This window comes from Salmo salar, chromosome ssa28 (assembly GCF_905237065.1).
Source record: "Salmo salar chromosome ssa28, Ssal_v3.1, whole genome shotgun sequence".
In the NCBI taxonomy this organism is placed as follows: Eukaryota; Metazoa; Chordata; class Actinopteri; order Salmoniformes; family Salmonidae; genus Salmo; species Salmo salar.
The window spans coordinates 21706684-21778772 of NC_059469.1; the positions used below are offsets into that span (position 1 = coordinate 21706684).

General features: G+C 45.7%; 1 pseudogene; it reads right to left on the minus strand.

The window, feature by feature from the left end:
• Positions 1-21025: 21025 nt before the first annotated feature.
• On the minus strand, positions 21026-53220 carry LOC106588146 (piggyBac transposable element-derived protein 4-like; annotated as a pseudogene).
• Between the last annotated feature and the right edge of the window lie 18869 nt (positions 53221-72089).

Below are 72089 nucleotides of genomic sequence, written 5' to 3' on the forward strand. Positions count from 1 at the left end.
GCAGACAGATGGGGACTGTTTGTGGTTTAACAGGGCATCCTAACACGTTGAAATCCCCACTCATCGCTATCTGCTCCTATCATCCACTCTCAGGGTCGGCTCCTGTGTTCCCTTACTGGCACGTGGAACCAATCTCACCGGGTCTGATGTTCCACTGGGGAGTGCGACCACCACAGCCTTCCCTCCTCTCCATCTCTTGGCGGGTTTGATTTAGTCTGGATGCTCTGCTTCAAATTAACCAACATTGAACCTGAATCACTGATATTGCAATGAAGTCATGTTTGTTGAAAAATGTACTGTTAAATGAAAATAGCGCAATTATCTTTTTCTGATCTGGCAGGTGGTGCTGTCAATAAGGTCCTCCTGTTGACTGACAGACAGATAGTCAGGCAGGCAGGCACACACACACACACACACACACACACACACACACACACACGCAGACACACTCAAAAACACACACACACAAACAAGTCACAATCCACAGAAGAGGGCTTTGTTTACAAGCCTTAAACAAAAACTGCAACAGGAGTTGCTAGTCATTAAAGATCGCCCCAGGAGCAATTATCAAACTGCATGGGGGGTAATGAATAGGAGGAAAATCCAAAATGGCCCAATCCATCTTCCATCACAGCCATGTCTCAGGGTCACATTAACCTCCGCTGTGGCACCGTGGCGGATGAAGAAAAGGATAGAAAGTGTAAAACACGGCTTATGCACTGGGGGTGACTAGCATTTACATACAGCAGAAAATTGGATTTAACGCCTCATCACGACAACAATGACTGAAGATACTTGGACGTGTCAGCGCTCCCTAAACCAGGTCCAGCAATGGGGAGAGACGCCCTAAACTGCCTCATCTAAGCAGAGTATGAAATCAATCTGACCATGGCAACTTCCTCTCAACACGCGTGACTCTTTATCCGGTTAGGAGGCGATGGATAGGCCTGCCCGGAGGGGAGAGAGGAGGATGCCATCACAGTCTCTGTATCTCAGCCCCGCCGGGCAAATTCTGAGCTGGGATGCTGATTTACCCCAGGCCCAGGCTTCTGAGGCCTACAGGTGCATGCCATAGGGATGTCTGGGATGTTTGTTGGAAGTGCAGGTCAGGCTTTAAGAGTAAGGAGAAGTGATGTAGGTGCACTGATGCACCTTCAGGAATTGTATAATGCAAGCAAGGAAATATTGTAATACTTTTTAAAATGTTATTTGGGCTGGAATATGTACTGACCCCTGTGAGCCCTCTAGGTTTGTTTTTCTAATGAATTCGTTTCGTTACTCTATTCTTTGCTCCTTACCTTGACAAGAGGAAGCCATTGACTGTCACAAAATTACAACATTGGAAAATAGCCACACACACACACACACACACACACACACACACACACACACACACACACACACACACACACACACACACACACACACACACACACACACACACACACACACACCGTTGACAGCTGAAGGAAAAATCCAATAAAATGTTGAGAGTATTTTCCTTATTAGTCAATGCCAAAATAAATGCTCAGGTGTAGAGAAAAATTGAGAAATCAGTTCAAATGAAGCCCCCCCTGCGCCCCGCAGCCAGTGATAACAAACATTCATTAGCATCTGAAAAAAAACAGACAGCCACAGTGCAAACAGATGCCTGCTTCCCTATTAGCAATGATTACCCCACTACCTTAATATCTTAGTTTTTATGGATGTCTCTCTCTCTCTCTCTCTCTCTCTCTCTCTCTCTCTCTCTCTCTCTCTCTCTCTCTCACACACACACACACAGAGAGTCCTGAAGCAAATTCCCCTCTTCCCCCTCTCATAAACACACACACACAATAAAAAAAACACTAAGCCAATTTCCTTCGTCCCCTATCCTCCCACACACTAATTTCCTCAGGCCTCTGCACTGGCAGGGAGTGTGTATTGTAGCACAAACAGTGATGTGTTTTGGGTAATTGGTCTTGCTGTGTTTGTATGGAAATCTCTGAGTGTGTGACAAGGCTAGATAGCTTCCAATGTTGTTCTGATCCACGCTTTAGGCCCACAGCCAAAGTATTTTATCTCTTAATGCATTAGAGGGATCTTCCAATTAGCCGCAGCTCATAATACCCCCATTTCTGGTGGCTGTGGCTTTGGGGGTAGAGGTAGGGGAGACAGGGAGGGTGGTGGGGGGACTCCTGTGGCTGGGGGACAGGGGCGAAGCGATAGTTCTGCTTGAGAGGTGAAATGAGGTGCTTGTTGTGAGCGGTGTGGGGGTTGCGCTGTTGCCGGGCTCCTGTTGTAAAGTTTGCTGATAAGGGGAACCAGGCCCTTGAGCATCCATTCTGCTCGGTATATTAACACTCCTTATCGGGCCCAGATAAAAACGCATGCCATTTGCCTTCGGTGGAATTAGCTCGTCTTCCTTGGCTAACCAGGCAGTGGTGATTAACCTTTACGCTGTCCAATATTCTCAGCAGACTTCAGCTCGCAGATTAGAGACTATTAGTTATGACCAACTAAATGAAGCGCTGCCTCTCCCAGAGAGAACTGCGAGCTGTGTGCACTCTAAAGGAGTCAGTTCCACCTCACACACTCAGGAACTAAGTATACTCACACAAACAAACACATTAACAGCATGGCTGCATGTGCAAAGGTGGGTATAGAAATGTTCTTCCTCATCCGGTCCCCCATACAAGTTTGTGTAACATGCACGCACACACACACACGTTTACACACGCACAAACATTGTGCACAATATTATATGTAATTTTGCATGCCTTCACTGCTGTTTCAATTATTTTTCAAATGTCATCTGTATTGCAAAATATGCAAATATAATCATTGTTTTAATGGTTAAAAAACCTAATTATTATGATAATTGTGTTTGTAGGTATTTTGGGCTATATTTCAATTATATAATTTGGTTGAAGGGAAGTCTGGTGAAAATAAATCTCTGTTAGGATTTGTCGCCTCAGACTGTAATCAAATGTTAATTAGTTTATTATTAACTAACTGGATTTAAAAATTTTCACCATCAAAATATAATACCACTTTATGCTTAATATCCATTGTATAAAGTAAGTCTATGTGCTCACAGGACACTTTATATAATAGAAAGAGGTGGATAACCCAATCACAGACAGAATGCATCTTTCCTACATACACTCCCCTTCATACCCCTCCAAAACTGCTAACCTCCCATGTTAACCTTCAGACGTTTTTATTTTATACCTTTATTTAACTAGGCAAGTCAGTTAAGAACAAATTCTTATTTTCAATGACGGCCTAGGAACAGTGGGTTAACTGCCTTGTTCAGAGGCAGAACGACAGATTTTTACCTTGTCAGCTTGGGGATTCAATCTTGCAACCTTTCGGTTACTAGTCCAACGCTCTTACCACTAGGCTACCTGCCACCCCATATAAGTTACCAGACTCAGACTCAGGGATGGCTCAGCGATCACATTCTTTATGACTGTTCTGGTATGAGAGGACCATGTTAAGTCCTCATTGATGTGGACACCAAGGAACTTGAAGCTCTTGACCCTCTTCAGTCTGTGTGCCCCCCCCCCCGTGTCTTGTAGTCCACGATCAGCTACTTGGTCTTGCTGAAGTTAAGGGAGAGGTTTTTCCCTGGCACCACACTGCCATCTCTTTCCTGTAGGCTGTCTCATCACCATTGGTGATCAGGCCTGGAGGTGGAGTCATGCGTGGCCACACAGTTATGGATAAACATGGAGTACAAGAGGGGGCTAAGCACACACCCAGGGTCGCAATCTTGGAGGTCACTGTGTTGTTGAACACTGAGCTGTAGTCAATGAACAGCATTCCCACATAGGTATTCCTCTTGTTCAGGTGGGAGAGGGCAGTGCAATTGAGATTGCATGTAGAGCTGTTTGGGCAGTATGCAAATTGGAGTGGGTCTATATGGGATTACATTTACTGTAGCAGATGCTCTTATCCAGAGAAGTTTACAAGTGCCTTGCTCAGGGTTAAGAACAAATTCTTATTTTCAATGACGGCCTAGGAACAGTGGGTTAACTGCCTTGTTCAGAGGCAGAACGACACATTTTTCACCTAGTCGGCTCGGGGATTTGAACCAGCGAACTTTCAGTTACTGGCTCAACACTCTTCACCGCTAGGCTACCTGAAGCCCATGATGGAGGTGACAGGACTAGCTTTTTAAAGCACTTCATGATTACAGATGAGTGCTACAGGGCGGTAGTCATTGTGACAGGTAGCCTTAGAGTTCTTGGGAACAGGAATGATGGTGCTCAGTTTGAGACGTGGGGATTACAGACTGGAACAATGTAGTATCCACATTAATGTAGAAGTGTTCAGAAACATATTATATTCTTATTTACAAGTGACTTCAAAATGACACTATACATTATTTACCATTAATTTATATTGGGCACAACATAATCCAAAACACAATCAAAACAGACTGCAAATGCATCCAACAAGTTTGTAGAGTCACAAGCAAGATGTAGTCACTGCATGTTAGGAATATGGGACCAAATACTAAACTTTTGACAACTTTAATACACTACAAGTTAATTTGTCCAAATACTTATGACACCTTCAAATGGGGGGGACTAGATACATAAAGTGCTTTAATTTCTAAACGGTAAAACATATGTATGAAAACACACTGAAATAAAAGGTGACATTCTGTACTGTCGGCTCATATGAAACAATTGATATCAAATCCAAAATGCTGGAGTATGAAGTTAAAATAAAAAGTTTGAGATTCACTGTCCAAATAAAGTGTGTATTAGGCAATGCTAAATGAAATATTGTGAGCACGATCCCTCTATGTTTCAAAAAATGTATGTCAGCAATATTGTTTTCATTTGCTACTGGACACATGGGTCTGTCTTAGAGCGTAGAGAGGAGTAGAGAGGAGGAGAGAGGAGTAGAGCGGAGGAGAGAGGAGAAGAGAGGAGGAGAGAGGAGGAGAGCGGAGTAGAGAGGAGTAGAGCGGAGTAGAGAGGAAGAGAGAGGAGTAGAGACGAGTAGAGAGGAGTAGAGCGGAGGAGAGAGGAGTAGAGCGGAGTAGAGAGGAAGAGAGAGGAGTAGAGAGGAGTAGAGCGGAGGAGAGAGGAGTAGAGCGGAGTAGAGAGGAAGAGAGAGGAGTAGAGTGGAGTAGAGCGGAGTAGAGCAGAGTAGAGAGGAGTAGAGAGGAGGAGAGAGCAGTAGAGCGGAGGAGAGAGGAGTAGAGCAGAGTAGAGCGAGATAATGAGAAGTATAGAAGTAGAAAGATATGAAGAGGTGAAGCTTCACTCCTGCCTACAGGCTTCACTCCTTGGAGGCTGTGTTTGCCAACAGATCGGGGCTGGCTGCTCTTGACAGAAGGTCACAGGAAACAATGTGATAGGAACAATATGGCGAGCAGTGTGTGTGTGTGTGTGTGTGTGTGTGTGTGTGTGTGTGTGTGTGTGTGTGTGTGTGTGTGTGTGTGTGTGTGTGTGTGTGTGTGTGTGTGTGTGTGTGTGTGTGTGTGTGTGTGTGTGTGTGTGTGTGTGTGTGTTCACTACGGAGATAACTGCGTGGTGGCTGTGAGGTAAAGAGACGTGGAGCACACACACACACACACACACACACACACACACACACACACACACACATTAAGCCATCACATCTGGGACGAATTGACAAGGCGATTCACAAAAACCTGCATATGACTGCAGTGCCAAAGGCAATCCCTCCTGTCTCCTGTCTCCTGTCTCCTGTCTCCTGTCTCTATGGCTCCTTTCTACTCCTCTTTTTTCTTTCAGTGCAGATATGATATTGCTATTCATACTACTATTACTGCTCTATATTCAGTCAAAGCAAACATACACTAATCTGGAACTGACACACAACACATTTATCTTCCTTGGATTTACTTCATCAAGTAAATCTGACTTGTCTAGTTAAATAAAGGTTAAATCAAAAATTAAAATAAACTTTATGTACTGGCATATGTGGATAAAATGACATTTTATGATTTTCAATAGTTAAACAAAGCATATTGGATATGAACTCAGAATTCGGATTAAAATGTTAGTCCACAACCACATTGTTTGTCTGCTTGTCCTATGTATCAAAGTACATTATATTGGGCTGTAACATACTGTACATTCTTTGCAGGTGCATATTGTACATAACCAAGCCAGATCCCTTTTCTGCCATAATTAAGAGCCGTTATGTACATTTCTTTTATTATTTAGTATTTCATTACCCTTTTGAAAACATAGCCAAAAGTTAATAGGAAACTAGTTCTTTCAAAGACAGACATGGCCGTTACCACCCCTGTAGTCATCATGGGAATATGTCCCCCCACACTGAAAACCCCTTTATCTACACAAACAATTAAGAGTGTGAAATTCGAACACGCTGCGTTAAATAAGAAACCGCTTTTGTTACAAAGGAAACAAAGCCTGAGGAGAACGGGAAAAAACGAGTTTTCAGCCTTGAGAGAGAAAGACTTCCAAACCACACTGATACCCAGAATAATCACATTTTCCCTCAAATCCAGCTGGCTGGCACTGACAGTAGCACGTTTAAGACCGTCCACAGGCAGCCACAGGAGAGAGGCAGCACAAGAGGCTGTTCCTATCACACACAGACACACTTCCTCAGTCTGCTGTGGAGCTCTGTAGCAGCCAACCCACCCCACCCACTGTGTTCACCCTGGTCTGGTCCACAGCAGCCCCTGGCATAGTGGGTGAGACCACCCCAACCGTCCAGCCTCTCAATGTGTTTGTTAACAGACACAGAGAGTCAATAATGACTTCCAACATTACTCCAAAAATGAAGCTTCGCTCCTTTCCACCTTAAGAGAATGAGTAATCAAGAACGGGGGCCATTTGCAAACTGTCAGTCAAAAGGCGCTATCTTCCCGCCGAGGCTTCCTCCTCTAATACCAATTTAAATCATTCACGGGCCTTCCGCTGCTATTATTCAAAAGATCATAATAGTTTTCCTTGCGCCCAAAGCACAAAAAATCAATTATTTCCCCACAAAGACTTGAAAGTACTTAGCGCAGGGCTGCGAGAGAAAGCTGTGGGTTATATCAAATTGAAACTGCACTCATTACACAGCGCACAATTAGTTACCTCTGGTCTGCGAGGCTCTTTAATTCCGAATGGCATATCTGTATTATTACAGAAACAAGCATGCAAATGCTATTGTTGGGGATTTAGAGAAATCAATAGGACAGTGTCGCGAGCGTTTGGTGGGCCGTCACTCAATCTGCTGCGGCCCAGAGATAAAGGTCTGAATTCAAATGAACGAAAGCAGCCAGTGACATCACAAGTGACACCCAAAATAAAAGAGACGACTCCATGATATATGTAATTATTCGCTGCACATTCGCACTCTTTTTTTCCTCCTCATTGTATATACTTGTGTAACTGTGTTTCGCATAAAGGGATTAAGAGTATTTTAATGAGAAACTGTAATTGTTTTTTCCCGCACTCTATGGATATGTGTGTGTGTGTGTGTGTGTGTGTGTGTGTGTGTGTGTGTGTGTGTGTGTGTGTGTGTGTGTGTGTGTGTGTGTGTGTATGAGGAGGGAAGTGTGTTGTCTCCCATTCATCATAGACAGTGCATTTCCATTGAATGAATACTGTATTTTTTTTCAGTTGCTAGGATTGTTGGTTTGAAATGAAAGTGAGGGAGTTGGAAAATGTTATGAAGAAAACATACCACATGGAGTCCACATGACTAACATTGGACACTGAAGACATATTGTACTAAAAGGCTTAAGAACGGATATTACCTGAAGTAATATAATACCTGGCATTAACAAGGTCTTTCATCAATGTATCTGACATTTCAATGCAAGGGCTCTGCACTGTCCTGTTCTTCCTGGCTCTTGTCTGCAATGGAACATGTTCCATTACAGACAATTACAGAAATAATTGAAACTCAGCAAACTACGAACAACAAGCTATTAATGGGAAAAGCTAATGCGAGATTAAGAGACAGAGAAAGTGCTCTCTCCTGGCTGACTTCACATGAGGACAGGTGAGAGCGAGGGCACGGCAGAGGGGTTGGTAGGGGGTCTGGAGGAGGAAGGGGTTAGGGGAGTGGGGGTCACCTCTGGCTGAAGATGCCGTGACCTGTCACCCAGGTGATCCCCTTCCTGCTCAGACAACCTTTATGTGGTCAAAAGACGGATAACACTTACAAACGACAGTCCCACCCTCCCCCCCCATATACCCCCCTCCAGAAACAAAAAGGAGCTGGAATGTGTCTGCCTGCTAGCAGGGGAGGGTCAGATCCATACATTCCTCTCTCCAATAAACCCTCCATTCCACCCCATCTCCCACTACCCCACAACTTTGCCCCATCCCAAGTCACATTCCCCCCCCATGCCCCTGTACGAGTTTGGGGTTTCTCTCCTCTCTCTTCCTCTCTCCCCTACTCTGTACTCTGATGCTCATTTTGGAATGAGAGCAATCACCAATATTCCTCTCTATTGAGTGAAAGAAAGACATGCCTTTCGTTCTGCAGGGATGAAGAGGAGCAGAATGCTGGGGAGGCAGAACATGCCCTTTGTTGGCCTCTCATTCTTCCCCTCTATATCCTGGCTCCCCCTTTTCCACCCCTCTAACATTGGGACGAGAGGGGGAGGGGTGCTCATTCAACGTCGGTTAAACGTTTTCACAACAGCACAATGCCAGACCGAGATGGCAGGTGCAAGCCAGGGAGAGAGGGAGAGAGTCAGGGAAAGAGAGATGGAGGGAGAGCGAGAGAGAGAGAGAGATGGAGGGAGAGAGAGAGAGACAGATAGAGAATGAGAGAGGCCAGTCTATTAAGTGCAGTAATCACTGCTAGGTTATTATCTAAGACCCAGGTGTCTGTACTTGACCCCATGGACCAGTGCCTTTAACCCACCCGGCCCTGGGTCCAGTAGTCCCCCCCCCCCTCTCTCTCTACAGTAGTATTACAGAGACCAGCCCCTCCATTGACGTCAGCAACCCCCGCCGGACCTGACCTGCTTACACCGAGCTAGTGCCTCAGCAGGCCTATCCTCAGACCTGTCCTGGACACACACACACTTATTGCACATACACACACAGACCCCTGTGACACATGTACGCTCATTAAGCATAGATGAGTACTCAAACATACAGTATACAAAAACACAAGATCCATGCACACACACACACACAGACTCACACATGCAGAGCATATAATACACTGACAAGATAAACATTCAGACTCCCTCTCACATAATATGGACACACTCAAGCACACACACCCTGCCTTTCTCTGGAGTCAACCAAGTGAGATAAAGACCAGCAGGCTGGCTTAGAGGAGGGGTGGGGGGAAGGGGGGGTTGCTTGGGGCTTCTGCCCCGTCATTCATCTGCTGCCAAGGAACACATTTCACAACGCCCAGTTGTGTATTCATTGTGATACATTGTGTACTGTGTGTGTGTGTGTGTGTGTGTGTGTGTGTGTGTGTGTGTGTGTGTGTGTGTGTGTGTGTGTGTGTGTGTGTGTGTGTGTGTGCGTACGTGTTTAAATTTTAGCATTGTATTATACTATGTGACGTACACTGTGTGGATTTATGGATTTTTGGCATTGTGTGAAATAGGGAGTTTTTGGATGTCTTTGTATAGAATGATAGCACAGTCACCCATCTTGCTATCTTATACAAGTGTGACCTTGTGTTGGCTAACAATAAAATGAAGTACTACCCAGAACACACCTCTGCACTGTACTATAAATATCCTTGAACCTTGAACTTCAGATACAATATTATTTCTTCTAAGCAAACCTATACAAAAACATTTACAAAACATATTTTTGTTCATTTACTTGAACATTTGCAGGATGAAATTTCTTGAGATGCACCATCTCGTTTTCAAGTCAAATCAAATTGTTTTGGTCGCATTTTTGCAGGAGTTATTGCGGGTGTAGCAAAATGCTTGTGTTCCTAGCTCCGGCAGTGCAGTAATATCTTACAATTCACAACAATACACACAGATCTAGAAGATGATGGTAGATAAAATAAAGAAAGATAAAATAAAGATAAAATAATGGAATTAAGAAATATATACATTTAAGGACGAGCAATGTCGGAGTCCGGAGTATAAATATATATATGTGATGGGATGTATAGACATTATGCACAGTATGTGGTTAGAATATTTAGTAAATCTATAGAATACGTAAGATAGAATAGTATATATACAGCAATAGGATGGCGTTGACTAGAATACAGTGTATACATAAAGTGCCTTCGGAAAGTATTCAGACCCCTTGACTTTTCCACATTTTGTTACGTTACAGCCTTATTATAATTTCCTGAGGATGGCTCACCTCTCACAGTTCTGGGTGACTTTAACCTCCCCACGTCTACCTTTGACTCATTCCTCTCTGCCTCCTTCTTTCCACTCCTCTCCTCTTTCGACCTCACCCTCTCACCTTCCCCCCCTACTCACAAGGCAGGCAATACGCTTGACCTGATCTTTACTAGATGCTGTTCTTCCACTAATCTCATTGCAACTCCCCTCCAAGTCTCCGACCACTACCTTGTATCCTTTTCCCTCTCGCTCTCATCCAACACTTCTCACTCTCCCCCTACTCGGATGGTATTGCGCCGTCCCAACCTTCGCTCTCTCTCTCCTGCTACTCTCTCCTCTTCCATCCTATCATCTCTTCCCTCTGCTCAAACCTTCTCCAACCTATCTCCTGATTCTGCCTCCTCAACCCTCCTCTCCTCCCTCTCTGCATCCTTTGATTTCCTCTGTCCCCTATCCTCCAGGCCGGCTCGGTCCTCCCCTCCTGCTCCGTGGCTCGACGACTCACTGCGAGTTCACAGAACAGGGCTCCGGGCAGCCGAGCGGAAATGGAGGAAAACTCGCCTCCCTGCGGACCTGGCATCCTTTCACTCCCTCCTCTCTACATTTTCCTCTTCTGTCTCTGCTGCTAAAGCCACTTTCTACCACTCTAAACTCCAAGCATCTGCCTCTAACCCTAGGAAGCTCTTTGCTACCTTCTCCTCCCTCCTTAATCCTCCTCCCCCTCCCCCCCTCCTCCCTCTCTGCGGATGACTTCGTCAACCATTTTGAAAAGAAGGTTGACGACATCCGATCCTCGTTGCTAAGTCAAACGACACTGCTGGTCCTGCTCACACTGCCCTACCCTGTGCTTTGACCTCTTTCTCCCCTCTCTCTCCAGATGAACTCTCGCGTCTTGTGACGGCCGGCCGCCCAACAACCTGCCCACTTGACCCTATCCCCTCCTCTCTTCTCCAGACCATTTCCGGAGACCTTCTCCCCTACCTCACCTCGCTCATCAACGCATCCTTGACCGCTGGCTACGTCCCTTCCGTCTTCAAGAGAGCGAGAGTTGCACCCCTTCTGAAAAAAACCTACACTCGATCCCTCCGATGTCAACAACTACAGGCCAGTATCCCTTCTTTCCTTTCTCTCCAAAACTCTTGAACGCGCCGTGCTTGGCCAGCTCTCTTGCTATCTCTCTCAGAATGACCTTCTTGATCCTAATCAGTCAGGTTTCAAGACTGGGCATTCAACTGAGACTGCTCTTCTCTGTGTCACGGAGGCTCTCCGCACTGCTAAAGCTAACTCTCTCTCCTCTGCTCTCATCCTTCTAGACCTATCTGCTGCCTTTGATACCGTGAACCATCAGATCCTCCTCTCCACCCTCTCCGAGCTGGGCATCTCCGGCACCGCGCACGCTTGGATTGCGTCCTACCTGACAGGTCGCTCCTACCAGGTGGCGTGGCGAGAATCTGTCTCCGCACCACGTGCTCTCACCACTGGTGTCCCCCAGGGCTCTGTTCTTGGCCCACTCCTATTCTCGCTATACACCAAGTCACTTGGCTCTGTCATATCCTCACATGGTCTCTCATATCATTGCTATGCAGACGACACACAATTAATCTTCTCCTTTCCCCCTTCTGACAACCAGGTGGCGAATCGCATCTCTGCATGTCTGGCAGACATATCAGTGTGGATGACGGATCACCACCTCAAGCTGAACCTCGGCAAGACGGAGCTGCTCTTCCTCCCGGGGAAGGACTGCCCGTTCCATGATCTCGCCATCACGGTTGACAACTCCCTTGTGTCCTCCTCCCAGAGTGCTAAGAGCCTTGGCGTGACCCTGGACAACACCCTGTCGTTCTCCACCAACATCAAGGCGGTGACCCGATCCTGTAGGTTCATGCTCTACAACATTCGCAGAGTACGACCCTGCCTCACACAGGAAGCGGCGCAGGTCCTAATCCAGGCACTTGTCATCTCCCGTCTGGATTACTGCAACTCGCTGTTGGCTGGGCTCCCTGCCTGTGCCATTAAACCCCTACAACTCATCCAGAACGCCGCAGCCCGTCTGGTGTTCAACCTTCCCAAGTTCTCTCACGTCACCCCGCTCCTCCGCTCTCTCCACTGGCTTCCAGTCGAAGCTCGCATCCGCTACAAGACCATGGTGCTTGCCTACGGAGCTGTGAGGGGAACGGCACCTCCGTACCTTCAGGCTCTGATCAGGCCCTACACCCAAACAAGGGCACTCCGTTCATCCACCTCTGGCCTGCTCGCCTCCCTACCTCTGAGGAAGCACAGTTCCCGCTCAGCCCAGTCAAAACTGTTCGCTGCTCTGGCACCCCAATGGTGGAACAAGCTCCCTCACGACGCCAGGACAGCGGAGTCAATCACCACCTTCCGGAGACACCTGAAACCCCACCTCTTCAAGGAATACCTGGGATAGGATAAAGTAATCCTTCTAACCCCCCCCCCTTAAAAGATTTAGATGCACTATTGTAAAGTGGTTGTTCCACTGGATATTATAGGTGAATGCACCAAATTGTAAGTCGCTCTGGATAAGAGCGTCTGCTAAATGACTAAAATGTAAAAAAATGTAAAATGTACATAGAAATCCTCAGCAATCTACACACCATAGCCCATAATGACGAAGCAAAAACAGTTTTAAAAAAAATTTGACGGCAAATTTATTGCAAATTAAAAACAGAAATACCTTATTTACATAAGTAACCAGACCCTTTGCAATGAGACTCGAAATTGAGCTCAGGTGCATCCTGTTTCCATTAATCATCCTTGAGATGTCTCTGCAACTTGATTGGAGTCCACCTGTGGTAAATTCCACTGATTGGACATGATTTGGAAAGGCACAGACCTATCTATATAAGGTCCCACTGTTGACACTGCATGTCAGAGCAAAAACCAAGCCATGAGTTCAAAGGAATTGTCCGTAGAGCTCCGAGACAGGATTGTGTCGAGGCACAAATCTGGGGAAGGGTACTAAAAAACTTCTGCAGCGTTGAAGGTCCCAAAGAACACAGTGACCTCCATCATTCATAAATGGAAGAAGCTTGGAACCACCAAGACTTCCTAGAGCTGGCCACTCAGCCAAACTGAGCAATCGGGGGTGAAGTGCTTTGGTTAGGGAGGTGACCAAGAACCCCATGGTCACTCTGACAGCTCTAGAGTTCCTCTGTTCCAGAAGCACCCCACCAATCAGGCCTTTATGGTAGAGTGGCCAGATGGAAGCCACTCCTCAGTAAAAGGCACATGACAGCCTGCTTGGAGTTTGCCAAAGGGCACCTAAAGACTCAGACCATGAGAAACAAGATTCTCTGTTCTGATGAAACTAAGAATGAAATCTTTGGCCTGAATGCCAAGCGTCACGTCTGTAGGAAACCTGGCACCATCCCTACGGTGAAGCACGGTGGTGGCAAAATCATGCTGTGGGGATGTTTTTCAGCTGCAGGGATTGGGATGCTAGTCAGGACCGAGGCAAAGATGAATGGAGCAAGTACAGAGAGATCTTTGATGAAAACCTGGCCCAGCCAGAGCCTGGAGTGGCCCAGCCAGAGCCCGGACTTGAACCCGATCAAACATCTCTGGAAAGACCTGAAAATATCTGTGCAGCAACACTCCCCATCTAACCTGACAGAGCTTGAGAGGATCTGCAGAGAAGAATGGAGAAACGACCCAAATACAGGTGTGCCAACCTTGTAGCATCATACCCAAGAAGACACGAGGCTGTAGTCCCTGCCAAAGATGCTTCAACAAAGTACTGAGTAAAGAGTCTGAATAGTTATGTAAATGTGATATTTTTTATTTTGTAATTTTTTTGCTAACATTTCTACAAACCTGTATTTTGTTTGCCATTATGGGGTATTGTGTGTAGATTGATGAGGGGAATTGAACAATTTAATACATTTTAGAACAAGGCTGTAACGTAACAAAATGTGGAAAAAGTAAAGGGGTCTGAGTACTTTCCGAATGCACTGTATGAAATGAGTAAAACAGTATGTAAACATTATTCAAGTGACCAGTGATTCCATGTCTATGTACATAGGGCAGCAGCCTCTGAGGTGCAGAGTTGAGTAACCGGTTGGTAGCCGGCTAGTGACAGTGACTAAGGTCAGGGCAGGGTACTGGGTGTAGGCTGGCTAGTGATGGCTATTTAACAATCTGATGGCCTTAAGTAGAAGCTGTTTTTCAGTCTCTCATTCCAAGCTTTCATTCCAAGTCACCTGTACTGACCTCGCTTTCTGGATGATAGCGGGATGAACAGGCCGTAACTCTGGTGGCTAAGGTCCTTGATGATTGTTTTGGTCTTCCTGTGACATCGGGTGCTGTACAGTGAAGGAAAAAAGTATTTGATCCCCTGCTGATTTTGTAAGTTTGCCCACTGACAAAGAAATGATCAGTCTATAATTTTAATGGTAGGTTTATTTGAACAGTGAGAGACAGAATAACAACAAAATAATCCAGAAAAACGCATGTCAAAAATGTTATAAATTGATTTGCATTTTAATGAGGGAAATAAGTATTTGACCCCCTCTCAATCAGAAAGATTTCTGGCTCCCAGGTGTCTTTTATACAGGTAACGAGCTGAGATTAGGAGCACACTCTTAAAGGGAGTGCTCCTAATCTCAGTTTGTTACCTGTATAATAGACACCTGTCCACAGAAGCAATCAATCAGACAGATTCCAAACTCTCCACCATGGCCAAGACCAAAGAGCTCTCCAAGGATGTCAGGGACAAGACTGTAGACCTACACAAGGCTGGAATGAGCTACAAGACCATCGCCAAGCAGCTTTGTGAGAAGGTGACAACAGTTGGTTCGATTATTTGCAAATGGAAGAAACACAAAAGAACTGTCAATCTCCTTCGGCCTGGGGCTCCATGCAAGATCTCACCTTGTGGAGTTGCAATGATCATGAGAACGGTGAGGAATCAGCCCAGAACTACACGGGAGGATCTTGTCAATGATTTCAAGGCAGCTGGGACCATAATCACCAAGAAAACAATTGGTAACACACTACGCCGTGAAGGACTGAAATCCTGCAGCGCCCGCAAGGTCCCCCTGCTCAAGAATGCACATATACATGCTCGTCTGAAGTTTGCCAATGAACATCTGAATGATTCAGAGGACAACTGGGTGAAAGTGTTGTGGTCAGATGAGACCAAAATGGAGCTGTTTGGCATCAACTCAACTCGCCGTGTTTGGAGGAGGAGGAGGAATGCTGCCTAGAACACCATCCCCACCGTCAAACATGGAGGTGGAAACATTATGCTTTGGTGGTGTTTTTATGCTAAGGGGACAGGACAACTTCACCGCGTCAAAGGGATGATGGACGGGGCCATGTACCATCAAATCTTGGGTGAGAACCTCCATCCCTCAGCCAGGGCATTGAAAATGGGTCGTGGATGGGTATTCCAGCATGACAATGACCCAAAACACACGGCCAAGGCAACAAAGGAGTGGCCCAAGAAGAAGCACATTAAGGTCCTGGAGTGGCCTAGCCAGTCTCCAGACCTTAATCCCATAGAAAATCTGTGGAGGGAGCTGAAGGTTCGAGTTGCCAAACGTCAGCCTCGAAACCTTAATGATTTGGAGAAGATCTGCAAAGAGGAGTGGGACAAAATCCCTCCTGAGATGTGTGCAAACCTGGTGGCCAACTACAAGAAACGTCTGACGTCTGTGATTGCCAACAAGGGTTTTGCCATCAAGTACTAAGTCATGTTTTGCAGAGGGGTCAAATACTTATTTCCCTCATTAAAATGCAAATCAATTTATAAAATTTTTGACATGCGTTTTTCTGGATTTTTGTTGTAGATGTTGTAGATGTCCTGGAGGGCAGGCAGCGTGCCACCCTCTGGAGAGCCCTGCGGTTGCGGGGGGTGCAGTTGCCATACCAGGCGATGATACAGCATGACAGGATGCTCTCAATGGTGCATCTGTAAAAGTTTGTGAGGGTCTCAGGGGCCAAGCCAAATATTTGTCAGCCTTCTGAGGATGAAGAGGCACTATTGCGCCTTCTTCACCACATTGTCTGTGTGGGTGGATCATTTCAGATCGTCAGTGATGTGTACACCGAGGAATTTTAAGCTTTTCACCTTCTCCACTGCGGCCCCGCCGATGTGAATGGGAGCGTGCTCCCTCTGCTGTCTCCTGAAGTCCACGATCAGCTCCTTCATTTTCTTGACGTTGAGGTTATTTTCCTGGCACCACTCCGCCAGGGCCTTCACCACCTCCCTGTCGGCTGTCTCGTCATTGTTGGTAATTAGGCCTACTACTGTTAAGTATGCAAACTTGATGATTGAGTTGGAGGCGTGCGTTGCCACACAGCCATGAGGGAACAGGGAGTACAGGAGGGGGCTGAGCACACACCCTTGTGGGGTCTCTGTGTTGAGGATCAGCATAGTGGAGGTGTTGTTGATCCTTAACTAGCCTCTCAAAGCACTTCATGATGACAGAAGTGAGTGCTACGGGGCAATAATCCTTTAGTTCAGTTACCTTTGCTTTCTTGGGTACAGGAACAGTGGTGGACATCTTAAAGCAAGTGGGGACAGACTGGGATAGGGAGAGATTGAATATGTCTGTAAACACTCTAGCCAGCTGTTCAGCGCATGCTCTGAGGACGAGGCTCGGAATGCCATCTGGGCTGGCAGCCTTGGGAGGTTTAGCACCCTTAAATGTCTTACCCACATCGGCCACGGAGAACGAGAGCCCACAGTTCTCGAGACTGGCCCGCGTCGGTGGCGCTGTGTTATCCTCAAAGCAAGCAAAGAAGGTGTTTAGCTTGACCAGGAGCAAGACGTCGGTGTCCGTGACGTGGCTGGTTTTCCCTTTGTAATCCGTGATTGTCTGGAGTCCCTGTCACATACATCTCATGTCTGAGCTGTTGAATTGCGACTCCACTTTGTCTCTGTACTGACGTTTCGCCTATTTGATTGCCTTACAAACTGCACTGTTTGTATTCAACCATATTCCCAGTCACTTTGCCGTGTTTAAATGTAGTGGTTCGCGCTTTCAGTTTTGTGTGACTGCTGTCACCCAAACCACGGTTTTTGGTTTGGGTAGGTTTATTTAGTCACAGTGGGAACAACATCCCCGATACACTTCATGATGAACTCAATCACCGTGTCCGTGTATACATCAATGTTATTCTCAGTGGAAACCCGGAACATATCCCAGTCCGCGTGATCAAAACAATCTTGAAGCATGGATTTTGATTGGTTAGACCAGCATTGAATAGACCTTAGCACGGATACTTCCTGTTTTAGTTTCTGCCTATAGGAAGGGAGGAGGAGAATGGAGTCGTGATCTGATTTCCCGAAGGGAGGGTGGGGGAGGGCCTTGTAGCCATCCTGGAAGGGAGAGTAACAATGGTCGAGAGTTTTTGAAGCGCAAATACTACAGGCAATGAGTTGATAGAATTTTGGTAGCGTTTTCCTGCTGCTATTGGACCAGGTCTCTCTTGGAAAAGAGATATTTATCTCAATGAGAATAAACCTGTATAAATAAAGGTTAAAAAAATAAATAAAATAAAATAAAGAAATTTGCTTTGTTAAAGTTTCCAGTTACAATAAATGCAGCCTCAGGATATGTGGTTTCCAGTTTGCACAAAGTCCAGTGTAGTTTCTTGAGGGCCGTCGTGGTATCGGCTTGATGGGGAATATGCACGGCTGTGACTATAACCGTTGAGAATTCTCTTGGGTGCTAATAGGGTCGGCATTTGATCGTGAGGTATTCTAAGTCGGGTGAACAAAAGGACTTGAGTTCCTGTACGTTATCACAATCACACCATAAGTAGCTAATCATGAAACATACATCACTGTATTTTTTCTTCCCGGAGAGTTCTTTATTCCTGTCTGTGTGATGTACCTGGAACCCAGCTGGCTGTATAGATGGGGACAGTATATCCGGAGAGAGCCATGATTCCGTGAAACAGAGTATGTTACAGTCCCTGATGTCTCTCTGGAAGGAGATCCTCGCCCTGAGATCGTCTACTTTATTGTCCAAGGACCGAATTTTAGCGAGTAATATACTTGTAAGTGGTGGATGGTGTGCACTAGAAGTCAACTCTGAATACCTCTTGGGGCAGCCTCTGGGATAAGTTCAATTGCCTTGGGGGTACCAACAAAGGATCCAATTCGAGAAAGTCGTATTTCTGGTCGGAATGCTGGTCAGTTACCGCCGCTCTGATATCCGAAAGTGATTTCTGGCTGTATGTAACAACACAAAAAACATTCCGGGCTAATAATGTAAGAAATAACACACAAAAAGATTAAATACTTCAAAGTTGCTTAGGAGCTAGAAGCAGAGCTGCCATGTCTGTCGGCGCCATCTGTGTACTCTGTCTACTATATAAAATGGTCCAAATAAGTGTAAAAAAATATACATATATATTAAAACAACAGTTTTCATTAACAGCATAAAAATGTTGTTGTACAACTACTTATAGGCCTACAACTAATAAAAAATACTGCTACAACTATTAATACAACTAATAAAAACTACTGCTACAACAAACTAATACAACTAATCAAACAAAGTACCTATACTATATACATACAGTGCCTTGCAAAAGTATTCACCCCCTTGGCATTTTCCTATTTTGTTGCATTACAACCTGTAATTTAAATTGATTTTTATTTGGATTTCATGTAATAGACATACAGAAAATAGTCCCAATTGGTGAGGTGAAATGAAAAATATAACTTGTTTAAAAAATAAAATAAAGAACTGAAAAGTGGTGCGTGCTTATATATTCACCCCCTTTGCTATGAAGCCCCTAAATAAGATCTGGTGCAAACAATTACCTTCAGAAGCCACATAATTAGTTAAATAAAGTCCACCTGTATGAAATCTAAGTGTCACATGATCTGTCACATGACCTCAGTATATATACACCTGTTCTGAAAGGCCCCAGAGTCTGCAACACCACTAAGCAAGGGGCACCACCATGCAAGCGGCACCATGAAGACCAAGGAGCTCTCCAAACAGGTCAGAGACAAAGTTGCGGACAAGTACAGATCAGGGTTGGGTTTTAAAAAAATATTGGAAACTTTGAACATCCCACGGAGCACCATTATTAAAACATGGAAAGAATATGGCACCACAACAAACCTGCCAAGAGAGGGCCGCCCACATAAACACATGGAACAGGCAAGGAGGGCATTAATCAGAGAGGCAACAAAGAGATCAAAGATAACCCTGAAGGAGCTGCAAAGCTCCATAGCGGAGTTTGGAGTATCTGTCCATAAGACCACTTTAAGCCGTACACTCCACAGAGCTGGGCTTTACTGAAGAGTGGCTAGAAAAAAGCCATTGCTTAAAGAAAAAATAACCAAACACGTTTGGTGTTCGGCAAAAGGCATGTGGGAGACTCCCCAAACATATGGAAGGAGGTACTCTGGTTAGATGAGACTAAAATGTAGCTTTTAGGCCATCAAGGAAAACGCTATGTCTGGCACAAACCCAACACCTCACATCACCCCGAGAACACCATCCCCACAGTGAAGCATGGTGGTGGCAGCATCATGCTGTGGGTATGTTTTCATCGGCAGGGACTGGGAAACTGGTCAGAATTGAAGGAATGATGGATGGCGCTAAATACAGGGAAATTCTTGAGGGAAACCTGTTTCAGTCTTCAAGAGATTTGAGACTGGGACAGAGGTTCACCTTCCAGCAGGACAATGACCCTAAGCATACTGCTAAAGCAACAGTCGAGTGGTTTAAGGGGAAACATTTAAATGTCTTGGAATGGCCTCGTCAAAGCCCAGACCTCAATCCAATTGAGAATCTGTGGTATGACTTAAAGATTGCTGTACACCAGAGGAACCCATCCAACTTGAAGGAGCTGGAGCAGTTTTGCCTTGAAGAATGGGCAAAAAACCCAGTGGCTAGATGTGCCAAGCTTATAGAGACATACCCCAAGAGACTTGCAGCTGTAATTTCTGCAAAATGTGGCTCTACAAAGTATTTTGGGGGGGTGAATAGTTATGCACACTCAAGTTTTCTGGTTTTTGTCTTATTTCTTGTTTGTTTCACAATAAAAAATATTTTGCATCTTCAAAGTGATAGGCATGTTGTGTAATTCAAATGATACAACCCCCCCAAAAAATCTAATTTAATTCCAGGTTGTAAGGCAACAAAATAGGAAAAATGCCAAGGGTGGTGAATACTTTCGAAAGCCACTGTACATATTTACAAATATCTTCACATGGGGAGGTTTCTAATAGTTAAAAACACAAACAGCTTGTTCTTATCATTTGATAAACGTCTTTCTTAAATTCATTGTGTGATTTGAATGCCCTTACTTCTATAGGTAAAGTATTCCAGTCAGTTGGGCCTTCGTATCGGAAAGATCTATCATAGTCCAAAACGTGTACACATACGCACAGCAGTGTTCTAGAATATTGGATCGTTGGCTTTCATTCTTTTCGAATTCTCCGTGCAGCTCAAGCAATTTTTCCAACTGTCAACACATTCAAATGAATACAGGATGCATACCAGAGCTGCATTGGATGGGAATTGTGGGAAGGAGCACGTTTGTCCTCTGCAGATTGTGGTCTCAAAGCTGAGTAGCTACGTCACAATGCGACGTTTGTGGACTATGATTTGCGCTTTACTCCAACCTCATAATGTACCCTTGGAATTTGTAATTGCAGGAAAAGGTAACATATGGAATTGCTGACAAATTGAATTGTTTTAACCCTCCCGTTGTCCTCCCATTCTGCCTACTCCCCGTGTCCCCGGCGGGTCACCCTGTCCCGTCTCGGCTAAAGGCCCAGAGGGCACAAGTGTGACAGTAGGCGTGCGAACAGCCTTTGCAGATGTATTTCTTACACCTGCAGCACGCCGTGTGTGTCTTGGCGTCCTTCTTGGGCGGGCAGAGCTGACACCTCTTCCTCTTACTCGCCACTAGCGGGGCGGCGGCCGGGCCAGCGGCATCCAGGCCAGCGGCGTGCTCCCGGGCTGACGGAGGAGCCGCATCGCGGTCGGCACTCTGCAGGACTTTGACAAGCGCGGACGCGGATTCGGTGCGGGGGAGACGCTGCCTTCTTTGTATCAAGGGCTTGACAAGCGCCTTTCCCAGCTGCTCCAGGAACACCCTCCTCTTGTTCCGCTTCCGAGGCATCCAGTCGGGCTTGATCTCTCGCCATATGACAAAGGCGTTGTAGGAGGACACGTCGAGGATGTTGTGGAAGATGACCAGGGGCCAGCGGGCAGTCATCCGTCTGCAGCTGTAGGTGCCGACCACCTTGTCTAGGTTGTCCACGCCGCCCTTGTTGCGGTTGTAGTCTAGGATGAGGGCCGGCTTCCGGTCGCGGCGATCGCTAATGTCGGCCTCCGTGTGCAGCGTGCTCAGGAGTAGCACGTTCTTACTTCTCTTTGCCAGGTAGGACACCAGAGTGGCGGTGGGCGTGAAGGCGAACCTGGAGGACGAGACCTGTCTGCCCTTTGACTGGAGCAGCGCGGGAGGGAGCTCGGGCTTGTTCTTTCGCACCGTGCCGACCATGGTGAGGTTCCTCTCGAGGAGCCGCTGGCCGAGTTCGTAGGAGGTGAAGAAATTGTCACAGGTGACGTTGTGACCACCGGGCAGCCCCTGCGTGAGATCGAGGACGACGCGCGCACCCTGGTTCTTCTCGGGGGCTCCGCTGGCCGCCTTACCGGTGTAGACTTGCATCTTCCAAGCGTAGCTGGACTTGGCGTCGCAGGCCACCCACGACTTGATGCCGTATTTGGCCGGCTTGCTGGGGATGTACTGTCGGAAAGGACAGCGCCCTTTTGGGAGAGGGAGAGGAAGGAGATTAGCGGCGGCGGCGTCACTGATGCTGACGCTGACGCTACCCCTCTATACTACCGCTGGCTCATCATTGGGGGCGAACGGCGTTTATGTTACACGCTGCCGCTGCCGATGCTACAGCTGACGCTACCTCTCTATACTACACGTACACAGATACACAGATACATAGACAGTACCTCTGAATGGGACCAGTTGTTGGTCCACCGTCAAGTCAGACCCCGGGTTGAGAGGAAGGAGATTAGCAGCGTCATGCTGCTGATGCTACTGCTGCTGCTACTGCTGATGCTACTGCTGCTGCTACTGCTACTGCTGCTGCTGATGCTGATGCTACTGCTGCTGCTGATGATGATGCTACTGCTGCTGATGCCGCTACCTCTCTATACTACCGCTGGCTCATCATTGGGGGCGCACGGCGTTTATGTTACACGCCGACGCTGCTGATACTGCTGTTGCTGATGATGACGATGATGATGATGCCGCCGACGCTACCTCTCTATACTACCGCTGGCTCATCATTGGGGGCACACGGCGTTTATGTTACACGCCGACGCTACCTCTCTATAGTACACGTACGTACGTACGCACAGATACGCACAGATACGCACAGATACGTGCAGACGGTACCTCTGAACGGGACCAGTTGTTCGTCCACCGTCAAGTCGGACCCCGGGTTGTAGAGGGCCGGCAGCCGCTCCTCCCACAGGTCCCAGATCTCTCTTATGGCCGCCAGTCTGTCGGCGGCGAGTCTCGCGGGTCTCGACCGGCGGTCGTCGAATCGCAGCAGCCTCGATTACTTGTGAAAGACCTTGAGTGGCATGGGGCCTCGGAACACGGTCCTGCCGCTCTCCGCGTCCCACAGGCTGGCCGCGGCCTCGCCCCGGGACCTGTAGACGCCCGCTAGGATTAGCAGCCCTAGGTAGGCGCGCAGGTCGACTGAGTCCATGGGTTGCCAGCCGTCGCCGTATTTTCTCACCCGCTGCAGATTCGTCATGTCCACAATGATCCTTTCTATCGCCGGCGTGACAAACAGCCGGAAGGTGGACTCGATGTCAAGCGCGCGACGCGGCGTAGGCCGTAGGGCCAGGCGTCACCGCGGGGCTGGTCCGGGCCACGATATGCCGCGGAGGACCATTTGATTTTGTCGTTTTTTGACAGCAACGTCTCCCTTCGGGCTTGGCCGGACGCCGCCGCCGTGTCCTCTCGCTCTGGCTCTCTGTCTCGCTCTCGGGCGGCGGCCGTGTCTCCCTCTCGCTCTCCCTCTCGCTCTTCCTCCTCCTCCTCCTCCTCCGAAGAAGAGGAGCACGACCGCAAGGCCGAGTCGTCCGCGTCACGTTCGGGGTCGTATTCCTCGCCGTCTTGAGAATCGCAAAAGTCTTCTTCGTCTTCTCGGTCGACACTGGAGGCTATCTGTTCCAGGACCTGAGCCGCGCTGAAACCGGGACCGCGGCGAGGCGTCGGCGGCGGCCTCACGCTCGGCGGGGTCGTATTCCTCGCCGTCGTCCTCATCGTCGTCCTCGTCGTCCTCGTCTTCTTCTTCTTCTTCTTCTTCTTCTTCCTGACAATATTAGTAGCCTCTCTACGGCCGGCCGACTGCACGCTGACGCACCGCGCCCGGCCCGGGGGGTCGCTCTGACCCGGCCTGGACGCGGGGGGGGGAACAGCTCCTAACACATGGCCGAGCCGGGGGGTCGCTCTGACCCGCCTGGACAACTGCAGAGGGGGTTATAACATACGCATTGCTAACACATGGCCGAGCCAGGGGGTCGCTCTGACCCGGCCTGGACGCGGGGGAACGGCTCCTAACACTTGGCCAAGCCAGCGGGTCGCTCTGACCCGGCCTGGACAACGGGAGGGCTAACACATGGCCGGGCCCGGGTCTCTCTGACCCGGCCTGGACGCGGGGGAACGGCTCCTAACACATGGCCGAGCCAGCGGGTCGCTCTGACCCGGCCGAGACAACGGGAGGGTTAAGATGGTCATGACATAGATAATTTAGCTATATTATTTGGAATTTTAGGACCCCTGTAGGTATCAAAAAATAATATAAAAAAATAATTAGATGAAACACTGAATTTGGCCTTAGTGTTACTAGTCCATACAAAAGCATTGAATAACATGTTCATGCATGGCAAAACAGAAGCTACAGACCTTTTTGTGAAAATACAGATTTTCGGGATGAATCCTGGTCTGACAAACACTGCTGTAGCTCTGCCACCTTCCACTGCACATGTGGAAGGCCGACATCAGCAGATGTGGTGGATTGAGACAGCCCATGCACAAAACTGATATCTCTAGCTTAAACAGACAGGTTTTGATTATGCTATTTAGATGGTCTCAATCAACTCTAGGTGGAAATTTAAGTTGATACACAAAAAATAAAAATGGTTCCAATGTTTGTGAGTCACAGCCAATTTAGTGATCCATATATTTTGAATGATATGTCTTATAATTGCATCCAAGAATGATTCTGCAAAAAGTCTGTTATAAATGGCATCTAACTCGCAAAGTAAAATCTTGGTTGAGTTTTGGTTGATGATGTCACCATAGTCTAGGATAGGAAGCAGCAGTTGGGTTACTAAGGTATTTTTAATGAATAAAGAAAAACAGTTCTGTATAGTAACCCAAGCTTACAATATAGTTAATAGTTTTTCCAATGTAATCAATATACTTTCAAAAAGAGAATTCAGAATCAATCCTCAAACCCAGATATTTCAAACAATCAACACTTTCAAGCGTTGATACATCACTTGCATGAAATTTAAAATTGCCAGCTGTGGAGTTTATTATTTTCCATGTACCAAATAGCTTAATATAGGGCTTTGTTTGATTTAAAACCAAATGATTTGCTAGAAACCATTTTTGTAAAGTGGGAGACTTGCTTGTATCTGCTAAATATTTTAACCTCATGTATAGAGCACTGTATTATTAGCGTATAAGTGAACGTGAATTCTGACAAATGAGTGGTAATTAATTTGTGAATATAGAGAAAAGGGGGGCCAATACTGAACCTTGAGGTACTCCTCTACTGAGGCCAATAACTTTGTCTCCTTCTATGAAAACACATTGTTTTCTATTGCTAAGATATGCATGGAACCATTTTAGTGATCTGTTAGTGAAACCAATTTTTTTAGGTGTTCCTAGTAAGATAGAATGATCAACTAAATCAAATGCTTTTGATAAATCAATAAAGAGATAATTTGTAAGTTTTACTAATGCTGTAGTAGAATGGTTGGGTTTCTAAAGCCAGATTGAAAGGGTGAAATTCAATACATTTACATACCACATATCGCTTATGCAATTTCAAGACCCTGTCCTTGAGGTAAATGTAACCCTATGAGTGTCATCCCAGCCAACACCCACACAGACAAACAGTCACAGACTCATCCCAGCCAACACCCACAGACAGTTGTAAGATGGCGCCGGAGCAGAAGGCAGACGTTGTACATGCTCCCAACCGGTTGTGTTTTTTTGTTCATTTATCTGCATTATTTGTAACTTACTTTTTTACTCTTTTTGTACATAATGTTGCTGCTCCCGTCTCTTATGACCGAAAATAACTTCTAGACATCAGGACTGCGATTACTCACCACGGACTAGCAGAATCATTTTTCTTCTTTCATGACTCTGACGAGTCGGAGGCATAGGATATACGGCTCCCTCGGGAACAGGCCCTGACCCCAGTGATCTGCGTGAAGAGGAGGCGCAGAAAGAGAGGCCGGAGAGCGGACTGCCTTCTGAGAAGTTGGAGGCAATCGAATAAACCCCCACTTCCCTCAATTCTGCTAGCAAACATGCAATCTTTGGACAATAAAATGGACGAGTTACTGGGAACATTAAACTACGAACGAGACATTAAAAACTGTAACATCTTATGCTTCACGGAGTCGTGGCTGAATGACGACAATATCGACATACAGCTGGCTGGTTATACGATGTACCGGCAGGATAGAACAGCGGCGTCTGGTAAGACAAGGGGCGGCGGCGGTCTATGTATTTTTGTAAACAACAGCTGGTGCACGATATCTAAGGAAGCCTCGAGCTATTGCTCGCCTGAGGTAGAGTTTGTCATGATAAGCTGCAGATCACACTACCTACCGAGAGAGTTTTCATCTATATTTTTTGTCGCTGTTTACATACCACCACAGTCAGAGGCTGGCACTAAGATTGCATTGAATGAGCTGTATTCTGCCATAAGCAAACAAGAAAACGCTCACCCAGAGGCAGCGCTCCTAGTAGCCGGGGACTTTAATGCAGGGAAACTTAAATCAGTTTTACACAATTTCTATCAGCATGTTAAATGTGCAACCAGAGGGAAAATAACTCTGGACCACCTATACTCCACACACAGAGATGCATACAAAGCTCTCCCTCGCCCTACATTTGGCAAATCTGACCATAATTCCATCTTCCTGATTCCTGCTTACAAGCAAAATGAAAGCAGGAAGCACCAGTGACTAGATTAATAAAAAAGTGGTCAGATTAAGCAGATGCTAAGCTACAGGACTGTTTTGCTAGCACAGACTGAAATATGTCCCGGGATTCCTCCAATGGCATTGAGGAGTATAACAAGTCTGTCATTGGCTTCATCAATAAGTGCATCGATGATGTCGTCCCCACAATGACCGTATGTACATACCCCAACCAGAAGGCATGGATTACAGGCAGCATCCGCACTGAGCTAAAGGCTAGAGCTGCCGCTTTCAAGGAGCGGGACTCTAACCTGGAAGCTTATAAGACTGTGTGATCACGCTCTCCACAGCCGATGTGAGTAAGACCTTTAGACAGGTCAACATTCACAAGGCCGCACGGCCAGGCGGGTTACCAGGACGTGTACTGCGAGCATGCGCTGACCAACTAGCAAGTGTCTTCACTGACATTTTCAACCTCTCCCTGTCCGAGTCTGTAATACCAACATGTCTTAAGCAGACCACCATAGTGCCTGTGCCAAAGAACACTAATGTAACCTGCCTAAATGACTACCAACCCATAGCACTCACGTCTGAGCCATGAAGTGCTTTGAAAGGCTGGTCATGGCTCACATCAACAACATCATCCCAGAAAGCCTAGACCCACTCCAATTTGCATACCGCCCCAACATATCCACAGATGATGCAGTCTCTATTGCACTCCACACTGCCCTTTCCCACCTGGACAAAATGAACACCTATATGAGAATGCTATTATTTGACTACAGCTCAGCGTTCAACACCATAGTGCCCTCAAAGCTCATCAATAAGCTAAGGACCCTGGGACTAAACACCTCCCTCTGCAACTGGATCCTGGACTTTCTGACGGGCCGCCCCCCAGGTGGTAAGGGTAGATAACAACACTTCCGACACGCTGATCCTCAACACAGGGGCCCCTCAGGAGTGCATGCTCAGCCCTCTCCTGTACTCCCTGTTTACTCATGACTGTATGGCCAGGCACGACTCCAACACCATCATTAAATTTGCAGATGACACCACAGTGGTAGGCCTGATCACCGACAACAATGAGACAGCCTATAGGGAGGAGGTCAGAGACCTGGACGTGTGGTGCCAGGACAACAACCTCTCCCTCAACGTGATCAAGACTAAGGAGATGATTGTGGACTACAGGAAAAAGAGGACCGAGCACGCCCCCATTCTCATCGTTCGGGCTGCAGTGGAGCAGGTTGAGAGCTTCAAGTTCCTTGGTGTCCACATCATCAACAAACTAACATAGTCCAAGCACACCATGACAGTCGTGAAGCGGGCATGACAAAACCTATTATTTTACAGCTGCACCATCGAGAGCATCCTGACTGGTTGTATCACTGCCTGGTATGGCAACTGCTCTGCCTCCGACCACAAGGCACTACAGAGGGTAGTGTGTGCGGCCCAGTACATCACTGGGGCCAAGCTTCCTGCCATCCAGGACCTCTATACCAGGTGGTGTCAGAGGAAGGCCCTAAAAATTGTCAAAGACTCCAGCCACCCTAATCATAGACTGCTCTCTCTGCTACTACACGGCAAGTGGTACCGGAGCGCCAAGTCTTTGTCCAAGAGGCTTCTAAACAGCTTCTACCCCCAAGCCATAAGGTTCCTGAACATCTTGTCAAATGGCTACCTAGACTATTTGCATTGCCCCTCCCCCCCCCCTCCCCTCTCCACACCACTGTCACTCTCTGTTGTCATCTATGCATAGTCACTTTAATTAACTCTACCTACATGTACATACTACCTCAACTAACCGGTGCCCCGCACATTGACTCTGTACCGGCACCCCCCTGTGTTTATTGATATTTTTGTTTGTCCAATGTACCAGTATATCCCTGGATACTATGGTCACTATCTCAGATAGCATCAATGCCACAGAACTATCAGTGGTGAGATGAGGGCAGGCCCCTAAATGGCAGGTAATCCAAGAAAAAAAACAAGTAGGCGGCCAGTACGGTGCAGAAAAGTTTTGTAAAATATTTCCAGATAATATATACAATGACAACGTATAACAAGGAACAGATCAGCCTATAGTGTATACCATCAGGACGCACAACTGCTGTCAGTCAAACACCCTCACCTCAGGTGCCCTTTTCTCACAGTCAGACCTATTTGGTTGTAGGTGCCCAGTCCTGGATCAGCATTCTTGTGGTAACGCATCAAGAGGATCGACTACACATCAGCCCAAAGCAGGAACACACCATACCATGAAAACAAGGGCTGGTGTGTGACAGGGCAGGGGGAGACTGACGCCATCGCTCCGGGATACCATCGCCACGGAGACTCCGCCCTGGCAGTCAGGTGTCAAAACAACAGAGCTGGCGCATGCTGCCACGCTTCCTGGGCGGCTGGTGCAGGGCTCAACCCAAACAGTAGACTGTTAAAGTGGAGAAGCCCCTGACTGATCCACTCACAGCCTGCTGAGGCTGAGACGCTCCAGGCACTGTGTTCTTGTTCTCACACAGCACTGTGCTGTCTGTCAGAGCGGGAAGATCATAATAATTACCCCCATTATGTAAGATGGTTCTGTTGACATCACACCCCTGGATCACCTTTCCTTGACGGTGGCACAAACAAAAATGCCTAAGCATTTGCTCTTAAGCTGTACAAATCTGTGCTCCCAATAAAACCCTATCCATGCTGAAATTACCTTGTAGTACTTGAATATAATACACTGAACAAAAATATAAATGCAACATGTAAAGTGTTGTTCATGAGCTGAAACAAAAGATCCCAGAAAATGTCCATATGCACCAAAAGCTTATTTCTCTAAAATGTTGTACACAAATTTGTTTACATCCCAGTTAGTGAGCATTTTACTTTGCCAAGAAAATCCATCCACCTGACAAGTGTTGCATATCAAGAAGCTGATTAAACAGCATGATCATTACACAGGTGCACCTTGTGCTGGGGACAATAAATTGGCACTTTAAAATGTGCAGTTTTGTCACACAGCCAATTTGGCAGTACGTCCAACCGGCCTCACAACCGCAGACCACGTGTAACCACGCTAGCCCAGGACCTCCACATCCGGCTTTTTCACCTGCGGGATCGTCTGAGGGGGGGTTGGAGGCGGGGTGCTGAGGAGTATTTCTGTCTGTAATTGAGCCATTTTGTGGGGGAAAACTGATTCTGATTGGCTGGGCCTGGCTCCCCAGTGGGTGGGCATGGCTGCCAAGTGGGTGGGCCTATGCCCTCCAAGGCCCACCCATGGCTGCACCCCTGCCCAGTCATGTGAAATCCATAGATTATGGCCTAATTTATTTATTTCAATTGACTGATTTCCTTATATGAACTGTAACTCAGTCAAAACTTTGAAATTGTTGCATGTTGCGTATATATATTTTTTCTGCATAATTTAACTAGTGTTAGGTCATTTGTTTTCATGGCGAGGAGGTTACTTCTGTTATTCTTAACTCATGTATATTCAATCAAGCAATTATATAATTTACAGGTTGATTATATGAGCCCCTAATGTCAGGACCAAAACTAGATTTATTCTCTGAAATGTTATATATTTGTTATATGAATGATTATCACGTATTTTCAGCATGGTGGTAACTCTTGTATGGGGTCAGAAATAACAATAACCAGTACAGCTGTTGTATCCTTCCTCCTGACATTGTAGCAATGATGCCACCTGTTCCACCTTCTCTCTCAGCACAGCTCACACTCTCCTTTACCCATCCACCTCTCACCCCTCTCCTCCCTCCCTCCTTACCCCCTCCGCATCTCTCCCCTCACCCCCCCACCACCCCCCCACCACCACCCCTCCCTGGGTTTGAGGTTTGATCGATGTCCCTGTGAACATGAAACTTCCATTAAATCTCAGGCGGGGGAGACTATCACAGAGATCCCTTACTGCTCCTGGTCCCTCTTTGCTATGAACACAACCCTATAAATATTGCATTTCCTATATATATTTATTTAGGGGAGGGATATCAGTGTTGTGTGTAATGCAATATGATCAACTTTATTCTGCAGGGGGACTGGCCACATTTTTATTGGAGTACGGCCGAATGTCCAGAGTCAATGGGGAACCTGAGAGAGTTCAGTCAACCAGCTATCATCGTTAGCCTAATTGAGGCTATAAATCCCATGTTTCTTCCAATAGCTGAGATGTCATATGCTATTAACATAGGCAAATCAGGTTACATCTGCCTGAACTGTGGCATGACAAGTAGACAACCTTAACAGACCATGACTTCTCTTTGTCTCTCTACGTTCCTTTCTTTAGCCCGCTTTAGAGCTCACAGTTTCTATTCTGTGCCCAGAGAATAAAGACAGCTCAAGTAACACACAGCATATTTATCAGAGGTCTATTAGCATGAAGTTTCCTTTAGGCTTCTCTCACCTTTCCCAACCCCAACTCAAAGGTTGCTGTCTTCAAAGAACAGAGGGGTATAATTCTAAGTGTCACAAAGATTGTTATTCTCAGAGCGTGTCTGAACAGTCACGACACACTGACACCATGCTTCTGAAATGTTATAACCTTCAAATGGAGAACACAAGGGGAAAACCCCCTGGATATTGAATGAGAGGTGGTGGTTTTTTCTCTCAGAGTTGGCAGTTTACTTTGGATTGGCGTGAGGGGATTAGGGGAAGCATTCCTGTGTAATTAGTGATGGCTGTTCTGCCAGTGACACACACACAGCTGAGTGACACATCTCGTTGTGGACGCAGAGCTTAGCCCCGCCCCCAGGCAAGGCCCCCTGTCTCCCTCTGGTCCTCTGGTCTGCCAGCTGAACCACCTGCAGCACTACATAATATCTTTGGATTATACAACTGTTAGCCTAGCGCTCACTGCTGGAAGCAGGCTAATCCAATAGCTAGCTGCAGGATACTACATTGAATGTATCATCTCAGTCTAAGTGTTTCAAACCCTATATGGGAGTGAACGGTTGTTTAATATTGACATTTGAGGAAATATGGTCTAACTGGTTTTCCTGGTGTTCCTGTAAGTTTGTCTAGATTTTTGGACTGAATTCACCACTGGAGTGCTCTGTTCTCTTGGATTTGCCATTCGGTTGCTCAGTCATATCTGTCCCACAACCACTGAGGGGGATGATGTCATCTGGACTGTTTCAGACAGAGAGAGAGAGAGAGAGACAGAGAAAGAGAGAGAGAGAGACAGAGAAAGAGAGAGAGAGAGAGAGGGAGAGAGATATTTGAGAGAGAGAGAGAGAGAGAGAGAGAGAGAGAGAGAGAGAGAGAGAGAGGGGAGAGAGATATTTGAGAGAGAGAGAGAGAGAGAGAGAGAGAGAGAGAGAGCGGGGGAGAGAGAGATATTTGAGAAAGAGAGGGAGAGAGAGATATTTAGAGAGAGAGAGAGAGAGGGAGAGAGAGAGATATTTGAGAGAGAGAGGGAGAGAGAGATATTTGAGAGAGAGAGAGAGAGATATTTGAGCGAGAGAGGGAGAGAGAGAGAGAGAGGGGGGAGAGAGAGATATTTGAGAGAGAGAGAGAGTGAGAGGTGGGAGAGAGAGATATTTGAGAGAGAGAGAGAGAGATAGAGGGGGAGAGATATTTGAGAGAGAGAGAGGGAGAGAGAGAGAGAGAGAGGGGGGAGAGAGATATTTGAGAGAGAGAGAGAGAGGGGAGAGAGATATTTGAGAGAGAGAGAGAGAGAGATAGAGGGGGAGAGATATTTGAGAGAGAGAGAGAGAGAGAGAGAGGGGGAGAGATATTTGAGAGAGAGAGAGAGAGAGATAGAGGGGGAGAGATATTTGAGAGAGAGAGAGAGAGAGAGAGAGGGGGAGAGAGATATTTGAGAGAGAGAGAGAGAGGGGAGAGAGATATTTGAGAGAGAGAGAGAGAGAGAGAGAGAGAGAGAGAGAGTCTAGATCATAGGTCTGCTGTTGAATGATACATGAGGTAAGCATTTTTTAAAAACAACAGAAACAATGAAAATCTCCTTCCAGAACGCAGTGTCCTGTGACTGACCCAAACATAATGGGAAGTGTCTCGCTCTCTCGCTGTCAGACAAGTGCTGCTCCTGTCATTCTTGGAAAGGGAGTCTTCAGTCCACCTTTATTTAATATTTTTCTGTTACTTTTTCATCTCTTTCTCAGTCTGTTTTTTTAATTAATTATTTATTTATTTATTTATTTGTAAAGTGTAGTGAGGCTTTAATTAAATATATTGTGATTTGATTAGACGTACTCTTTTCAGTCATTGCGTCCTTTATTTTCTGCCATTAATCTGACTTGCTTAGTTAAATAAAGTTAAAATAAAATAAATGAAATCTACGTGTTCACTCTGTACTGATCGTTGTTTATATGGTGTAAATGAGAAAAAGAGGAGAACATGAAATTCTTTGTAGGTGTGAATGACTCAAGGTTTTACCTTGAGATGTTCTGAGGCCTGTTCAGAGCTGTCAATGTCTGTGAGTGAGCCATGTAAACAAAGGTATTTTCACTGACACACAGACTACCAATACTACCAATACATAAAAAAAGACTTGTAAAGAAGAAAACATATAAATATATATTTTAAGAACTGTTTACAAATGTCATATAACAAAGAAAATCTAAATACAGAAGTTCTAGGTTCAAGTTAGTCCTCCTCATATACTAACCATATATTTGATGTGAGAAAATGATCAAGCAATGCACAAATAGCAGCAAACTATCACTTGAAGTGCTGGAATTGGATTAAGCTCATTTGACGTGGAGTGTTTGTGTAAAGTTGAATTGTCTGCTTAGCGCAGGCGTCTGGTGTGCAAGGATACATCAGCTGTTTCTGAGAAGCTGAGCACTTCCTTTCAGACGGTGAACATGTGTATTGGAGGAAGGTACTGAGAGAAGAGGGGAGGAGAGGAACGTAACAGCACACTGGGGACAACAAACCAGCACACAAGGAAAGCACTAAACTAAACAGATGAACTGCAGGGAGGGGGCAGACCTACAGGAAAGACAGAGTTATTCCACCACATCTCTCCCCTTCCCCTTTCCCCTCCCTCTCCTCCCCAAATCCAGTCTAAGCTGCCCGTGGAAGGCAGGTCACAGAGAAGTGGGTAAAATCCCTCCAGGTGATGGTGATTTCCTCCAGTACCCCCACCCTCTATCCAAACTCATCTGTAAGGGTTTAGCGCCTGTAAGGTAGGTGGGCTGCCACGGTCAGTTAGCTTACCATTACCATCTCTTAAGGAGGGCTAATGAAGTGCTAATTGTCTGAGTGGCCAGTGGAGGCTTTACTGTAAAGCCTCGGACACACAGGTGGGATTGTCTACCGTTAGCCGTCCGTGAGTACTTAGAACCTCTTAACAGGGTCTCCTGTTTCCACTAGGTAGAGAGGACACAACAGGCCGACAGTGGAGGAGCTCACACCGTCTGTGTTAGATTAGGGCCTGGCCCAGACAGTGGAGGAGCTCACACCGTCTGTGTTAGATTAGGGCCTGGCCCAGACAGTGGAAGAGCTCACACCGTCTGTGTTAGATTAGGGCCTGGCCCAGACAGTGGAGCTCAGATCTTCTGTGTTAGATTAGGGCCTGGTCCAGATAGTGGAGCTCAGATTTTCTGTGTTAGATTAGGGTCTGGCCCAGACAATGGATCTCTGATTTTATGTGTTAGATTAGGGCCTGGCCCAGACAGTGGAGGAGCTCACACCATCTGTGTTAGATTAGAGAAGAGAGGGAGGAGTATGGAGTAGAGAGAAGAGAGGGAGGAGTAGGGAGCATAGAGAGGAGAGGGGGGAGTACGGAGCATAGAGAGGAGAGGGAGGAGTAGGGAGCATAGAGAGGAGAGGGAGGAGTACGGAGCATAGAGAGGAGAGGGAGGAATAGGGAGCATAGAGAGGAGAGGGAGGAGTAGGGAGCATAGAGAGGAGAGGGAGGAGTAGGGAGCATAGAGAGGAGAGGGAGGAGTACGGAGCATAGAGAGGAGAGGGAGGAATAGGGAGCATGGAGAGGGAGGAGTATGGAGCATAGAGAGGAGAGGGAGTAGGGAGCATAGAGAGGAGAGGGAGGAGTACGGAGCATAGAGAGGAGAGGGAGGAGTAGGGAGCATAGAGAGGAGAGGGAGGAGTAGGGAGCATAGAGAGGAGAGGGAGGAATAGGGAGCATAGAGAGGAGAGGGAGGAGTACGGAGCATAGAGAGGAGAGGGAGGAGTAGGGAGCATAGAGAGGAGAGGGAGGAGTAGGGAGCATAGAGAGGAGAGGGAGGAGTACGGAACATAGAGAGGAGAGGGAGTAGGGAGCATAGAGAGGAGAGGGAGGAGTAGGGAGCATAGAGAGGAGAGGGAGGAGTAGGGAGCATAGAGAGGAGAGGGAGGAGTAGGGAGCATAGAGAGGAGGGGGAGGAGTAGGGAGCATAGAGAGGAGAGGGAGGAATAGGGAGCATAGAGAGGAGAGGGAGAAGTAGGGAGCATAGAGAGGAGAGGGAGGAGTAGGGAGCATAGAGAGGAGAGGGAGGAGTAGGGAGCATAGAGAGGAGGGGGAGGAGTAGGGAGCATAGAGAGGAGAGGGAGGAGTAGGGAGCATAGAGAGGAGAGGGAGGAGTATGGAGTAGAGAGAAGAGAGGGAGGAGTATGGAGTAGAGAGAAGAGAGGGAGGAGTATGGAGTAGAGAGAAGAGAGGGAGGAGTATGGAGTAGAGAGAAGAGAGGGAGGAGTAGAGAGAAGAGAGGAAGGAGTATGGAGTAGAGAGAAGAGAGGGAGGACTATGGAGTAGAGAGAAGAGAGGGAGGAGTAGAGAGAAGAGAGGAAGGAGTATGCAGTAAAGAGAAGAGAGGGAGGGTGTGGATCAATGGAAAGAAAACAGACTACCAAGTGAGAGTAATGAATAGAAAGGAAATGCTATGGAAGAGGAAGGGTTAATTAAGTAAGAAGGAATGACAAATAGACAAATGAGTTAAATGAGGAGAGAAAAACAGAGGCAGTGTTAAAGGCCTAGATGGAGGATGAGTGGCCAGGGCTCTCCCCTGCATTAACATCATAGCGTCTGCTATCCTAAATCTCCTTATGAAATCTACTCCTGCCACGGGTAATTACAATGAACAACTTCATATGGCACGTCTGCCTGGCTCCCAGATAAGGCAGGCCAGAGCGTGGCACCGACTCCTTCGCTTTGGAAGGGAAAATCCTTTATCTTATCTCTATCTTGGCAGAACAACCGGCTTCTGCCCAATTCCACCCTAATCTTCTGCGTAAACAATACTGATATTTCACCACCGCAGCAGAAAAAAAGAGAAAGAGAGAGGCTGGGAGGGAGGAAGCGAGGGAGGGACGGAGAAAATGGAGGAGAAAAGAGAGGAGACTGATAACATCACTCATTTACAACGCTCGCCCCTTCTGCCAAACCCCTGGTCCACTCTCAAATCATTTATTCTGCTGAACACTACCTCAGCATCCAAACGCTCCATATGAAAACACAGTCATACGGTATTTCATTCCAAGGCCATTTTGTCGGGCCTTAGGGCTAGATTCAATATGTAGTGTGGAAGATCCGCCTTATAGCGCAAGTGAAATTAAAAGGTCATTTCCGATTGAGCCGACATACAGTATGCACTCGTTTACCGTGAATGCAGTTTCTGCGAACGTGGGAACATTGCCTTAAAATTTCAGTTGCACTATAGATGTCACGCTCTGACCTAGGAGAGCTGTGTTTTCTCTGTTTAGCTAGGCCAGGGTGTGATAGGTGGGTGGGCATTCTATGTTTTGTTTTCTATGTTTTGGCCGGGTATGGTTTCCAATCAGAGGCAGGTGTCTATCGTTGTCTCTGATTGGAAGCCATACTTAGGCAGCCTGTTTTTCCTTTGTGTTTTGTGGGTAGTTGTTTTCCGTTTAGTTGTAAAGTACCTGACGGAACTGTCTGCTGTCATTTTTTTGGTTTAATTTGTAAGTGTTCATTCTTCTTTCATTAAAACTACAAGGTGAACATATTCCACGCTGCACTTTGGTCTACTCATTATGACGCCTGTGACAATAGCACAGATTTTCTGAACTACGGATTGAATCTAGGCCTTAACGTATATAGCTAAAATGCTCTGCATGGTCAATCCGACGTCTACATTTGCTGTGCAGCATTTACGGTGATACGGCCTCTTCAGAAGTCAGGGAATTCATACCTCTTATGTTTTACAGAGCAGTGCAGAGCTGTTGTGAAGGAAGTTGTCAAGGAAGTGAGTTTGTGTTTATACAGGATCTCCTGCCCCCACCTACCTTCAACCAATCATGTCAATGCGGAGCTATACGGAGCTATGAGGAGCCCTCCGCATAAAAAATTGACTTTAATACTTTGTCTGTGAGATAGGACCAGTCTGAAATTATGACCCACTGAACGTCTTTAGAATTAAAACAGATACAATACAGCAAATATTTCCTTGGATTTCTCTAGATATTTTACCTTTAGATAGAGTAGTGACATGGAGCAGGCGTCTCTTACAAGTGAGTAGAAGAGTTATACAGTTGTGTAAGAATCAGTCCAAGGAAACACTCACTCACATATTCTACAAAGATTTAGTTTTTCTTCTATTCATGTCCCCTAAGGTTCTCTCTCACATCATCCCTGCCTTAGGCCATTTCGCTCCTCTCTCTTTCTCTCTCCTCCATCTCTCTCCCTCCGTTTGTGTTTTGCCCTCTCTCAGAGGAGGTGAAGAGCTTCATCACTCTTTCCGTCGATGGGGCTGGATAACCCTCAGGGCTCTGGCAAATTAGAAATTCACTTTATTTAATCAGTACCACTCACACCTCCTTGGTCCACGTGACAGAAAGAGGAATGTGTCAAACACGTTACTCAATGGCAATGTCAACACATTCTCTTACTTCAATGCTGGTGAGGTACCTTTACTGATGGTGACAGTCAGTCCAACTACAAACTCTTCAATGATACAATATCTACAGACATATGTCATGCCCTGACCATAGAGAGCCCCTGGTGCGTGTCACCAGTCCAGTGCCACCTGTACTGGCTCCACGCACCAGGCCTCCAGTGCGCCTCTCCAGCCCGGAGCATCCTGTGCCGGCTCCACGTACTCGACCTGAGGAGCATGTCATCGGTCCAGTGCAGCCTGCGCCGATGCCCAGTCCAGGTACGGCATCCAGTACCGCTCCAAGGCCAAAGCCTTCCTCTGCAGCGATGCCCAGTCCAGGCACGGCGTTCAGCCCGGCGCCATGGCCGGATCCGGGGTCTGGGCAGGGGCGGCGACCCGCACCGGAGCCACGCACCAGGCCTCCAGTGCGCCTCTCCAGCCCGGAGCATCCTGTGCCGGCTCCACGTACTCGACCTGAGGAGCATGTCATCGGTCCAGTGCAACCTGCGCCGATGCCCAGTCCAGGCACGGCATCCAGTCCCGCTCCATGGCAGGAGCCTTCCTCTGCGCCGGTGCCCAGTTCAGGCACGGCGTCCAACCCAGCTCCATGGCCGGAGCCCTCCTCTGCGCCGGTGCCCAGTCCAGGTACGGCATCCAGTACCGCTCCAAGGCCGAAGCCTTCCTCTGCACCGATGCCCAGTCCAGGCACGGCGTTCAGCCCGGCGCCATGGCCGGATCCGGGGTCTGGGCAGGGGCGGCGACCCGCACCGGAGCCACCACCGACACTAGTCACCCCCCCCCCACCCTCCCCATTTGGTTTCAGGTTTTGCGGCCGGAGTCCGCACCTTTGGGGAGGGGTACTGTCATGCCCTGACCATAGAGAGCCCTTGGTTCTCTATGGTGTTGTAGGTCAGGGCGTGACTAGGGGGTGTTCTAGTCTTTTCATTTCTATGTTGGTGCTCTTGGTATGGTTCCCAATTAGAGGCAGCTGATGTTCGTTGTCTCTAATTGGGGATCATACTTAAGTTCTCCATTGTTCCCACCTGCTTTGTGGGATATTGTTTTGTGTATGTGCATGTAGCACCACTACTTTCACGTTTCGTTGTTGGTTTATTGTTTTGTAGAAGTTTCACTTAAATAAAAGATGTGGAACTCTAATCACGCTGCGCCTTGGTCTGTCTCTCGTCACGATCGTGACAACATAATGAATAATAATATACACAGAGTTGAGGGTCTCTCCAACTATGTTGTAATATATATATATATATATATATATATATGTATATATATATATATATACATATATACATAGATATAAGTAGAGTAAAAGGTCTGGTTCAGAGATATGTTTAGGAAGAATAAGTGACAGTTTGTAACCAAGCTAGCCAGGTGTGTGTTGAATACAGAGGCATCATCGCTTCTAGAGCAGTTTGCAGGAGAGGGATTATTTTGACCAATCTACTCCAAAACAAGATTAAGGGGACAGGATCATGTTTGATTGTCAGCTACAATAGCCACAACTGTGAAACAAGTCGGTTGGGCACGGGATCACACACAGGACATGCGTGAAAATCAGGGCATGGAGTAATCTTTTCTCTTAAGAACCACAGGAGACATTAAACCCATTTTAAGCGACTGTGATAAACAAGGTAGGCAGACCACTACTGTAGGTAGCTAGTGTGTGCGAGAGCTCAGAAAAATGGGCCAGGGACCACATTAACTGTCATTTTTTTGTCAACAATATACACACAATACTCTGATGTCAACGTGGGGAAAAAATCTGACATTTGTAAAAACAAGAATCATGAAAAATGTTAACTAATGTATCTTGATTAGATAAGTGTCAATACATGTTAAAATCACCTTTAGCAGCGATTATAGCTGTGAGTCTTTCTGGGTAAGTCTCAGAGCTTTCCACACCTGGATTGTGCAACCCTTACCCATTATTCTTTTAAAAATTCTTCAAGCCCTGTCAAATTGGTTGTTGATCATTGCTAGACAACCATTATCAGGTCTTGCCATAGATTTTCAAGCTGATTTAAGTTAAAACTGTAACTCGGCCACTCAGGAACATTCACTGTATTCTTAGTAAGCAACTCCATTGTAGATTTGACCTTGAGTTTTAGGTTATTGTCCTGCTGAAAGGTGAAGTCATCTCCCAGTGTCTGGTGGAAAGCAGACTGAACTAGGTTTTTCTCAAGGATTTTGCCTATGTTTAGCTCCATTCTGTTTATTTTTTATCCTGAACTCCCCAGACCTGAACAATTACAAGCATGCCCATAACATGATGCAGCCACCACTATGCTTGAAAATATGGAGAGTGGTACTCAGTAATGTGCTGTATTTGCCCCAAACATAACACTTTGTATTCATATCAGGTGAGACCCAAATGCAGACTGTGTTGAAGTAACAATATTTATTACAGCAACAGGGGCAGGCAAACGACAGGTCAATGCAGGCAGGGGTCGGTAATCCAGAGTAGTGGGGCAAAGGTACAGGACGACAGGCAAGTTCAGGTCAGGCATAGGTCTGTAATCCAGAGTGGGGCCATGGGCTCAGGGGCAGGGGCAGGCAGAGGGGTCAGGCAGGCGGGCTCAGAGTTCTTGGATACTGGTCGGAGCTGCGGAAGTGAAGTGGCCGGGCTTTACTGAACCCCTCCCGGAGGTCCTGGGATTCCTTGGGAATGGAGAAGTCCGGGGCAATTTCCAAGCCCCCAGGAAGACATCCCGGGGCAGGCAGAGCTGATTTCAGGCAATGAGTGTGGCAGAACAGGCTCCAGCCCACGATGGCACCAGTAGACTAGTCGATCGAGGAATTGTGTTGCTGGAGCCAAGAGAATCCCAATACCACAGGAACCTGCGGAGACTCAATTAGCAGGAATTGGATCATCTCGCTGTGGTTCCCCGACACTCGTAGGTTGATGGGGGTGGTATGGTGGGTGACCTGGCCTATAGAGCGCCCGTCCAGCGCTCTAACATCAATGGGAATGGAGAGGGGTTGAGTGGGGATGCCCAAACACGAGTCGATGAGTATCTGGAGAGACTCGGAACGGTTGCCCCACAGCAGGGTGGCATGGAGATGGGGCAAGTAGGGGGAGATGCAAAATGATCCTTAAGACCCACCAGAGTACTCAGGAACTCGGGTAAACTCAGATCCTCTCGGGGACGAAGACCCCGGGGACTTCTGGAGTTCATCAGATGCAAGGTGGATCCTTGAGTGAGCGATTGGGACCGCAATCAGACCTCTTTTCCCTCCTACGTTCCCGTAGCCGACCATCGATCTGGATGGTTAAAGCGATGAGTGAGTCGAGATCCGTAGGTAGTTCCCTTGCTTTCAAGCTCGTCCTTTACTTCCTCTGATAATCCGTGCAGGAACGTGTCGAACAGCGCTTCCGGTTTCCAGGCACCCTCCGTTGCTAGCGTGCGGAAATCCACCGTATAGTCTGCCACACTGAGGGAGTCCTGCAGAAGCTGGAGTAACTTCCGGGAAGCCTGCGGATTGTTGCTCCCACACTGCCGTGGCCCAGGCGAGTGCCCTCCTCCTACGAACACGCTGCATTTTGGTCCGCTCCTTCAAACAGCCATAAGAGGACCAAGCAGCGTGGAATGGAGCAGCAGGTGAAATGGACTTGGGAGGAAATTTTGGACGCGGAAGGACCCTGGAGTCAGGCTGGGGAGTATCGCCGACCGAAGGAGGAACTGGAGGCAGCGAAGGCAGAGCGGCGTTTCTTTGATGCGCTGTACAAGTCACGAGGCAAGTGCGAGAGGCAGCCCCGCACACGGGGAGTTTGGCGGAGCGGGTGACGAGGCAAGCACCGAGCTATGCGGTGATGCGCACTGTATCGCCAGTGAGCATTCACAGGCCGGTGCGATCTGTGCCCGCGCCCTGCATTAGTCGAGCTAGGTTGAGCATCCAGCCAGAACGGGTTATGCCAGATCTACGCTCGAGATCTCCAGTGCGCCTCCACGGCCCAGTATATCCTGCTCCTGCCCCACGTACCCAGCCTCCAGTGCGCCTGCCCAGTCCGGGGTGTCCTGTTCCTGCTCCTTGCACTCTCCCTCCAGTGCGCAGCCATAACCCGGTACAGCCAGTGCCTGCTGTGAGCACTCGGCCCTTAGTGTGTCTCCCCAGTCCGGTGAGACCGATTCCTGCTCCTCGCACTATTCCTCCAGTGCGCAGCCATAACCCGGTACAGCCAGTGCCTGCTGTGAGCACTCGGCCCTTAGTGCGTCTCCCCAGTCCGGTGAGACCGATTCCTGCTCCTCGCACTCTCCCTCCAGTGCGCCTCCATAGCCCAGTACGTCCTGTGCCTGCTCCCCGCACTCGCCCTGAGGTGCGTGTTACTAGTCTGGCGCCTCCTATGCCAGCTCCACGCATCAGGCCTCCAGGACGCCTGCCCAGTCCGGGGTGTCCTGTGCCTGCTCCCCGCACTCGACCTGAGGTGTGTGTTACCAGTCTGGCGCCACCTATGCCAGTCCCACGCATCGGACCTCCAGTGCGCATCCCTAGTCCAGAGCCTTGAGCGGCGGTCTGCAACCCAGAGCCTTGAGCGGCGGTCTGCAGCCCAGAGCCTTGAGCGGCGGTCTGCAGCCCAGAGCCTTGAGCGGCGGTCTGCAGCCCAGTGCCTTGAGCGGCGGTCTGCAGCCCAGTGCCTTGAGCGGCGGTCTGCAGCCCAGTGCCTTGAGCGGCGGTCTGCAGCCCAGTGCCTTGAGCAGCGGTCTGCAGCCTAGTGTCTTCAGTGGCGGCCTTTAGCCCAGAGTCTTCAGCGGCGGTTGGCGGTCCGAAGCCTCCGGTGATGATCAATGGTCTGGTTCCTCCGGACATACAGAAGTGGGGGGGATCAGCGGGTGGTGGGAGTACTACGCCCGGAACCAGAGCCGCCGCCATAGACACTAGTCACCCACCATACCCTCCCTTTGTGTTTTGTGGTTGTTTTTTGGGGGGGTTTTTTGCATTCGGAGTCTGCACCTTTTGGGGGGGGGGGGGGACTGTCATGTCCTGACCCTAGTAAGATGTAATTTTCTATAGTAGAGTAGGGCAGGGGGTGTTTTGGGCTGATCTATGTTTTCTATTTCTATGTTTAAGTTTTAGTTTTCTATTTCTATGTTGGGATTGTTTGGGGTTGATCTCTAATTGGAGGCAGCTGATCCTCATTTGCCTCTAATTAGAGATCATATTTAAGTAGGGGTTTTTCTCATTGTTTGTGGGTTATTATCTTTTGAGTAGTGTGTTTTCCTCTCTGCGTCACGGTTTGTTGTTTTGTATTTCAGTTATTGCATTCAGTTTCACTTTTAATAAATATGTGGAACTACGAACACACTGCATTTTGGTCCGCTCCTTCGAACAGCCGTGACGCATACAAAACCTTATTAAATTCAGGCTGTAACACAACAGAATGTGGAAAAAGTCAAGGGGTGTGAATAGTTTCTGAAGGCGTTGTATGCACAGTAGCAGGACAGAACTGTCTTTTTTGTGTGGACATTGTATCGTGGGTGTGTAAGAAGTGTGTCTATGTAAGTGCAAGTGCATATATGTGTCTGTCTATTTTCAAGTGACAATATGTTACAGTAAATAATGTGTGTATGTCTTAAACCTAGCTAAGGCTTCAGTCTGTTTCCTGGCTGCACTCAGAAGTGAATTGAATCAGTGATGGTATGTGACCTGAAGTGAGGCAATGAGCAGAGCACCATAGGACATGAATGAAGGAATGCAGGAATGAAGGTCGTTAACTACACACCAAAGAAAAAAATAAGCTTTAGTAGGTCTATAGCAAAAGAATCGGACAGACATACCTTATTCTTCCTCTACAGCATTTACTCAGACGACTGTAATCCAATCAGTGAGCAAGATACTATAGTGTGTTTAGATACATCAGTCAGCTGCCTGGACAAAGGACGTCAGAGTGAGTAATCTGTGCTGGGCTTTGTGTCCTGAATGAGTCAGGCTGCCATGTCTATCTTCAGACATGACTCAGCGATAACTTAAGCGAGCAGTAATTGGAATGGAGACACTCCGTCCGCCACTGTCTGAGAGGTATTGTCCTATCACATTAAAGCCTTCATTAGTTCTTTACTTTTTAAACAAGAACAATTCCTCTAATGGGAGGTTCTAAGAGGACTGAGCTCTTTCATAGATTTGGACCATTATGTGTTGAATGTGTGAGAATGTGTATTACTATTGGTGTGTGTGTGTGATTGGTGTGTCTCATCCGTCTACACTCCCTCCTCACATATCTTTAGCAGGCCACAGTGCAGTGGTGTGATGTGGCCTGGGCGGCTGGTTGACCCAGTGAGGAGAGCAAAGAGCGGCCCAGAGAGGTGAGTGTGTCTGGGGCTTTCTGTCCCTAGCCGTCCCCTTGTCAGCGCTGGAGGCTGGGCCCTGATGTGATGGCTGGAGGGGCAGATGAGACTGGATGGGAGATGATCCCTGAATGGAGAGAAAAACACAACCCTAGTGACATGGCCCACCACCAACATGATGATGTGTAAATGAGACAACACCCCCCTCCTCCCCCTGCCTGTCCCGCCCGATCATCCTCACAGAGTGGTGAGCTCAGCACAGTCTGGGAGAAACACACGCACACACACACTCTGAAACATCATCCTTTCCAAAACTAACATGCAATCAGCCAACCTGGCAACCCAGGACTCTGTAAGTTCTGAGGACTCAGTGGCTTGGCTTTTGTTCTGGATAGCTTAGCTGACCACTGGAAATACCAAAGGTGACCGAACAGGCACAATCCATTTTTGTTATTTAAGCTTTATTTAGGCAGGTGGAGTCCTATTGAGAGGTCTCTTTTACAACGGTCACTGCATGACAAAAAAGTACCCAATCAAGACAGCATAGGAGCATAGGAAATACAAAGAAACATACAAAAAACACAATAATAAAATAAAAAACTGGCCACAACCATGCCCTCATGCAGTTCAACTTCATAGCCAGAGCCAGGAGTTTTCCTGATTACGTGATCGGATCAGTAAAAACTCTGGGCTCTATAACTGTTCATTCATAGAATACAGTGACACCAGAAAAATACCTAATGCTCAGTCAAAAGTAACCTGGAGATTATTTCACACTCACCCACTCTCTTTCTCTAACTCTCTCACACTCTCTAGCATCAAGGGTTGCAGTCAAAGAACATTTATGTTTCCCCATTCCCCTTTAATGGTTTTATTAGAAGTGGGGAGAATGTGTGATCAGGGATGTGACCCCCATCCTTTTAGAGCTTTAATAATCCACAGTAGCTAGTGCAGCAGAGCTAGATGACACACATGGGCCCGCTGCCTTTGTCTGGGAGGGAGAACATGATTATTAATAAACTATTCACATCATTGGAAGGAGAATGGGAAGAGGAGAAGCTGGTGAAGGCAGCAGTCAGCCAGCCAGTTGACTGCTGACGGTAATTAAACTCATGGTATTAAAAGTGTGCCGCGTCTCCTCCAGGAAGAGAGAGAGGAGAAGATCTGCTGTGATACCTTTCCGCCCCCCTCTATTTCTCTCTCCACCACCACCCCTCCCCTCCGCTTTCAGGGGGAAATTATAACCTAGCATGCACACTTTAATATTTCAGCATCTAAGTGAGTGTGACAGCCTCTCTTTGTGTCATTCTCCCCTCCCACTCTTTCCCTCCTCCGTCCCTCATTCCCTCCTTCTCTCCCTCCACCTTCTCTTCTCATCTCGTTTGCTTAGCGTTCTCAACGGCTGAACTTTTTTATCATGTGACGGGAACGAGAGATGAAGAAAAACAAAAACAAATCAAACTCAAAAGCAGAAAAAACACGGAGGTATCAGGGCGTGCTCTGCTCGGCGAGAGCGTCTCAGTCTCTCTGTGAGGTTAACCACGCCACATTGCCGTGGCCAACCTAAAGTGAGGAGATGTATATTACCCCTCGTCCCTGTCCCCGTCCCTCTCCACCCTATCTGTGGTGTCAGGATGAGGAACCAGGAAGTGATATCTTCTTCAGAGAGGGTTAGACTGATATGGAGGTACAGCTGGGGATGGGTGAGGTGGGGGGAGGGGGGGTTTGTAGTGCAGTACACAGGCAAGATTAAGTTACGTCACAGCTTTGGGTTTTGTTCTGAGCCTGATAACATGTCACCTTCCATCTCTCAGCAGACTCCTGTTTGTGAAAGTACAGTACACACTTAGAAAGAAATAAGCTATTTAGAACCTAAAGGGGTTCTTCAACTGTTCCCACAGGAGAACCATTTGAGGAACCCTTTTTTGGTTCCAGGTAGAACCCTTTTGGTTCCAGGTAGAACCCTTTCCACAGAGGGTTCTACATGGAACCAAAAAGGGTTTTACCTGAAACCGAAAAGGTTTCTACCTGGAACCAAAAAGTGTTCTGCTATGGGCACAGCCAAAGAAACCTTTTGGAACCCTTTTTTCTAAGAGTGTAGGTGGAATTTAGGATGGTTGGATTGTTAGGTGAACTTACCTCAAGACGGAATCATCTCTACAGCCACAGCCAGCAGATAAAGCCAGCCAATCCATCTTATACTGTATGTATGAAACAGACCAGATCCAACCTGAATGTGAGCTGTATAGCCAAACCTTTATGCATGTGTGTGTCTAAACTGAATGTGAGATGTGAATGTGAGATGTATAGCCTACCTGTATGTGTGTCAGCTGAATTATAGAGCATGTTATTCAAGGTCAAGGGACTGGAAGAGGTTGCAATATGTAGGTGTTCATAGCCACTATGATACAAATCAATTATTCACCAGTCAGTCAATTGCTGGTATAATATTTGAGAATTAATACTCAATATGTTTTTCAAAATGAAAGCTTTATACATTATCAGGAAATCCTTTCCACACAAAGAATAAATAAATATTTATTTTGAAGATTAAAAAATAAATAAGATCATTGAACTAAGGTGCATGTACGTGTTTGTCTAACAGACACAAATACCCACATTGACTTGCGCACACACACACACACATAGCATAGCAGAATTGATCATATAATTTACTCCTCTCTATTATGCTACAATGATATTGATCAAATAATTCCTAGAGCAGGATTCAGACTGCCAAAATGGCAAAAATGTTCTTGCTGTACTTAAGCATGTTCCATAATGGCTTTCTTATTGATCATCTCTCCCATCTTCCCTCTGCATGCAAACAAGTCCTTTTCATAGGACTATAGAGTGAACAGCACAAACAAGAAATGGCTCATGGCACATGTTTGTGTGTTCATCAAATTCTGAAATTAAGTAACTGAAGTGGCCCTCTCATCCAACTCCTCAGAATAGAAACAAATTGTGGGCACTCACTCCTGCTGTAATTTAGAAACAATTTGAAGATTACGGCAACTGAAAGGCAATTTGACCCCATTTTCCTATAGCTAAGGCTCCTGTGCTTGATTTCCTTCCTGTGTACTTCTGCTGTAGGGCTCCTGAGAGGCCTGAGGCAGAGGAGACAGGGAGGGTGAGAGGAGCAGAGGATAGTGGGGAGGGAGGAGCAGAGGAGAGTCTCTCTCTGTCTCACACTCCAGAGGCTCTCCAGATGAGCAATAGACACTGACAATCACACTGTCTAGCAAAAACAACCCTTCCCCCTATACCTCCACCCCCAACCACCACGCCTCCCTATCTTCCCCCTATACCACCAACCATCACGCCTCCCTACCTTCCCCCTATACCTCCACCTCCACCACCAACCATCACGCCTCCCTACCTACCCACTATACCTCCACCCCAACCATCACGCCTCCCTACCTACCCCCTATACCTCCACCACCAACCATCACGCCTCCCTACCTACCCCCTATACCTCCACCCCAACCATCACACCTCCCTACCTACCCCCTACACCTCCACCGCAACCATCACACCTCCCTACCTTCCCCCTATACCTCCACCTCCACCACCAACCATCACGCCTCCCTACCTACCCCCTGTACCTCCACCCCAACCATCACACCTCCCCACCTACCCCCTACACCTCCACCGCAACCATCACACCTCCCTACCTTCCCCCTATACCTCCACCTCCACTACCAACCATCACGCCTCCCTACCTACCCACTATACCTCCACCCCAACCATCACACCTCCCTACCTACCCCTTACACTCTTAGGAAAAGGGTTCCAAAAGGGTTCTTTGGCTGTCCCTGTAGGAGAACCCTTTTTGGTTACAAGTAGAACTATGTTGGGTTCCATGTAGAATCCTCTGTGTAAAGGGTTCTACATGGAACCCAAAAGGGTTCTACCTGGAACCAAAAAGGGTTCTCCTATAGGGACAGCCGAAGAACCATTTTAGGTTCAACATAGTACCTTTTTTCTACGAGTGTACAGTCGTGGCCAAAAGTTTTGAGAATGACACAAATATTAATTTTCACAAAGTTTGCTGCTTCAGTGTCTTTAGATATTTTTGTCAGATGTACTATGGAATACTGAAGTATAATTACAAGCATTTCATAAGTGTCAAAGGCTTTTATTGACAATTACATGAAGTTGATGCAAAGAGTCAATATTTGCAGTGTTGACCCTTTGCAGTGTTGACCTCTGCAATCCACCCTGGCATGCTGTCAATTAACTTCTGGGCCACATCCTGACTGATGGCAGCCCATTCTTGCATAATCAATGCTTGGAGTTCGTCAGAATTTGTGGGGTTTTGTTTGTCCACCAGCCTCTTGAGGATTGACCACAAGTTCTCAATGAGATGAAGGTCTGGGGAGTTTCCTGGCCATGGACCCAAAATATCGATGTTTTGTTCCCCGAGCCACTTAGTTATTACTTTTGCCTTATGGCAAGGTGCTCCATCATGCTGGAAAAGGCATTGTTTGTCAACAAACTGTTCCTGGATGGTTCAGAGAAGTTGCTCTCGGAGGATGTGTTGCTACCATTCTTTATTCATGGCTGTGTTCTTAGGCAAAATTGTGAGTGAGCCCATTCCCTTGGCTGAGAAGCAACTCCACACATGAATGGTCTCAGGATGCTTTACTGTTGGCGTGACACAGGACTGATGGTAGCGCTCACCTTGTCTTCCCCGGACAAGCTTTTTTCCGGAAGCCCCAAACAATCGGAAAGGAGATTCACCAGAGAAAATGACTTTACCCCAGTCCTCAGCAGTCCAATCCCTGTACCTTTTGCAGAATATCAGTCTGTCCCTGATGTTTTTCCTGGAGAGAAGTGGCTTCTTTGCTGCCCTTTCTTGACACCAGGCCATCCTCCAAAAGTCTTCGCCTCACTGTGCATACAGATGCACTCACACCTGACTGCTGCCATTCCTGAGCAAGCTCTGTACTGGTGGTGCCCCGGTCCCGCAGCTGAATCAACTTTAGGAGACAGTCCTGGCGCTTGCTGGACTTTCTTGGGCGCCCTGAAGCCTTCTTCACAACAATTGAACTGCTCTCCTTGAAGTTCTTGATGATCCGATAAATGGTTGATTTAGGTGCAATCTTACTGGCAGCAATATCCTTGCCTGTGAAGCCCTTTTTGTGCAAAGCAATGATGACGGCACGTTTTCCTTGCAGGTAACCATGTTTGACAGAGGAAGAACAATGATTCCAAGCACCACCCTCCTTTTGAAGCTTCCAGTCTGTTTTTCTAACTCAATCAGCATGACAGAGTGATCTCCAGCCTTGTCCTCGTCTATACTCACACCTGTGATAACGAGAGAATCACTGACATATTGTCAGCTGGTCCTTTTCTGGCAGAGCTGAAATGCAGTGGAAATGTTTTTGGGGGATTCAGTTAATTTGCACGGCAAAGAGGGACTTTGCAATTAATTGCAATTCATCTGATCACTCTTCATAACATTCTGGAGCATATGCATATTACCATCATACAAACTGAGGCAGCAGACTGTGAAAATTAATATTTGTGTCATTCTCAAAACTTTTGGCCACGACTGTATACCTCCACCCCCAACCATCACACCTCCTTACCTACCCCCTATACCTCCACCCCCAACAATCACACCTCCCTACCTAGTCCCTATACCTCCAACCATCACACCTCCCTACCTACCCCCTATACCTCCACCCCCAACCATCACACCTCCCTATCTACCCCTTATACCTCCACCCCAACATCACACCTCCTTACCTACCCCCTACACCTCCACCCCAACCATCACACCTCCCTACCAATCCCTTATACCTCCACCCCCAACCATCACACCTCCTTACCTACCCCCTACACCTCCACCCCAATCATCACACCTCCCTACCTACCCCCTATACCTCCAACCATCACACCTCCCTACCTACCCCTTATACCTCCACCCCCAACCATCACACCTCCTTACCTACCCCCTATAGCTCCACCCCAACCATCACACCTCCTTACCTACCCCCTATACCTCCAGCCATCACACCTCCCTACCTATCCCCTACCCCTATACCTCCAACCATCACGCCTCCCTACCTACCCCCTATAACTCTAACCCCAACCATCACACCTCCCTACCTACCCCTATACCTCCAACCATCACACCTCCCTACCTACCCCCTATACCTCCACCCCAACCATCACACCTCCCTACCTACCCCCTACACCTCCACCCCAACCATCACACCTCCCTACCTACCCCCTACACCTCCACCCTAACCATCACACCTCCCTACCTACCCCCTATACCTCCACCCCCAACCATCACACCTCCCTACCTACCCCTATACCTCCAACCATCACACCCCCTACCTACCCCCTATACCTCTAACCCTCACACCTCCCTACCTACACCCTATACCTCCACCCCCAACCATCCCACACACACCGTCGTCTCAAACAGGAAAGGCACATTGGCTGGCCATCAAACAGTTGCCATGGGTAACGGTGACATGTCGACCCTGGAAGTCAAGAGAACACAGCCTTTTGTCACAGAGGTGAACTTCACGGGCCATTGGCTTGACGGACGGCTCTGAGAAACCATGTCACTGTGATGACATCAACTACCTCTGAGCGCAAGGTGAGACTGGGGACACGTTTAACAGTAGGCTCACACACAGCTGAGGCACCATTGAAATGAGCATCATGACCTGAAAATCTAGCAAAGGAAATACAAACACAATACTCCCACCAAGCAATTACTGTACCACCAATGACATATTTAATACCAGCCCCTCAATCAGGAAAGATACCCCCCCTAAATCAGGAAAGATACCCCCCCTCAATTCATACTACACATAGTAGAGTCAGTGCACCAACACCTCACCGGACAATAACAGTGGACTTCCCTAGTGCAAGCAGACCCTGTTTATATCTGTCTTTGAGTGTCAGCGGCCCATGGCCCCCCATGTTGATGGCCCAGCTCCAGCTTCAGCTCCAGCCCTGTTTGTGGTGAGAGAGAGCGTCCTCAGAAGTGCAGCTGGTGGCACAAAGGCAGCGATGTGGGGATGTGACACCTCCTGTCTCGGTACACAGGCCTCAGCGGGGACACGGGTGACAGGCGTGTCAGGCCCACTCGCTGATAAAGCTCTCTCCCTCTCCTCTCCCTCGTTCCTCTCCTCTCCTTCTCTCCTGTCTGTTTGATCCTGTGTGAAAGGCTTACAGAGGGAGGAAGGGAGTGAGGGAGAGAAGGAGGGAGAGAAGGAGACGGAGGGAGAGAGATTAAGACCAGAGCAAGAGTGACATTGGATCAACTCACTTTCACTTCCCCTCCACTGTTGTGTCTATCAGCCGTCCATGCTGCTAATGTCCTTGACACACAACCAGCCTCGCCACACACACTGGTGTGTCCATTGGATGCACACACACACACAATCCCCCCCAATGCACTCAGCCACTGCCTGCCACCCACCCCTCCAAAGAGAAACAGAAAAAATTAATCATTAAAATGTGGAAGTGCCTCTAATGCTCGGTCACTCTGACAGCGCAAGGATAATGTTTAAAACAATCCTACTTAACCCTCTCTCTCAGTACCAAATATACACACAACCACACACACAGTCACTCACACACTCGCACACACACTACCACCCCCTCCACTTCAAATACTCATCCACTCCCCCTCCATCCTTTATCCATCAATATTCATGCACAAAGGGAAGCATCTCTGGGAGTCCTGTGATTTGCATGCGATAAATAAATGAAAGAAGCCAATCAAGCTCTTCCACTGGAGCCTGGCAGCCTGCAGTGGGGAGACAGAGGCGCTGAGCTGGTTAAAATTGCATGACAATCGCTCAGGTTAAGAGAAGGAGACAACAACCAGGAGGGGGGAAGAGAATAAAAATCGGACCAGACAGCAGTTTATATAAAAAAGGTTAATGGGAAAAAAAGAAAAAGAAAACAAAATCTTGGAGGGCCCCGGCGTTTGCTCCATGCAGTAATGAATTTCAAATAAGTTATTCACTTCAGGAGTAAGTGGCTTGCACAAAGTCCTTACAGCTGGTTTGTTGAGATAATTGATTTTCAAATAGTTTGAAGACGAGGGAGGCAGGCAGATGACAACTACGACGGGGTACCAGCCAATTCTGAGAGCTGTATCAGTTTAATTAGAACTGCGCCCGGCCTCCGACACGGCCTCTTTCCTGTGCGAATTAAAACATCCCTGTGACTCGCCGCCGACGCCACACTGATAAATGTTTCATGCCGGCCCACCACCACTCCTCTCCGACTCCCCCTCTCTGTCCTCGCTCAGGGCACTGTATGCTAGCTAAACTTCTTGCTCCTTTTCAATAGACCGTTGACATAGCATGCAAGGCTGGGCTGGCTGACACAGATAACTCCGGGGACAGCAGAGCCACGGCCTGAATGAGATGCATTAGCGGCTGGATTTGAATTGGCAATGTAATTTACCACAACTCCCTGTTTAATTTATAGAGAGAGAGAGAAAGAGAGAGAGAGAGAGAGAGAGAGAGAGAGAGAGAGAGAGGAGGCAGCCTTCCATGCATATGCTTACGGAATGACAATCACAAACAGCAGAGAGAGAGAGAGAGAGAGAGCGAGAGAGAGAGAGAGAGAGAGCGAGAGAGAGAGAGAGAGAGAGAGAGGAGATAAAAAGAGAGAGAAGTGAGAGATGTTAGTGTTTTTGTCAGGGGACACAAGCACATCCGTACGTTGAAGGACAGATGGATGGAAGGGTTACATGCATATTTGATGAGTGTTTGTGTGCCCAGGTGAGTTGAAGAATACATTTTCTCAGGTTTATGTTGCAAAGAGGCTAGGCAATTGATATCCCAATTAATCTTAACTAAATATGTACCTCATCCTTTTTCACACATCTTGGCTTGGCATGTTATGTGTTTATTAAAGATTATAGTCAATCTGTGGCAGCCACATTTTGCTTCATAAGCTCACTCAGGATCATTGGCTGGTTGACACCATTGGGCCTAAGGCCCAGATCCACACAATACACCGAATTGGTTGTGGACTAAGAGGGTAATCTCTTGCCCCTGTTTTGTGATTGATCATTGCTCCCTGTGTAAACTGGAGCAAAATGACATCCAATCCCCTGTCATTGAGGAACTGAACTGTGCTGAAAGCAACACAGAGTGCAGGCTCTGCACAGACATGCACTTTTAGGGGTATTTTTTGACAGACAGACACACACGTGCACACACACACACACACACACACACACACACACACACACACACACACACACACACACACACACACACACACACACACACACACACACACACACACACACACACACACACACACACACCCATTTCGCCCATGCTCGGAGAAGAGCTGTGAGTTTGTTTGTGATTCAGATTGACAGGGCTCTTAGGAAGTGGTGTGCCTACTGTAATTACATGCACTTGAGAAATGCCCGGTTGGAGAGTGTAATCAACTCTCACACTTTACATTCCAGCCCAGATTAGGAACAGACCTCTGTGTTCACTGGAATCCTATCTGGGAGAAAAAATACACACCTGTTTGTCCCGCAGGCCTGTGTCCAAAACATCATCATCATCATCATCAGCTCCTCTGTCATTATCACCTGGCTCCATCATCATCATTCTCACCACCACCACCACCATCATCACCAACACTGTAACTCTGAACCAAAAAATCAGACTCTCTTTCTTATAATCCCTCCCCAAGTAATGTATTTTAAAGTTAGGACCTAAGCCACTATGAATAGTTTCTGGCTATCCAAATATGCCCAAATATGTCTTCCTTAGAAAATATCATGGAAGGTCAATGGTCAGTACAGGAAATGATGTCAGTGAACAAAGAGCTGTTGAGAGAAATGGACAAAAGGGCCTATATGACTCTTCCTACTATTCCTGTCAGTGACCCTGGCTGTTTCCGAATACCCATACTAGCGTACTACATACTTAAACTGCATACTATGTACTGATCGTTGCATACTATTTGGCATGTACCGTTTAGTAAAAAGTATACAGTATGCCACGGCCGCAACGCAGAAGTGACTGGCTGAGTAGGTGGGGCTGGGCCGACTGTGGGGGGAGTCAACAGACATGCATGGCATTAACCAGCCTGATAATAGCTCTTTTCCAATTCAATGAATTTCTCTAAAGTCTGAATAGAACAGGAATGGAGTTATAGGCCTACTCTGACTGTTTAGAGACAGACTATCACATTCAACCTATACCATAGTCCACATAGCCCATCTATCCTGTTTTAAAAAGGACTGAAGACAGAAACAGACAGTGCCATTCAACATATAGCGTATTGCCCATCTATCCTGTTTAAAAAGGACTGAAGACAGAAACAGACAGTGCCATTCAACATATAGCGTATTGCCCATCTATCCTGTTTAAAAAGGACTGAAGACAGAAACAGACAGTGCCATTCAACATATAGCGTATTGCCCATCTATCCTGTTTAAAAAGGACTGAAGACAGAAACAGACAGTGCCATTCAACATATAGCGTATTGCCCATCTATCCTGTTTAAAAAGGACTGAAGACAGAAACAGACAGTGCCATTCAACATATAGCGTATTGCCCATCTATCCTGTTTAAAAAGGACTGAAGACAGAAACAGACAGTGCCATTCAACATATAGCGTATTGCCCATCTATCCTGTTTAAAAAGGACTGAAGACAGAAACAGACAGTGCCATTCAACATATAGCGTATTGCCCATCTATCCTGTTTAAAAAGGACTGAAGACAGAAACACATAATTTGGTTCCATTTCAACATATTTTTTTATTGAAACTAAAGTGCTCTGACATACAGTGCCGTGAAAAAGGATTTGCTCCCTTTCTGATTTTCTAAATTTGTTCAATTTTTTTATACTGAATGTTATCAGATCTTCAACCAAAACCTAATATTAGATAAAGGGAACCTGAGTTTACAACTAACCAAAAAAACAGACGGATGGCCTGACATTGTCCTGTAGAATTCTCTGATACAGACCAGAACTCATGGTTCCTCCTATTAAGGCAAGTTGTCCAGGTCCGGAGGCAGCAAAGCATCCCCAACTATCACACTGCCACCTCCATGCTTGACCGTTAGTATGAGGTTCTTACTGTGGAATGCAGTGTTTGGTTTTCACCAGACTTAATGGGACCCATGTTGTCCAAAAAGTTGACTCATGTTTTCCAAAAAGCACCTGGAAGGTCATCAAGACTCTTGGAAGAATGTTCTATGGACAGATGAGTCAAAAGTATAACTTTTTGGATGACATGGGCCTTAATAGAAGGAACCAATAATTCTGCTCTGTATCAGCGAATTCTACAGGAGAATGTCAGGCCATCCGTCTGTGAGCTGAAACTGAAGCGCAGCTGGTTCATGCAGCAAGACAATGATTCAAAACACACAATAAACTTGACATGAAAATGGCTAAAAAAAGGAATGGCCTAGTCAATGTCCAGGCCTAATCCCAATTCAGATGTTGTGGCAGGACTTGAAACGAGCAGTTCATGCTTGAAAACCCACAAATGTTAAAGCAGTTCTGCACAGAAGAGTAGGCCAAAATTCCTCCACAGCGATGTGAGAGACTGATCAAGAACTACAGGAAGCGTTTGGTTGGAGTCATTGCAGCTAAAGGTGGTACAACCAGTTATTGAGTGTAAGTGGACAATGACTTTTTCAAACAGGGGCATTGGGTGTTGCATAACTTTGTTTATGAAATAATTGAAATAAGTAGGTAATTGTTGTGTTATTTGTTCACTCAGGTTCCTTTTATCTAACATTAGGTTTTGGTTGAAGATCTGATAACATTCAGTATCAAAAATATGGAAAAGTAGAGAAAATTAGAAAGGGGGCAAATACTTTTTCACAGCACTGTATATACATTCAATCAAATAGCCTAGTACACACACCAAAACTTTTCAAATGTTCAAATCGAAACACTATTGCACAGAAAACGTGAATAGTTGGGTTCATCGCAAATTCAGAACTGCTGGACAGCAACATAATAAAAAAATACTTCTGTTTTCAAAGATGTAGTCTCGCGTTACCATACCCCCAAAATCACGTCGTTGTCACGCCTCAAGCCTGGTTCTCTACGAGGCTACCTACGATGCAATACTTATGATCATTTTAAATAGATCAAAAACTACTTAGCCTACATTTGAACAGCACCGCAGAAGCTTTGCTATTCGGCATCTTCCCAATTAAAATAGCCTACACTCGTAGAACAAAAAGGTTCTTTGGGGTTGTATATAGACACTTTTGGTTCATTGGACAAGATTAAAGAACCCTTTACCAAAAAAGGTTCTATATCCACTCAGTGACCAGTTTATTAGGTACACCAAACTAGTATAGGTCGGACCCCCCTTTGCCTCAGAACTGCCTGAATTCTTCGGGGAATGGAAACGTTGCTCAATTGGTATCAAGAGACCTAACGTGCGGCAGGAAAACATTCCCCACACCATGGCACCACTGCCACCAGGCTGTACCGTTGTCACTAGGCAGGATGGGGCCATGGACTCATGCTGCTTATACCAGAACCTGACTCTGCCATCAGCATGACACAACAGGAACCAGGATTTGTCCACTCCTCACTTGTCCTGTGTTGTTGATTTTGTGCCCACTGTAGCTGCCTCTTTGCTTTTAGCTGATAGGAGTGGAACCCGGTGTGGTCGTCTGCTGCAATAACCCATCCGTGACAAGGCCCTTAACTCCACAAAATGCTCTCCATCCAGGGGCACTGCATGCAGCATGAACCAGTGCTTGTCTCAACTGTATTTGGGGTGGATGAAGACACATTTTTCTTCACTGTAATGTTGTTCACTAATGGACAAGCTATATGGTGTTGTATTGTATTGTATTGTAAAGTCATCAGCCAGAGTTGACGTGGCCCATCATTCCTGAGAATGAGGGCTGCTCAAAGGCCTTCCTCCGCTGTGTGATGTCTCTCTAGCTAGCAGAACAAGACAATTCCCCGCTCCACCCAGGAACTTTAATTACCTGAGAACACCATTATCCCAGGTTAATAAAGAGACTCTTCCTCTTCCAGCTCTCTCTCTCCATGCACTCCTGTTTAAGCCCTAAGCTACCAGGCTGCCTCTTTGCATAGCAGGCGCGTGGATGGTTGTGCCCCTGAACATTTTTCAGCACCCTGCTGTCACCGAATTCCCAGTGACAGCGGGCTAACCGCAGGTCTCGGACCGCATGCGGACCGACACTTTAAGTCACTCATTTTCTGCACACCGCGATTCTTTAAATGGCGGACTTTAGGACTGTGCTTTCATTAAATACCACCACAGAAATTAAATGGAAACTGTCGACCTTGCAACGGTATTCAATTCCAGCACACCAGGACTTCTTTCCCCGGAGCTGCTGGGTTTTCCTTCGCTAAACATCATCCGTTCCCCCTGCCCCCCCCCCCTCTCCCCGCCATCACCAAGCTTTCCCCTTCCTCAAAGTTAAAGACTAGGAATTAATTATGCCCTATTTGATCTAAAAACAATTATTATTATTGCATTGCTCATCCTCAAAGCAGTTCAACCCCTCCACTTCTTTTGAAGTGCATTAACCACTGATGACACTATTAGTTAAACAAAACAATCTTATCATGGTCCCTTTTCACCCTGTTTAGAGGTCTGAGCATTTGGTAGGACTATATTAGTGCCCCATTAATAATTAGCAAATCTCACAGATGGTGTTTTCTCATTAGAGAGGGACGCTTGTGATCCTTCTCGGAGGCCTGTGTAGTGGTAATGACTGAGTTCACACAAATGAAGGAGAGAGGAGACCCCAGCTCCTTGCCATATGAACAGAATGTTAAATCATGTGACACGTGTGAGAGGGAGACAAGATGGCCAGGCAGTTTATTTTCATGGCATATCATAACGCAGACAGATTCTAAGACATGCTCCCTTTGGCTCTCTGTCAGTAGCATAGCCATCGAGTCTGCGTGGCACATGGACGGAAATACCGAAAAAAACATCCTCAACTCACACCTCCTGGCTTTTACAGAGAAATGCACTTTTACGACATGCTGTCTTTGGAGAGGTGTGGACATCTTCTGTGCAAAGAATGGCCTGCTCATATATTCTAATAGACCGGACATAGCTCTTCCTCATCTCCTCCTCTGGAGAGGGGTTTTACTCTGCTGTGTGTATGTGGCCCTGACTGCGTCCATGTCACTGAAAGAAATATCCCTATTGTCCAAATTCCACACACTCCATCACCAAGAGAGAGAGAGAGAAAGAGGAGAGGGAGAGAGAGAATACCACCATCCTTCCACTCCCACAGTCCTGTAGAGGGGGTACTGTTAAGGACATCTTCTTTCATGCCAGCATACTCTGCAAATGGAATTATTATAAGAAAATACTGTCTGACCTAAAAGGTCAGCTCCATTCTGAAGTCTTTGTATGTAAGTCCATCTTCCTATGAATACGAGGCCTGCTTATCAATAAAGGGCCAAGCTCTATTAAAGGACACATGGTTGGAAGAAAGGGCTGACTTTTAAAGGCTCTGTGCTCACAGCTTCCTACTGTCAGACTAAATGGCAAACTGAACTCACTTATCCTCACCTAGACCTGAAAACAACATAGACCAGGGATACACCCTGTGTGTGTGTGTGTGTGTGTGTGTGTGTGTGTGTGTGTGTGTGTGTGTGTGTGTGTGTGTGTGTGTGTGTGTGTGTGTGTGTGAATGTCAGTTTAATGTAGGTGCATACCATTGCATATGACTTAGTGACCTGCCTACTAACTGGGACTTTTAAATGAATTGCAGTTCTTCAAAGTTTTACTCATTATACATCTCCCTGTACAATAGAGAAAGTTCAGTGATTAGAGCATAACCCTTTCTCGTGAATAAATATTTATAGTTTTGATTGATTGATTGGTAAAAAGATGCCTGAAAACGTAAAACATGTGTGTGATTGAGTAAGCTCACAGGATCTGTAAAGAGTAATCAGAATACTGAACGCCCATACAATTTCACTATAGTTCATTAGCTGTGTTCAGAATCATCCGACGTTCCATCAGTCTCTGTGGGTGCAGGCACATGGGAGTCCTGTCAGTGAGTGCATTAGTATGTACTGCTGTGTTCCCTTCACCCCCCCTCCATCCCCCCAGCCCCGCCCCCCTGAAGCACTCTACCTCGTCCTCACCCTGATACCGTCGCCTTGTTCACTGCTGTACATCTCCCTCGTATAATAACATGATTAACTCATCCTGAATGGGGCTGGGGGATTGCGGACCAGGCCATGGCTACCACTTCCCTCCACCACCTCAACAATGGCTCTTGGTGTCTTCTCCTCCCACTTCCATGACCTGGCCATTGTGGTAGCACAAAGCACTCTGAAGAGCGGCGCCTCCTACTGCATTAGCATTTTAATCACAATCTACAGTGTGTGATGCAACGCACTACGGCTGCGCTAATTCTAAGGCTGAGGCATGGGCCACCAATGGGAGGACACAGGTTCATAAACGTACAGGTATAATCAGTGTGATTAGAATATGAGGTACTGTATATACAGGTTGAAGCACAGCAAGGAAAGAAAATATAGGACAAGAAAAAAAGTAGCATTCATTTTCGAGGTTGGGTCGTTCAAATTCATCCACATTTGTGTGAAGCTACAGTGAGTCAACCATAGAGGGTCCTCTCATCATGGATATGTCTGTGATACTAAATAATCTATTGCGTGATTGGTTCTAATATTTGTCTGGCTTCCCTTTGGATTAGTGAGTTTGTAGCTTACCTCCCCCAAATGTGGGCCCTGCAATGTCAGTTTGAGGCTCACATTTTTCCAAACATGTAGTTGTAATGAGTCTAGTGAGCAAGGCCACTATCAGCTCTTCCTGCTCGACCACATAAGAGTACCCCAGGGAAAAGGGGACACTGATCAACAGGTTCACAAGGTTCCACGGCAGAGAAAAAAAAAACACTCCTTAATATTACTCACCTACAACAGCCCTAGGATCTGGACCAGCTATCAGGATAAAACAAATACATAACCAGGCTATTAATATGCAGCCATGGAGATGGCGGCTCCAATATCTCTCCTTTAAAAGCAGTCTACCTGTTTCACGGCCCCCCTTGCTCCGATTGGTATAACTGGTAATTAGTGGTGTGCCGTGGCCTCGGGGGGAGCCAGGGAGATGTGGGAGAGGGAGGGAGGGAGGAGAGAAGAGCTCCAGAGATTTCTGATTACCTGACAAGTTGGGGCCGGAAAGGCTACACTTAGCCCATTAAAGATTTTCCAGCGTGACATTTGAGAGCAGCTGCAGAGCCGTGCGCCACCTTGCCATTTCCCATTCGCTGGGCATCAATTTAAAGGTGGGAGAGAGAGCGGGGCCAGCAGCTCTGACACACCAGCACAAATGGATTTCATTCACCGAGGTGAACTGTACTACGCTGATAAATGCACTTCCTTGAATGTCAGCAAATGTCACTTGAGAAGCCATTTGCTGTTGCTTTAATAGCTTCCCCAAACTTACAAAGAAAAAAATGAAAATAGGAAGACAGGAAAGTGAGAGTGAGAGAGCGAGAGAGAGAGGGGGAGAGAGAGAGGCAGAGAAAGAGAGAGAGAGAGAGAGAGAGAGAGAGAGAGAGAGAGAGAGAGAGAGAACAGGGTTGGGCTATTGTCACTTCCACATGATTAAGCAATAAGCCATTTGAGACGCCTCGGTAAGAGAGTTGTTAAACTTGATGGAGGAAGCTGTTTAAACCTAAATACAAACTCCTCCATGCTAAAAAAGACATCATCAATTCAGCGTAAAATGTGATGACTTTCTAGCACACTTGACTCACCAATTGCCCCTTGAAAACGGCTCTCCGATGCGTCAATTTAAAAATGTTGAATGCTGTCAATCTCACCAGACAGAATTTTGTGCCATGACAACAACAACACAAATATCAATTCTTATGTATAACCAAGACACTTTAGGAGCCATGTGTACAAAATAAGATAAAATAGTACTTTATTAATGCTCCAAATGGGAAATTTGATTGCACCGCCAATACATACAACACCAATAAATGCACAATAAAAACACAACAAAGGACAGACACTAAAAGCAGCACATCATCAATGAATAGGAAAACTGTGTTCATGTTAAAAAAGCCTCATAGCATATATATATATATACACAGGGGTGCAAATTTCACTGGGGACGAGGGGGGCATTCTGAAATTGCATTTTTGTCGTCCCCCCAGTTTTATCATTGGAATGTGATACAAAACGAGGCAACGGACGCCTCAGAACCGTCGGGTAGGCTGTTTGGAGTGTTTATCTGACTGGATAAAAAAATATATATATAATATGTCCCCCCCACTTCTAAAACCAAAGTTGCGCCCCTGTATCAAATCCAGCCTTTTATCTAGGTAGTATTCAACATCGTAGCATACTTTGGACACAATGACCTGTTGCTCAAGCTGTCACTTTCTTTACATAAGAAATTGCAAAATAAAACAAATTCCTCTCTATACCTGCTTCTCATAGAGCCTGTATCCATATTTGATTAACTTTTGTCATGCATTTGCTTGAAGCTGGGGCAAAGCCATGGTGTCAAGTCCACAAGGACAACCCACACTGCAATGATAATCCTCCTTTCCAGTAGTTGCTAAGGTTACAAATTACCTTTGGTGTTTGTAAGTGGTTCCTTTATGACACTGGACTAATCCCTTAATGGAATTCATATTTCATTTAGGATTATTATTGTACCAGATACAGTGAGTATTATACAGAACCAGAAGTTCATTTAGTTTAGTTGTTTGTTAGACAGAATCCTGCAGATCAAATTCCCCCCTCCTCTTACTTAATCATTTATCCCTTTGCTTCTTTGTCAGTCAATAACATAACAAGTGTACAAATGCGGTTGCCTGGAGGAAGGGCACACAATTAGCCGGCTAGTGTTTCCAGGTGGCAGTTGTTAAGGACTGTGCTATTATCACATAAACAATCAATTCGAGAGCCCTTTGTGTGGCTGTGTTTGGTGACTGGCACAAAAGCTACTGTTGTATTCTATTCCTCTCTCTAACAACTGATACATACTGATCTGAGGATCACACATATAAACACGCATACATGGCTACGCGATGACAAACACACACATAGCACAATTGCCGTGGCACAGCTGACCCTTTCACACAGTGAAGGGTTGGGGGGGGGGGGGGTTAGAGTTTACGAGGAAGGAGTTCATAGGAAGGTTGGTCAGAAAAGGTAAACAACGTGACAAAACATGGCGGGGTGACGATGGGGAACAATGATGTGCAGCCGCTCCATTCTTCCTTGTCTGGCTACTGGGGCTACAATGTGCTGATATCATCAGAAGCCCCCAGACAACAAAAGAGCCTGATGGGAAGGGTGCTCACCTCTTAGTCACCCCCCATGTGGGCGTGGGAGGGGTGTGGGTGGGCGTAAGGTTGGATTAATTCCTGGACTCTCTGGACTCACACTGTCCTATGAGGGTGAATCATCCAATGTCAAACCAGACCGCCATTTCTCATCTTTCATTATCTGAGCGGGCAGGACACCAAAAACCATTCAGGATAAAAGACACCAGAACGCTCCCAAACAAAATAGCCAAAGTGGACACCAAGGTGAGGTGGTCCTAGAAGAACTGAACTCTGGGTCATCAATGAGAGGGACACAACAGGAATGTCCTCAGGAGAAGCCCTAAAACGAAATATCTTGGTTACAAAAATATCAGACAAATCTGGAATGTGAGGATGAAAACCATGCCAGAGGTCTATGGACAAAAAACAATAACAGAAAAAGTTCCACTATAAAGAGACTCATTAGAAAAACTATCAGGGGTCAAGCCTAACACTGGGACAAGAACACAGGGCAAGTAATACCACCTCTGATCATTTGACCCTTTCAAGCTGTGCTGAAGTTTAGACATATAATGTGTAGAATTGACTGTATGGACAATATGCCGCCAGTGCCATGGATCAATGACATCCACAGCATGTAGCACGTCACTGAATGGACGGTCCTGTCACACTACAGACAACTCACTCATTTTCCCATTGACAGACAGAGCTGCTGTCTGTCTATAAAGGCTGTCAAACATTGGAACTAATGGACAGGCATGGCTAAGGTCACTGCTGTGTCAATGAGAAACCCACTAGACCGTCCACAGCTGACCTTTTCATATTCATTTCATACTGGGAATTTACAGCTTCACTTTCACTACTATTGGTCTCATTTCAACCTTTCATAAACAAATAAACATCAAAGCCATAAGTGTAGGAAATATATTTGAGTAAATGTCATTTAAATACGTGGCCATCATAACATACTGACACAGCCACTGTCTCTTTTTAACTGCCCTGTTTTTGCTCTAGAAAAGAGAGACAGATCACTGTTACCATTTTGGGGCATGTAAATGTGGTTGTTTTGGGGCATGTAAATGTGGTTGTTTTGGGGCATGTAAATGTGGTTGTTTTGGGGCATGTAAATGTGGTTGTTTTGGGGCATGTAAATGTGGTTGTTTTGGGGCATGTAAATGTGGTTGTTTTGGGGCATGTAAATGTGGTTGTGCCTCAGTGAGAGTCAGAGTGACAGTAAGAGGGGAACCCTAAAAACTAGCACGGGTGGGCGTGAGATATTGGCTGGAGAGGGGAAGGTTTTTATTGTGACACCCTGCCAACACTCTCCTCTCTGTACCAGCAGATCCTCCCTCCTAGGTCCTCCCTGTGCTCTAAGGCTGTGAGCTGATAGGCAGCTGACCAGCATATCTCTCCCCTCTTGCTCTACCAGATGAGTGTACTCACCTATTGTAGACTGAGGCAGTGGCACTACTGAACCTGATGAACAGGAGGGAGGAAAAACCAAACGACGCTGGCTCACCTCTGCCAACCAACACAAATCTCCACCACACACCATAGATGGGACTCTCTCTTCTCTCCTTTCTCTCTCTCTCGCCCTCCCTCCATTTGACCTGATGTGTGGAGATGAGAAGTGCTCTGGTCCCAGGATGGATGGAGGGATGACAGCTGGTGAAGCTAAAAGGAGTGGGAGATCTCCTTGTCCTGTACACCCTCTCCCTTGGAGAGGTGGGTTCATTCAAATGTATACCTAAAGTGTTTGTTCAAATTTTATATGATATAAAAGAAGTGTGGAAAAACAACAGAGGCATATTCATAAAACTTCAGAGAGATTTCTCACAAGGATATAGCTGTTTACAGGGGTACGTCAGGGAGCATTTAGTTGTGAAGTGTCTGTAACTGAAGTGAGCAGTTACTTACCTTCAGACTGGACATTTATTTTCACATCTCAAAAGGAGTAGGCAATGTTTGTGTGTGTGTGTGTGTGTGTGTGTGTGTGTGTGTGTGTGTGTGTGTGTGTGTGTGTGTGTGTGTGTGTGTGTGTGTGTGTGTGTGTGTGTGTGCATGCGTGCGTGCGTGCGTGCGTGCGTGCGTGCGTGCGTGCGTGCGTGTGTGTGTCATTCACTATGGTGGATTTTCCATTCTGAACTGCATGTTATCAAATATAACAACAATACGCTTGTCACCAGTTCAGCATTTTCCAGTTTGAAAGAAACATCAAAACAAACCGTTTTAAATATGTTTTTATTTCATTTGAATGTGGGACTCAAATTCTTGATTAACATATTCACCAATAACCTAGAGAAGAAACACATAGAAATACATCAAATAGAAAGTGCTGGACAAATATCTGCAATCAATTATTGAAATAGTCATTTATTTTAACGTGCATTCCACGTATGACTGATGTAATTACATAGTCATACACTATTGATATTATCATTTAATTCAAGCTACTGAAATGAGTCTGGGGTAGGCTACCGAGGACAAAAATAGCAAAGTAACTTTGGAAGTCAAACACAAAACTTTCTCAGGAGTTCGAGGACAGGGCCTATAACAACACGCACAAAGAAGAGAACAAACCTTGCAGCCAATGACGTCTTGATATTATTTGTTTTCCTGTTGGGGGAGAACTTAATAAACGTAGAAAAACAAACATGGTACAGACTGGTGACTGAGCGGGGTGAAAGCTGCACTGGCAAGCAGGACACGTCCTCTTTTAGGAAGGAAGCGGATTTCTGGAGAAAGCAAGACAAATGTATAAACAGTCTCTTTAACCCCACCGTGAACCAAAGACCCCGTGGACACCCTTGTCGGACTACCTTCCAATAACTTCCCCATTACCTCTGCACGAAATGTAACCCTGATATGGTCCTGGACCTATTGAGTGCACAAGTATATGGTCAATGACGGAAAAGTTCCAAGTGCACTGAAAAAAAACAGGCTATATGGACATCAAAACGACTACGAATAATTGGTTGAAATTGTGTGAAAAGTTCAAAATATTTAGATTGTGCATAACAGCCTTATTCTCCAGTAGACTAGCCTAATTTAATTTCACATCGATAGAGAAACAACTAAGAAGAAAAAAGTGAGTATAAATTCGGACTATATACAAATGTTTCCAAAGTCATGATTTGTGGTTTTTCCTTTCACTTAATTGCTCTGTTAATGTCATGCATCGCCCAGGGAGACCATACACCTGTTCCCAGAAGTAAGTAGGCCTAGCTTATAAATCAGCCTCTGATTAAGGCAAGGATGAAACTGGCTGGTGGTCCGTCTCAGTCTGACAGCATTGTTGGCTAATGAAACATCCAGAAACGGCCGGCGGATACAGCTGCCATTCATAAATGTTTGATATCGTGATTGGATAATGCATCCCTAATCAGGCACATACACTGACACATAAACATCTTCCGAGACGCTCTGACATCTGCTCGAGTGTTCGCTATTAATTTCCTAAACAGTGTTCATGAAATATGAATGAACTTTAAGAATATTATAAGAGAAACATAGGCCTAGGCTAGGATATACAAAAGTATTGTAAGTAAAAACTTTTTTTTTTTAAATAGATGCATGGTGCAATATAGCCATGAGCCTCAGATAGGGTTCAGTGGTTTCAGAAATGTATAAGTCACATGCGTATGAAAACACTGTCTTCTCAATAGCACAAAGCGGTGAGCTGGTGAGTGCACGGTTAATCTAGCTATGACGTAAACAGTAGGCCAAGCAAGACGCCATCAAGTGAACAAAATGGAGACAAAATATTATGTTCTGGAAAGAAGCCACTGAAGTCTACATGCCATTATGTAAATGAAATGCGTCTATAAGAATCGAAAAGTTAGTAAACATGTTCAACTTACATTTTCAGAGGTCAGTTCAATGCAACTTATTTATCCGTAACTATTTTAATTTCAATGGGTGGATGAAATATAGAATATTTGAAGTGGACAGTCTTTGACACAAATAGAAAATAAATCAAATTAATACAGGCAGAAAAATATGCATATAATAGGCAGCCTTTTCAGATGAAGATGAACAATATTTTATGTATATCAAAATCTTGGTCACCACTTTACTTCGATTTTCGTTGATGTGTCCAAACACAGGATTAAATATTTAAAGATAGTGGAAGCATGACTGGTTTAATATATATATATCCTATCATAGCACTGTTAAAGGCCACTACCTCATTGTATCACTAACTATTTTTATAAGCGCATGTGCTGTCATTCTTGCTCACTAGTAGAAATAACAATTATAATGTTACTTTTAATTAAAAAAAATATATATTTCACTTTTTCCCATTTGTTTTCAATCGCCTTATCGCGAATCTGAAGTTTTGGTGGCCCCCTCTTGTTGTGAAAAAGTAGCACGCAACTGTAGGCTACAAAAATGTCTGGTTAACATAAGCCCCAAAAAACTAACTTTTGAGAGGCGTCTCTTTTGTTAGTGTTTCCTGACGGTAATCTGCAGTAAAAAAATTATAATAATATATATATATATATATTGAAAACGCATGCATAAGCAGAATTCACCAAAAGTGGGTTGATCAAACACAAATCAATAATAATAGAGATTCTGACCGATGCCAATCAATCCATTTCAAAATCCCAACACACATTTGTAACAAAGATTTATTAAAAATATATATTTATAACATTTTGGGATGTTGTTAATCATGAATAATTGATTAAACCAACCAAGTCACAAAACATATGAATGTTAATACACTACTATTATTAGTATTTTAGCAATATTTTGTCTATTATTATCAGCAGTATTTTGTTATATATTATCAGCAGTATTTTTAAAACAACAATAATATAACCACAAATAATATAGGCTATTAATAAACGTGTTATTATTATTGTTATTAGTGTGACTTGCTTCAGCAGTAACATTCTCAATCTTTGACTTATTTCAGTTTTTTACACTTATTATTATTTGGAACAATATTTTTCTTACGCCATTTAAGCTTGAAACGCCATTCAAACGTACAGACTGGTCTGGAATAATGTACAGCTTTTTAATAATATTTATTATTTTGAAAGTATATAGGGCATATATGAAACAAGGAAACCCTTCACCAGGCACCATATTAGTGTTTTTCAGTCTATTTTAAAAACACTTGATCCCTAAAAAATAAATATGAATAATTTTAAGCCAAACCAGTCGATCAACTGAAGCATATTAATACAAAAAAGGCCGTAGAAATAACCAGGAAATATATATATATTTTTAACCCGTTGCCTAATACCAGAATTAAGATAGACCTGCAGAAAAAAAGGAGGAAGGGAAGCGCTACTAAGGTACACAATAGTAGATTTTGGTAGACAGGAGGTGCTCTTTGGTAAAAGGGGTAAATTGGTAATCAAAAAGAAAGGAGGACCAAGGCACTATTCATATAATTAATTAAAATGTCTTTATTTGTATGGCATATTCAATGGAAACAAAGTTTAAAAACTGCATGGCCTTCATCAGGGAGTATGAAACGCGTCAGTTTTCAAATTTTGTTTCCATTGGAAATGCCATACAAATAATGGCATTTTAATTAATTATATGAAGAGTGCCTTGGTCCTCCTTTCTTTAAGATAGACCTGCCTTTTAATTCATGAAGTTAGAATTACTTACGCTAGTTATTGATTTATTAACATTACCTTAGCATTTTTCTGTTTTCAAAAGCATTTTTCTGTTTTCAAAATTGCAAACAATACAGTAGGCCTAGAAGATAAGCTACAGTAGCCTATTTGAAAGTTGGCTGTGGCACTTAAAATGTGGAGACCGGCGTGCGCAAGTCTATTTCAAGTCGCGCCTTGCCCATATATGAGGATGGTGCGTTTCCATTTCCACCAACTTTCCACCATTTCCGTAATCGACATAGCTGCATTTACAGTAGCTAATTAGCATTGTTAACTTTGTAAGTAGCACGTTTTGAGAGGTGACATTTTTTTAAATGTCTCATACAACAATATTTGGCTGATATCATTATCAACCTACTGTATACCCCTTAGAAATATATATATGTTTTCGGACGTAGGGTATGCTATTAGCATGCTAATACTCATTGAGACAGACTGGTAGCATAGCTAGCATAGCTAACCACCGATAGCATTCACAGGTTGAAGTTGAAGTAACTTTATAAATGTAATGGAGTTGACTGGTGACTATGACATTAAATATATTCATCACAACATTTTGATGGGATCTATAATCAGCCAGAAAGCCAAGCCAGGAAAAGCCAAGCCATATTACAACCTATGTTGTGATTATTGCAGTTTGCGGTATAACCCATTTGTTCATATGCCGTGATATAACATAAAGCAGATACAACAAAAAGACAAGTAACACAGTGGCGGAATAAATTCTACCACACAGGTTTGTTTTGTTAAATTCTACCACACAGGTTTGTTTCATGACAAAACCGGAGGGCAACATCTGTCTGGAAGTCCATAAAGCAAATATTCCATGTAACAAACAATTACATGACTTACAACATGGTCAAGCAAGTTAATATTTCCAGAAGTTTACTAAACAACCACTAATTTAGAACCACTGAGAAAACAGGAGTACTGCCTCCCGATCTTCCAGCACCATTTCAACTTAAACATTTTAACATCATCATATCAACTAGGCTATGATTAGTCTAATACAGTGAAACAAATAAAGATACCAAAAACAATGAAGCCCAATCAATGTTGCTAAAGATTATGTGGCTGTCCATTGTACTGATTTGTGTGTGTATGTCTCAAAAAAACATGTTGTTGACTAACCCTATTTGTAGAGTAGATGAACTCCAATGATCCTCCTCTCTTTCATGTTGGCAAAACAGTCTATGACTATTATACAGAAGTACAGGCTTTTGGTTTTTGATGCCCTAGACTAGGCTACCTGGCTAAAATGCTTGATAGTTTCCTCCCATGGGCAACAATGAACCAGCTAAGTTAGCTAGCTACCTAGCAAGTTAGTTAATGTGCGCCTACTATATCTAGGCTACATATTGAACTGCAATCATTTCAGGTCAGTGGCACAACGTATGCATTTATGCTTCGATCAGAATCACTGGCCTGTACAGATAATTAGGTAAAAACACAAAGTCCAAATCCCTATCGCCATACATGGCTTATGAAATTACCAATTTAGCTAGCTAACTACTGCAGGACAACATCACATTGCAAGCAGACCAGAAACCAATGATGTGATTTGATTAGTGTGATGCCAAATCCAAACTGGCCTCCCTTGGGGGGCGTTTTGCTGCACCAGGACCATCCCACAGTTGAGCTCAGCTCCACCCTGATTGGAAAAACACTTTATCAATGGAGGCCAAATGCTCACTGGCATCAACAATCAAATTCTGTGGCAACATGTCATACTCTTTTTGTCCAGACAGCATCAGATACATGGGCTACACATAATGAGACAGAGGGGCGCTGTTTCACTCGCTCCAGTGAGTGTGTTTGAGAATTTAAGGAACATTTTGAAAACAGAGAGGAAAGAAATTGTTTTATATTTAGTATTCTTTTAATGGTAACATTTTGGAGGAAGCCCGGCTTCCCTTGGCATCCATGAATACACGCCACTGGCTATAATCTGGTTATAAGACAACAAAATGTTTCAACTTCGTGTGTCGTTATTGCTTGAATTGAGGCTAAGTTAACTAGTTAACTACTAACTATTTTCAGTGTGGATAGATCAGCATGTACCCCAACCTTGCACTTTGTGATAAAAGCACCAACTTTGGCACTGACGTAGATTTATGTACCATGAAAATATTTAGATATGGGGCCACTCAAGATTTGGCCCCTGGGAGCATGGCAAACATTTTACAAAATGGCTGCAGGCAGTAATGTTATTTTACAATTCAGAAGGAATGTTTGGAGGTGAAGGCACTAAATTTGTCACAGAGATAGATTTACGGCGCATTTAGACCCCTTGACTTTTTCCACATTTTGTTACCTTACAGCCTCATTCTAAAATAGATTAAATTGTTTATTCCCACATCAATCTACACACAATACCCCATAATGACAAAGCAAAAACAGATTTCTTGAAAATTTTGCAAATGTATTAAAAATAAAAAACAGAAATATCCCATTTACATAAGTATTCAGACCCTTTACTCAGTACTTTGTCGAAGCACCTTTGGCAGTGATTACAGCCTTGAGTCTTCTTCGCTATGACACTACAAGCTTGGTACACTTGTATTTGGGGAGTTTCTACCATTCTTCTCTGCCGATCCTCTCAAGCCCTGTCAGGTTGGATGGGGAGCGTCGCTGCATCTCTCCAGAGATGTTAGAATGGGTTCAAGTCCGAGACTTATCCTGAAGCCACTCCTGCATTGTCTTGGCTGTGTGCTTAGGGTCGTTGTTCTGTTGGAAGGTGAACATTCGCCCCAGTCGCAGGTCCTGAGCGCTCTGGAGCAGGTTTTCATCAAGGATCTTTCTGTACTTTGCTCCGTTCATCTTTCCCTCGATCCTGACTAGTCTACCAGTCCCTGCCACTGAAAAACATCCCCACAGCATGATTCTGTCACCACCATGCTTCACTGTAGGGATGGTGCCAGGTTTCTTCGAGACATGACACTTGGCATTCAAGCCAAAGAGTTCAATCTTGGTTTCATCAGACCAGAACATCTTGTTTCTCATGGTCTGAGAGTCCTTTAGGTGCCTTTTGGCTCCAAGCGGACTGTTGTGCCTTTTACTGAGGAGTGGCTTCCACCTGGATTCTTGGTCACCTCCCTGACCAAGGCTCTTCTCTCCCGATTGCTCAGTTAGGTTGGGCGGACAGCTCTAAGAAGAGTCTTGGTGGTTCCAAACTTCTTCCGTTTAAGAATAATGGAGGCCACTGTGTTCTTGGGGACCTTCAATGTTACAGAAACGTTTTGGTACCCTTCCCCACATCTGTGCCTTGACACAATCCTGTCTCGGAGCTCTACGGACAATTCCTTCAACCTCATGGCTTGGTTTTTGCTCTGACATGCACTGTTAACTGTGGGACCTTATATAGACAGGTGTATGCCTTTCCAAATCATGTCCAACCAATTTACCACAGGTGGACTCCAATCAAGTTGTAGAAACATCTCAAGGATGTTCAATCAAAACAGGTTGCACCCGAGCTCAATTTTGAGTCTCATAGCAAAGGGTCTGAATACTTATGTAAATAAGGTATTTCTGTTTTTTATTTTTAATAAATTTGCAAACCTTTCTAAAAACCCGTTTTCGATTTGTCATTATTCGGTGTTGTGTGTAGATTTATGAGGAAAAAATGTAATTTAATCCATTTTAGAATAAGACTGTAACGTAAAAAAATGTGGAAAAAGTGAAGGGGTCTAAATACTTTCTGAATGCACTGCATGTACCCTGAATAGATTTAGGTACCACCGATTTGGCCCTTGGGGGCTGTGGCTGCCATCTTACAAAATGTCCACTGTCGGTAATGCAATGTTACAGTTCTGAAGACCTTAACAGAAGAAACCGGACTTACACGTCAAGTCACAGCTGCCCCCCAGTGTTTGTTATGAAGTTGACATGTTAATACAGCAATACAGACTGAATTATAAGTGACTTAATTTCTATTTAAGAGCACTAGAGTCTTGTAAAGATAGGCGGTAACTGGGACAGGCAATGTAACATCCATTAAGTTTTCTAGGAAATAGTTTTGTAAAACATGAACCTAGCATCGGATCAACTTAAAACTTTCTCTGTAAAGCTAACTTCACTCCACCCTGCCATTGTGATAAAGGGATTTCCCTAGACACTACAGAGAGGGAGAGAGATGAGTGGATGGTATAGTAAAGAAAATACATTGCCATTGGAGAGAGAGTTGATATGAAGAGTTTATTGCTAAATTGCTTGAATCTAACCCGCAGAGCAAGCTCTCTTTTTCCCAGAGTGTAGCCTAGTCATTTTCTGCAGGGGTGCCATTCTAACACACAATCCCTTTCGAGAACCCTACGATGCCCATGTAATAGAATACCTAGTGATTTAATAGGATCTCTGTGGCGGCCATGCCTACAAAGGAAATAATGAGAGTCGGGATAAAAATGAATGTGTTCTAGAATAGCGGTCTGATTATAACCTATTGATCCTTTTCTGTTCCACTGGGCAGCAGTGTTCTATTCTGTTCTGTCAGGTAGGGGCTGGTGGGTGGCACACAGATATCTTATTAAATTAGTTAGTTATAATATGCAATTCTATGGGTGGCA